The sequence below is a fragment of the Triticum urartu genome, chromosome 7A (assembly GCF_056163025.1).
Source record: "Triticum urartu cultivar PI428250 chromosome 7A, HENAU_Tu73, whole genome shotgun sequence".
Classification (NCBI taxonomy): domain Eukaryota; kingdom Viridiplantae; phylum Streptophyta; class Magnoliopsida; order Poales; family Poaceae; genus Triticum; species Triticum urartu.
The window spans coordinates 580,809,128-580,881,216 of NC_141879.1; the positions used below are offsets into that span (position 1 = coordinate 580,809,128).

At 46.6% G+C, this 72,089-nt stretch overlaps 3 protein-coding genes across 4 annotated transcripts; all 3 read right to left on the minus strand.

The window, feature by feature from the left end:
* Nucleotides 1-3,155: 3,155 nt before the first annotated feature.
* On the minus strand, nucleotides 3,156-4,067 carry LOC125521488 (uncharacterized). The gene has a single exon (XM_048686537.2). It carries the CDS (start codon nucleotides 4,006-4,008, stop codon nucleotides 3,406-3,408), a length of 603 nt encoding a protein of 200 aa, XP_048542494.2. The 5' UTR covers nucleotides 4,009-4,067; the 3' UTR covers nucleotides 3,156-3,405.
* Nucleotides 4,068-32,946: 28,879 nt separating this feature from the next.
* On the minus strand, nucleotides 32,947-37,496 carry LOC125527927 (protein RGF1 INDUCIBLE TRANSCRIPTION FACTOR 1). Of its 2 annotated transcripts, none has more exons than XM_048692429.2 (5): nucleotides 37,216-37,496; nucleotides 36,977-37,089; nucleotides 36,599-36,831; nucleotides 36,277-36,492; nucleotides 32,947-33,865 (listed from the first exon to the last, which is right to left on the minus strand). In XM_048692429.2, exons 3-5 carry the CDS (start codon nucleotides 36,815-36,817, stop codon nucleotides 33,578-33,580), a joined length of 723 nt encoding a protein of 240 aa, XP_048548386.1. In that variant the 5' UTR covers nucleotides 36,818-36,831; nucleotides 36,977-37,089; nucleotides 37,216-37,496; the 3' UTR covers nucleotides 32,947-33,577. The 2 variants fall into 2 exon arrangements, with proteins under 2 accessions (XP_048548386.1, XP_048548385.1); XM_048692428.2 differs by having other exon boundaries at nucleotides 36,599-36,820; nucleotides 37,216-37,495.
* Nucleotides 37,497-64,948: 27,452 nt separating this feature from the next.
* Nucleotides 64,949-67,664, minus strand: LOC125527926 (galactan beta-1,4-galactosyltransferase GALS1). Its single transcript, XM_048692427.2, has 2 exons — nucleotides 65,981-67,664; nucleotides 64,949-65,622 (listed from the first exon to the last, which is right to left on the minus strand). Exons 1-2 carry the CDS (start codon nucleotides 67,135-67,137, stop codon nucleotides 65,277-65,279), a joined length of 1,503 nt encoding a protein of 500 aa, XP_048548384.2. The 5' UTR covers nucleotides 67,138-67,664; the 3' UTR covers nucleotides 64,949-65,276.
* Between the last annotated feature and the right edge of the window lie 4,425 nt (nucleotides 67,665-72,089).

The window sequence follows — 72,089 nt, forward strand, 5'->3', positions numbered from 1 at the left end:
ATCAAGATGAACTCAAATGAAAATAATGCAATGGAATGAAATGATGTACTCTCTGAGATGAACATTTTGATATACTATATGCATGAATCGGAGCTACGGATGCAAAGTTACGGAGCCGCGAACACGTGCAAATGGACTGGAATTTCTGGGACTTAGACAAAAAAACAACCTCTCCGGAAAAAGTCAAACCGGGACGGAGAGGACCCGGGACGAGGAGATCCGGGCGAGGCGAGGGCGTTTGGATGAGATCCCGGTGGATCTCGTCCCGATCCACCGGACCTCACCGGAGAGGACGACGGCGGCCGGAGGGAGGTCGCCGGCGGCGGCGGCGATGCGGTCCAGCAACGGCGGGCGGCTCGGCCGTCGACGGGAGGCGACTCGGCGGCGGCTGCGGCGGCTGGGCGGCGCGGCAGGCGGCGGGACGCGGCGGGCGGCGCGCGGCGGCGGCTGGAGGCGGCGGGCGGCGCGGCAGCGGTAGGCGGCGGCGGCGGCAGCTGTAGGCGGCGGCGGGCGGCGAGGCCGGTCAGGCGGCGCGGCACCCAGGCGGCGGCGGGATCCGATGGGCTTCGGGGGCCGGGGACGGGCTCGCGGGCCGCGCGGCGCGGGGGCGAGGGGCTGCCACTTGGCGGCGTGGGAGTGGCGGCGGCGGTGAGATCCGGACGTTGTCCGGCTCGTCCGGACACGTCCGGTGCGGCGGAGAGAGGATTTTAGGGTTTCGGGGAGAGGAAGAGATCCGAAAACGGAGGGGTCTATTTATAGGCATAAGTGGAGCTAGGAGAGTCCAAATGAGGTGCAGTTTTCGGCCACGCGATCGCGATCGAACGCTCTAGGACATGGAGCAGAGTTTGGTGGGTTTTGGGCCAAATTGGAGGGGTGTTGGGCTGCAACACACACGAGGCCTTTTCGGTCCCTCGGTTAACCGTTGGAGTATTAAACGAAGTCCAAATGGCACGAAACTTGACAGGCGGTCTACCGGTAGTAAACCAAGGCCGCACGACAAGTCTCGGTCCAATCCGGAAATGTTTAATCCCCACACATGAAACAAAGCTAGAAATGGCCACCGGAGGAGAACGAAGCGCCGGAATGCAAAACGGACAACGGGGAAAATGCTCAAATGCATGAGATGAACACGTATGCAAATGCAATGCACATGATGACATGATATGAGATGCATGACAACGAAAACAACACACGGAGACAAAGACCCGAACCCGAGAAATAAATATAACTTAACGCCGAAAACGGCAAGAGTTGGAGTACAAATAAGGAAAGTAACATCCGGGGTGTTACACGTTCCACCTTTCTCTGACCGAAGCCCTTGTCACCCAAGTAGACATGGTGACGTGATGCATGCCGAGCCATGGGAGGACGTCATTCCAAATACGCCAGGTTTCTTGGGTTTGCTTGCAAAAAAGGAAGAGACCGCAATTAGACCAACCACGGCGGCTCAAGCGGTCCGAAGTCCAAATCCTATCTTGAAGAACGAGCCAAGCAAAAGACTTGCACCGAGGGGGCGCCCACACCGTCCACACTGAATGGACAAGGTCCGAGGTGGTGAGGCCTTTAAACTGAGCCTTGTAAGCCAAGGATGCAGAATATATCCCATCTTTGATGACTTGTTAAACGGGACCGTGACTTTTCTGGATGTTGGAACCATTGGGTTCGTTAGTTTAGTTGGTTGGTGTACTTCATTGGTTAAGTTCTTATAGGATTGCATCACCGCCAAAATAAAAAATAGTTCTTGGAACTATATATTGGCCACCTTGATTATTGTAAAAACTATGAAGTGTCCTTAGAGGCCCACTTGGCCCATTCATGCATGGCAAGTTGTGTAACTTTGGTTCCACATGAGTTAGACCAATATATTAACAATAAAGTTGTTATTATTTTATTTTCATTTTCATAATTAAGTTTATATTTATTTGCTATAGTTGCAATGGTTTTTGAATGTGAGATTCAGAGGAAAATTTATTGCACGTGTGAAAGATAAATACCAAATAGACCTCTTGTCCGGTCTCTAGAGTAACTCATGTATTGTTGATGATTCTGTTTTCCTAACCATGGGCATTGTTATTGTAACAATGATGCCTGTAATAATGAGAATACATTGTTAGGGTACCAGTGGCGATGGATAGACCGAACTTATGAAATACTGCGAGATCACGCCGCCAATTTGTTGTCAATATTTTTCGTATAAAGTGTTAACACATACTTACGTCCTTAGACCATGAGAATATCATATACTAGATATTAGACCGTTACTTTGGGGCTGCCAAATGTCACTTCGTAACTGGGTGATTATAAAGATAACTTTCGGGTATACCAAAAAAGTATGTCGCGGTATTCAACATGTTTTTTAGGAGAAAAGGCAAGCTTTATTGATCAATAATGTTCATTGAAAAATAAAAGGGGTCGCATGGAGTACCAAGCCACAAATGGAGACCTTATTAAGCGAAACTGAGTGCTTAGCCAAGCTATGAGCATTTGAGTTGTTCTTGCGACCTTCGAAGATAACCTCACAACTCTCAAACAGAAGTTGAGATGCCTTGATCTCCCTAATTATAGCACCATACATGTCACTAGTTCCGTGCTTAACTTCTTCTACCATTGTTTTACAGTCACATGAAATAATGACCTTCTGTAGAAGTAGATCGTGAGCTAGGGCTTGAACTTCTCAGCACGCAGGGGCCTCAAGGCTTGAAGGGTCGTTAATGTTGGGGAAGACTATAGCTGAGGATCCCAGAAACATACTCTTATGATTCCTACATACCACCGCATAGGAAAGTACGCCGCTAACATTTATTTTGGCCACACCCGCAAGAGGTGGCTGCTATGACATATGTTGCCGAACAGGTGTGGGAGATGCGGGAACTGCTGGTCTAGGATGCTTCAACTCATCAAGCTCGGCAATGTACCTCAACATGAAAAGGTTGTGGTTTGCTCCTTCAGCGATGGAGAGATAGGCTCACTCAGGGCCACCACCTTTGATCATTAGCCCAGCACAATTAAGAAAAGTAGATATATGTCCCTCAAAAGAACGGTACTCCCTCTGTTCACTATTATAAGGCCTTAAAGATATTTCAGACAATGTGCAAATAGCCTATTTTCAGTTGTCTGAAATGACTTATAAAAGTGAACGGAGGGAGTAGTAGAAGTATGAACAAATCATATATAGGACCGCATTTCATTTCCCTTTGTTACAAAATACATGTACAATGGCAAATTAGCCAACCGACATTCTTATATACTACTCCTACCTTTTTGAATTTTCCTCACCAACAAGACTGTTCCAAGAATGGTTAATATCAAAACAATACAAAAAGAAAAATCTTATCACCAAATCTTGAAATTTCCTTCCATTTTTATCACTCGGCGTCGCTTGGCGCTGTTCTTTTGAGCATTTCCTCACTCCGCATCTTCTTCGATGGTGCTGAGCGGCTTGAGGGCCTTCTTCGCCGGCGGAAATGCCGCCACGGCAGCCTTCTTGCCGAGTTTCGCCGGATTACCAGAGGCTTTCACAGAGTACTCCCCGAGGGTCCTCTCGTTGAGCTTCGCGTTGATCTGGGCGTCCATGTCGCCGCGCCCGCCCTCAGCATGCACCGGCGTGACGCGCACCTTCCTGATGCCGGCGCCGCGTCCACGCGGCCGCGCTCTCGCCGCCAGCGCCTCGCTAGCCCGCACCGCCATGGCCGCCATGTCGGCGCTCGACAGGGGCCGCCCGAGCATCGCCTGGGGAAGCACGAAGTATATCTGGCCGGGACGGAGCAGCTCGCCGCCGCCGAGCGCCGGCACGTCCTCGTCGAAGTAGAGCGCGTCGGAGCTGCAAAGGAAGAAGGGGCCGCCCGCGCCGGCATTGCCTGCGGCGAGGACGTCGGAGACGCTGACGGGGGAGGAGGAGGCGGTGGCGAAGTCCGTCAGCGAGCCGTCGGCGGCGATGACGCGGGCCGCCGACGGCTGCTGCTGGGGCGCGACGCTGCTCCGGTGGTTGCGAGAGAGACCTGATCCCATCCACGGTTTTTTGAATACGGGATGAGTGGTTTTGGTGTTTGGTGACGACGGGATAGGGAAGGAAGATGTATATATAGCCACGACGCGCCCAACGTGGAGGACAGTAGGAGGGACAGGGCTGAATCAGGAAACGAGTTGACATGCATTTGCATTTCCATCCCTTGGTTTTCTGTTATTGTGAGCTTTGTTACTCCTTGTAGATTATCAGTTTCTCATGGCGTGGGAGCGAGAACTCCTTTGTTTATTTCTTGTTTTGAGCCAAAGCAATCTTGTTTTCTGCCACTTAAATGTTGCACATTGTGCCTGCGTAAAATTATTTGAAACACGAGACTCATGACATGCAGCTGTACCATTAGTTAACAGTATTCCAAAGTCAGCCCGAAGGCCGTGGCCAGAAAACAAATTTTATATGCAAGTCAACCTGGTGAACCTTACTATAGTTTATTTATTTCATAGTCAAACCACATTTTCGCCTAGCCTCTCCCCCAAGAAAGAAGGCCAGCTTCCCCGTCCTGTAAAATAGCACCTCGGCAGGGACCGGGCCGAAAAGTCTCCACGGAGGAAGCGCAAGGGAACCAGGAAAGAAGGGAGTGACGGAAACAAAAAACCAGGGCCGGCCGGGTTGATGGGGTCGTCGCGTGGGCGCTGACGCGGCGGCGGACCGAACGCATCGCCGCACCTTGTTTTCTTCTGGATATGTACGTACGTACGTATCATACGACCTACTCCTACGTATATTTTTTTGAGGGTACTCCTACGTATATGGTAGGTAAAATATATGGTATTTTTTTGGTATCTTATAATTACCGTGCGTTTCGCTGGGTCCGCGTGAGTGACTCACGGGCCCGTCACGCACGAAACCGCGGGTTCCCTCCGTACCGCTATCCGCTTTTGCGGGCGGGGTGCGGCGGGCTGTGCGCCCCGGGCGGCGGCACTGCCGGTCCGGTCGGCTGCCACAGCTGGTGCGCGCTCCACTAGCGCGTGTCGTGTTCGTATTAGGTACTCCCTCCGTCCGGAAATACTTATCATTAAAATAAAAATAAAAATGTATCTAAATGTATTTTAGTTTTAAATACATTTTTTTTGTTCATTTCAATGATAAGTATTTTCGGACGAAGAGAGTATCAGCCTACAGCCTACGCGACGGATTTCGCTTTCACTTTTCCGGCCGGTTTCTCCTGTTTTGGGGACGGAATGCGGTGCGCTTGTGGCTGCGCCGCATCATCAATAAAGAAGAGTTTGATTCATTGTTGTCTCTCTCGATTTGCCTCTCGATTAGTTCCAACAGCTACTGCGTGGCTGCACCGCATTTCGAAAACGTGTAGGATCAGTAGACTCGAAGGGATGCGGCGAGGCTCACAGGCTCGTCGAGGTAGACTTTCGGCACGCGTACGTGCGCCGTCGTAGCTCGCTAGCTAGGCCGCGCTGGGGATCACTGCCCGTACGTAAACCGTGTGCCGCGCAAAACGCACGGGGAGAGAGAGAGCGGAACCGGAAAGCACAGGACGTTTGGTTCCGCAGTACTACTCCTACAATATACAATTTCAAAAAAAAAAAACGGCAACAATATAGTACTACTCCTACTCTTGCATTTCGTTCCTTTCCCAACTGGGGCATGGGCTGCAGGTGCGACCCGGTCGCGGTGCCTCTCACTGTCAGCCTCGAAAATATGTCCGTACTCGTATCACACCCTTCACGATTTTTCTTCAGTCGTACTCTACCACTAGATGTCTCTGCTTGCATGTACGGGCGCCGTCCTACTGGACATGGTACACTTCGAACGGTATTTCTCCACCTGCCTGCTGTGACCTGTGAGTCGTAAACAAGGACCGCGGACCAATGTCGTATCGTACGTACGGTACGCCGCTCCCTAATGTAGTTACTGTTGAAAATATGAGCAATTTATCAAATGATTTTATTAACAGAAATACTAGATAAAGTATGAGTAATATAAAAGAGATAAAACAAGTCATGCGTTCTGACAGAGAGAAGGTAAATAGCTTCTGCACATATGAACCGTAGCCTATCATATCTAAAGCAGACAGTATAGCAAGTAGTATATATGAAGTAGAACCTAACATGTGTAGGATAAGGACTAGAACCAGGAACTGTGGCAGAACCTTTAACAGGAAAGACAAGAACACGTACGGGACAACAGCAGCAGAAGCGCTGGACTTGGGGTCGGTGTCCTCGCCTGCCATGTCGTCGAGGAGGTCGTGGACGTCGGGGAAGAAGTCGTCGTCAGGGAAGTAGTCGTTGGCGACCGGATCGTCCGTGATGAAGCAGCCAGTAGTCGCGCTGAGCGCTCCCCAAAAACCTTATCACCCTTCTCCCTACAGGACACAAAAGGTGCGGTTTCGGAGGCCTACTGTCCCGACGTGCGGTGCACGCCGCAAGCCGGAATGGGAAAGATCGTAGCAGCAGCGCAGTGCTCAGGAACTTTGTGGCGAGAGGAAGGGGATCTTCTGGTGTGTCTCTCTGGAGAGGAGCGACCTCTCTTATATAGGCACAGGAGAAGGACGCGAAGAGGCTGCGACGGGAGGTGAAGCAACGAAGGGAGACGAAGCGAACAGGCAGCGGCCGAAGAGGCGCGCCGTTCGAATTCAGTGTCCACTACAGAAAAACGTTTCAACTCCCACATGACCTTTCGTATACCCGTCGTGCGTGGCAAAAATTTAGACATCAACTCGGCTCATTCCCGCAACCCGCGGCGCGTCGTGACGAGGCGTGGCGAGGCGGGCGGCGGAGGAGGAGCGCGCGTGGATATTCCTCTTGTTCTCATGCTTATAAGGAGGTCCAACTCCCACTCAACTAGCAATGTGGGACTAAACTTTTGTTCCATCTCTTGCCTTGCACAAATGGACTGTGTGGGCCTTTAGGATTTATTAGGAATTTCTGAAACTGCTATTGGGCTAGGCCCAAAATAGACAAAATTCCAGCAATCCCCCATCGGATCTCAGAGGCACACAAAATTTGCCTTTGGTTCCAAAACACTGTTTTATATACTGGTACTGCAGTGGAGACTGTTAAGTTGAATTTCCACCTAGAACTCTATGCTACACAAGTAAGCAACTTGAACAGTGGACTGGGCCTTGAACTGCAAGTTTTCTGCGAATCTAACTTCACATAAAGCCTTGACCGATACGTGGCTACCGTGGGTCTTCCCCGCGGGTGGAGCTTATGCGTCATACTCCGTGACCTTTCATGAGTTTACTAGAGAGAACCCTACTCTCATAGATTGCGACGTTTGACAATCAGACTCATATAGGTGTGTTCTTCAAAAGATGTTCTGCAGGATAACATCTCTGCTTAAATAAGCCACTTAGAACACATTAAGATATACATCAACCTGCCATGCAGATAAGGAGAGTATTGCATCTTCATGGAGTGGTATTGTGAATAATAAGGATACTCTCCTCTCAGTTGACCAACAGCTTGTCTTCCACATCTAATTCACGGGATCTCGGATCACAAAGAATAGGTTACCACTGTGAACAACTCATATTGTGGGTCTCATACCTATCTCCCTCGATGCATTATCTATCACATTAAGTGATAGACCCTTAGTAAAAGGATCTGCCAGATTTTTAGACGTTTGGATATAATCCAATGCAATAACTCCGGAGTTTTTCATTTTTCTGACAGACTTTAACCTTCTCTGAACGTGTCTTGATGACTTCATGTTATCCTTTGAGCTGCTCACTTTCGTGATCACAGTTTGATTGTCGCAGTTCATAAGGATACCCGGTACAGGTTTCTCAACAACCGGTAAGTCATTCAAGAGCCGATGAAGCCAATCTGCTTCGACTGTAGCTGTATCTAGTGATGTGAGTTCTGCTTCCATTGTTGACCTCGTTAAGATGGTCTGCTTGCAAGACTTTCAAGAAACAGCGCCACCTCCATGAGCGAATACATAACCGCTCGTGGCCTTTATCTCATCAGCATCTGAGATCCAGTTTGAGTCACTATACCCTTCAATCACCTTTGGATGCCTGGTGTAGTGAATTCCATAATTTGCAGTGCCTTTCAAATAACGCAAAACTCTCTCTAGAGCTTTCCAATGCACATCTCCTGGTTTTGAAACAAACCGACTCAGTTTGCTAACAGCAAAAGAGATGTCAAGTCTTGTAGCACTGGCTAAGTACATAAGCGAGCCAATAATCTGAGAATACTTCAAATGGTCTCTAGCAATTCTTCGATTCTTTCGAAGCAACACACTAGCATCATATGGTGTTGGAGAGGGCTTGCAGTCACTATAGCCAAAGCGACTCAAGATCTTTTCCACATAGTGAGATTGAAGCAAAGTAATCCCACCATCATCGTCTCTCAACAACTTGATGTTCAGAATGACATCAGCCACTCCTAAATCCTTCATCTCAAAACAACGAGATAGGAAATCCTTGACCTGCTTAATAACTTTCAGATTTGTTCCGAAAATCAGTATGTCATCGACATACAAGCACAGGATAACTTCCTCGCCCCCACCATGGCGGTAGTACACACATTTGTCGGCTTCGTTCACAACAAAGCCTGCAGCTGTTAAAGTTCTTTCAAACTTCTCATGCCACTGTTTGGGTGCTTGCTTAAGTCCGTACAAAGACTTCAGCAACTTGCACACTTTCTCTTCCTGACCATCTAGTACAAACCCATCTGGTTGTTCCATATAAATTTCCTCGTCCAACTCTCCATTTAGGAAAGCAGTCTTAACATCCATTTGATAAACGAGAAGACCATGTGAGGCAGCTAGTGAAAGTAGAACTCGAATAGTGGTCAGTCGAGCCACAGGTGAGTAAGTATCAAAGAAGTCTTCACCTTCCTTTTGGGTATAACCCTTAGCCACGAGCCGAGCCTTGTACTTTTCAATAGTACCATCAGGCCTAAGCTTCTTCTTGAATACCCATTTGCATCCTATAGGTTTGCGCCCATAAGGACGATCAGTTATCTCCCAAGTTTCATTTGCCAAGATGGAATCCATCTCGCTATGAACCGCTTCCTTCCAGTAGTCAGCATCTTCAGATGCATAGGCCTCTGAAATAGAACTGGGAGTGTCATCTATGAGATACACAAGAAAATCATCACCAAAGGACTTTGCAGTCCTCTGTCTCTTGCTCCTGGTAGGAACTTCATTGTTCTCCTCCACAGGACTTTCGAAGTGTTCCATCGAAATGGTAGGTTCGGTAATTGTAACTGGTTCCTGATTCGATGAACTAGGCATCTCCTGATTAGATGAGGTAGCCATATCCTTCATGGGAAAGATATCTTCAAAGAAAGTCGCATCATTCGACTCCATGATCGTACCAACATGCATGTCAGGTACCTCAGTTTTTACAACCAAGAATCTATAGCCAATGCTATGAAAAGCATATCCCAGGAAAACACAATCCACAGTCTTTGGTCCAAGCTTCCGCTTCTTTGGAATTGGAACATTGACTTTCTCCAAACAACCCCATGTTCGCAGATAAGAGAGTTTTAACCTTTTCTTCTCCCATTCCTCGAATGGAGTTATCTCTTTGTTCTTTGTGGGAACTCGGTTTAGGACATGACATGCAGTCAATATTGCCTCCCCCCATCATGCCTTGGAGAGACCCGAAGTGTCTAACATGGCGTTAACCAAATCTGTTAGAGTACGGTTCTTTCTTTCGGCCACCCCATTTGACCGAGGTGAATAGGGAGGCGTCCTCTCATGGATTATACCATGTTCCGCACAAAAAGCATCAAATTCATTGGAAAAATACTCTCCACCACGGTCGGACCTAAGCCTCTTGATTTTTCGATCAAGTTGGTTTTCCACTTCAGCTTTATAGATCTTGAAAAAGTTCAAAGCCTCATCCTTAGATTTCAGAAGATACACACGACAGTATCTAGTGGAGTCATCAATTAACGTCATGAAATATTTCTTTCCACCTTTTGTCAAAACACCATTCATTTCACATAGATCTGAATGTATGAGCTCTAGGGTGCAAGATTTCTCGTTTCCGCAGTTGTGTGAGACTTACGAGGTTGCTTAGCTTGCACACACACTTGACACTTAGATCCCTTGACAGTAGTGAAACTAGGGATTAAGTTCAACTTCGCTAGTCGCGACATGCAACCAAAGTTAACATGACAAAGTCATGAATGCCACACATTGGATTCACTATTGTTGCAAATATGATTAACAACTTTATTGCAAACGTCTGATAAGGATAAACGAAACAGGCCTCCTGACTCATAGCCTTTACCAACAAAGGTTCCATACTTGGATATTACAAATTTATTCGACTCAAAGACAAGCTTGTAGCCATCTCTACACAGAAGAGATCCGCTAACAAGATTTTTATTGACGGAGGGGACATAATGCACGTTCTTCAGCCACACGATCTTCCCCGAAGTAAACTTCAGATCGACCGTGCCAACACCACGAACAGAAGCACTTGAACCGTTGCCCATCAGCACGGTTGAAGTCCCTGCGGTCTGATATGACGAAAACATGGAAATATCACCGCATACATGCACATTAGCACCCGTGTCAATCAACCAGTCAGGAGAATGACATACTGAAAGAATAGTGGGAAATATACCATACCCAGCATCCTTCATGTTAGTGTCTCCAATGACAACATTAGCGGTCTTGCCGCCTTTCCCAGGATTACGCTTGTCATAGCGATTAGGGCAACTAGGAGCCCAATGATCAGGATCCCCACACACATGACAAGCACCTTTCTTCTTGCCATTCTTCTTCTTGAAGTTCGTGTGTTGCGTAGCCTTGTTCTTACCATCAAATTTTGCTTTACCATCAAACTTGCCCTTGTTCTTGAACTTGTGGGGCTGGAAGTTCTTCTTCTGTACCACATTGGCACTAGATCCTCCCTCAATACCTCGAGCACGTGTGTCCTTTGCTCTCGCCTTTTCTTCCACATCAAGAGTGCCAATGAGATCCGGGGCACAAAACTCCTGCCTCTTATGCTTCAGCAAGGTAGCAAAGTTCCTCCATGAAGGAGGAAGATTAGTGATGATACCTCCGGCAAAAAACTTGTCCGGTAGCATACAACTGAAGTGCTCAAGTTCTCTAGCAAATGAGTGTATCTCATGAGCTTGCTCAACCACGGAGCGCTCTTCAGTCATCCTGTAATCATAGAATTGCTCCATGATGTACAACTCAGTGCTAGCATCCGAGACCCCAAACTTGGCCTCGAGTGCATCCCACATATCTTTTCCATTATCAATTGACGCATAAGCATCAACTATGTTCTCACCAAGAACACTCAAGAGAGCAGCCTTAAACAGAGTATCCATTTTCTGAAAAGCTTGTGCCTGTTGAGCATCAAGCTCTCCTTCAGGTTTGCCGAGAGTGGCGTCATAGCAACTCATGGTTTGAAACCATAAGACTGCTCTCACGCGCCACCTCTTATAGTGGATACCCTCAAACATAGGAGGTCTCATGGAAGCAGCAAAACCACTTGGGGTAAATTGCCTATAATAATGTTGGGTTTCGTAGTAATTTCAAAAAAATTCCTACGCTCACGCAAGATCATGTGATGCATAGCAACGAGATGGGAGAGTGTTGTCTACGTACCCACGCAGACCGACTGCGGAAGCGTTGACGCAACGTAGAGGAAGTAGTCGTACGTCTTCACGATCCAACCGATCAAGCACCGAAACTACGGCACCTCCGAGTTCGAGCACACGTTCAGCTCGATGACGATCCCCGGACTCCGATCCAGCAAAGTGCCGGGAAGAGTTCCGTCAGCACGACGGCGTGGTGACGATCTTGATGCACTACAGCAGCAGGGCTTCGCCTAAACTCCGCTACAGTATTATCGAGGACTATGGTGGCTGGGGGCACCGCACACGGCTAAGGAATAGATCACGTGGATCAACTTATGTGTTCTAGGGTGCCTCTACCTCAGTATATAAAGGACCAAAGGGGGGAGGCTGGCCGGCCACAAGGGGTGCGCCAGGAGAGTCCTACTCCCTCTGGGAGTAGGATTCCCCCCCCCCAATCCTAGTTGGAATAGGATTCGCGGAGGGGGAAAAGAGAGAGAGGGGGCCGGCCACCTCTCCTAGTCCTAATAGGACTAGGGGAAGGGGGAGGCGCGCAGCCCATGTAGGGCTGCCTCTTCTCTTTTCCACTAAGGCCCATCATGGCCCATTTAGCTCCCGGGGGGTTCCGGTAACCTTCCCGGTACTCCGTTAAAATCCCGATTTCACCCAGAACACTTCCGATATCCAAACATAGGCTTCCAATATATCAATCTTTATGTCTCGACCATTTCGAGACTCCTCGTCATGTCCGTGATCACATCCGGGACTCCGAACAACCTTCGGTACATCAAAATGCATAAACTCATAACATAACTGTCATCGTAACCTTAAGCGTGCGGACCCTACGGGTTCGAGAACAATGTAGACATGACCGAGACATGTCTCCGGTCAATAACCAATAGCGAGACCTGGATGCCCATATTGGCTCCTACATATTCTACGAAGATCTTTATGGGTTAGACCGCATAACAACATACGTTGTTCCCTTTGTCATCGGTATGTTACTTGCCCGAGATTCGATCGTCGGTATTCCAATACCTAGTTCAATCTCATTACCGGCAAGTCTCTTTACTCGTTCTGTAATACATCATCTCACAACTAACATATTAGTTGTAATGCTTGCAAGGCTTATGTGATGTGCATTACCGAGATGGCCCAGAGATACCTCTCCGACAATCGGAGTGACAAATCCTAATCTCGAAATACGCCAACCCAACATGTACCTTTGGAGACACCTGTAGTACTCCTTTATAATCACCCAGTTACGTTGTGACGTTTGGTAGCACCCAAAGTGTTCCTCCGGTAAACGGGAGTTGCATAATCTCATAGTTATAGGAACATGTATAAGTCATGAAGAAAGCAATAGCAACATACTAAACGATCGGGTGCTAAGCTAATGGAATGGGTCATGTCAATCAGATCATTCAACTAATGATGTGACCTCGTTAATCAAATAACAACACTTTGTTCATGGTCAGGAAACATAACCATCTTTGATTAACGAGCTAGTCAAGTAGAGGCATACTAGTGACACTCTGTTTGTCTATGTATTCACACATGTATTATGTTTCCGGTTAATACAATTCTAGCATGAATAATAAACATTTATCATGATATAAGGAAATAAATAATAACTTTATTATTGCCTCTAGGGCATATTTCCTTCAGTCTCCCACTTGCACTAGAGTCAATAATCTAGATTACACTATAATGATTCTAACACCCATGGAGCCTTGGTGCTGATCATGTTTTGCTCGTGGAAGAGGCTTAGTCAAGGGGTCTGCAACATTCAGATCCGTATGTATCTTGCAAATCTCTATGTCTCCCACCTGGACTAGATCCCGGATGGAATTGAAGCGTCTCTTGATGTGCTTGGTTCTCTTGTGAAATCTGGATTCCTTTGCCAAGGCAATTGCACCAGTATTGTCACAAAAGATTTTCATTGGACCCAATGCACTAGGTATGACACCTAGATCGGATATGAACTCCTTCATCCAGACTCCTTCGTTCGCTGCTTCCGAAGCAGCTATGTACTCCGCTTCACATGTAGATCCCGCTACGACGCTTTGTTTAGAACTGCACCAACTGACAGCTCCACCGTTTAATGTAAACACGTATCCGGTTTGCGATTTAGAATCGTCCGGATCAGTGTCAAAGCTTGCATCAACGTAACCTTTTACGGTGAGCTCTTTGTCACCTCCATATACGAGAAACATATCCTTAGTCCTTTTCAGGTATTTCAGGATGTTCTTGACCGCTGTCTAGTGATCCACTCCTGGATTACTTTGGTACCTCCCTGCTAAACTTATAGCAAGGCACACATCAGGTCTGGTACACAGCATTGCATACATGATAGAGCCTATGGCTGGAGCATAGGGAACATCTTTCATTTTCTCTCTATCTTCTGCAGTGGTCGGGCATTGAGTCTGACTCAACTTCACACCTTGTAACACAGGCAAGAACCCTTTCTTTGCTTGATCCATTTTGAACTTCTTCAAAATCTTGTCAAGGTATGTACTTTGTGAAAGTCCAATTAAGCGTCTTGATCTATCTCTATAGATCTTTATGCCTAATATGTAAGCAGCTTCACCGAGGTATTTCATTGAAAAACTCTTATTCAAGTATCCCTTTATGCTATCCAGAATTTCTATATCATTTCCAATCAGCAATATGTCATCCACATATAATATCAGAAATGCTACAGAGCTCCCACTCACTTTCTTGTAAATACAGGCTTCTCCGAAAGTCTGTATAAAACCAAATGCTTTGATCACACTATCAAAGCGTTTATTCCAACTCCGAGAGGCTTGCACCAGTCCATAAATGGATCACTGGAGCTTGCACACTTTGTTAGCTCCTTTTGGATCGACAAAACCTTCTGGTTGCATCATATACAACTCTTCTTCCAGAAATCCATTCAGGAATGCAGTTTTGACATCCATTTGCCAAATTTCATAATCATAAAATGCGGCAATCGCTAACATGATTCGGACAGACTTAAGCATCGCTACGGGTGAGAAGATCTCATCGTAGTCAATCCCTTGAACTTGCCGAAAACCTTTCGCGACAAGTCGAGCTTTGTAGACAGTAATATTACCGTCAGCGTCAGTCTTCTTCTTGAAGATCCATTTATTCTCAATTGCTTGCCGATCATCGGGCAAGTCAACCAAAGTCCATACTTTGTTCTCATACATGGATCCCATCTCAGATTTCATGGCTTCAAGCCATTTTGCGGAATCTAGGCTCACCATCGCTTCTTCATAGTTCGTAGGTTCATCATGATCTAGTAGCATGACTTCCAGTACAGGATTACCGTACCACTCTGGCGCGGATCTTACTCTGGTTGATCTACGAGGTTCAGTAGTATCTTGATCTAAAGATTCATGATCATTATCATTAGCTTCCTCACTAACTGGTGTAGGTGTCACCGAAACAGTTTTCTGTGATGTACTACTTTCCAATAAGGGAGCAGGTACAGTTACCTCGTCAAGTTCTACTTTCCTCCCACTCACTTCTTTCGAGAGAAACTCCTTCTCTAGAAAGTTTCCGAATTTAGCAACAAAAGTCTTGCCTTCGGATCTGTGATAGAAGGTGTATCCAATAGTTTCCTTTGGATATCCTATGAAGACACATTTCTCCGATTTGGGTTCGAGCTTATCAGGTTGAAGCTTTTTCACATAAGCATCGCAGCCCCAAACTTTCAGAAACGACAACTTTGGTTTCTTGCCAAACCACAGTTCATAAGCCGTCGTCTCAACGGATTTTGATGGTGCCCTATTTAACATGAATGCGGCCGTCTTTGGAGCGTATCCCCAAAACGATAGCGGTAAATCAGTAAGAGACATCATAGATTGCACCATATCTAGTAAAGTACGATTACGACATTCGGACACACCATTACGCTGAGGTGTTCCGGGTGGCGTGAGTTGCGAAACTATTCCACAATTTTTCAAATGTACACCAAACTCATAACTCAAATATTCTCCTCCACGATCAGATCGTAGAAACTTTATTTTCTTGTTACGATGATTTTCAACTTCACTCCGAAATTCTTTTAACTTTTCAAATGTTTCAGACTTATGTTTCATTAAGTAGATATACCCATATCTGCTTAAATCATCTGTGAAGGTGAGAAAATAGCGATATCCGCCACGAGCCTCATATTCATCGGACCACATACATCTGTATGTATGATCTCCAACAAATCTGTTGCTCTCTCCATAGTACCGGAGAACGGTATTTTGGTCATCTTGCCCATGAGGCACGGTTCGCAAGTACCAAGTGATTCATAATCAAGTGGTTCGAAAAGTCCATCAGTATGGAGTTTCTTCATGCGCTTTACACCGATATGACCTAAACAGCAGTGCCACAAATAAGTTGCACTCTCATTATCAACTCTGCATCTTTTGGCTTCAACATTATGAATATGTGTGTTACTACTATCGAGATTCAACAAGAATAGACCACTCTTCAAGGGTGCATGACCATAAAAGATATTACTCATATAAATAGAACAACCATTATTCTCTAATTTAAATGAATAACCGTCTCGCATCAAACAAGATCCAGATATAATGTTCATGCTTAACGCTGGCACCAAATAACAATTATTTAGGTCTAATACTAATCCCGAAGGTAGATGTAGAGGTAGCGTGCCGACTGCGATCACATCGACTTTGGAACCGTTTCCCACGCGCATCGTCACCTCGTCCTTAACCAATCTTCGCTTAATCCGTAGTCCCTGTTTCGAGTTGCAAATATTAGCAACAGAACCAGTATCAAATACCCAGGTGCTACTGCGAGCATTAGTAAGGTACACATCAATAACATGTATATCACATATACCTTTGTTCACCTTGCCATCCTTCTTATCCGCCAAATACTTGGGGCAGTTCCGCTTCCAGTGACCAGTCTGCTTGCAATAGAAGCACTCAGTTTCAAGCTTAGGTCCAGGTTTGGGTTTCTTCTCTTGAGTAGCAACTTGCTTGCCGTTCTTTTTGAAGTTCCCCTTCTTCCCTTTGCCCTTTTTCTTGAAACTAGTGGTCTTGCTGACCATCAACACTTGATGCTCCTTCTTGATTTCTACCTCCGCAGCTTTCAGCATCGCGAAGAGCTTGGGAATAGTCTTGTTCATCCCTTGCATATTATAGTTCATCACGAAGCTCTTGTAGCTTGGTGGCAGTGATTGAAGAATTCTGTCAATGACGCAATCATCTGGAAGATTAACTCCCAATTGAATCAAGTGATTATTATACCCAGACATTTTGAGTATATGCTCACTGACAGAACTGTTCTCCTCCATCTTGCAGCTATAGAACTTATTGGAGACTTCATATCTCTCAACCCGGGCATTTGCTTGAAATATTAACTTCAACTCCTGGAACATCTCATATGCTCCATGACGTTCAAAACGTCGTTGAAGTCCCGATTCTAAGCCGTCAAGCATGGCACACTGAACTATCGAGTAGTCCTCAGCTTTGCTCTGCCAGACGTTCATAACATCCGACGTTGCTCCTGCAGCAGGCCTGGCACCCAGCGGTGCTTCCAGGACGTAATTCTTCTGTGCAGCAATGAGGATAATCCTCAAGTTATGGACCCAGTCCGTGTAATTGCTACCATCATCTTTCAACTTTGCTTTCTCAAGGAACGCATTAAAATTCAACGAAACAACAGCACGAGCCATCTATCTACAATCAAACATAAACAAGCAAGATACTAATCAGGTACTAAGTTTCATGATAAATTTAAGTTCAATTTAATCAAGTTAATTAAAGAACTCCCACTTAGATAGACATCCCTCTAATCCTCTAAGTGATTACGTGATCCAAATCAACTAAACCATAACCGATCATCACGTGAGATGGAGTAGTTTTCAATGGTGAACATCGTTATGTTGATCATATCTACTATATGATTCACGCTCGACCTTTCGGTCTCCGTGTTCCGAGGCCATATCTGTATATGCTTGGCTCGTCAAGTATAACCTGAGTATTCCGCGTGTGCAACTGTTTTGCACCCGTTGTATTTGAACGTAGAACCTATCACACCCGATCATCACGTGGTGTCTCAGCACGAAGAACTTTCGCAACGGTGCATACTCAGGGAGAACACTTCTTGATAATTTAGTGAGAGATCATCTTATAATGCTACCGTCAATCAAAGCAAGATAAGATGCATAAAAGGATAAACATCACATGCAATCAATATAAGTGATATGATATGGCCATCATCATCTTGTGCTTGTGATCTCCATCTCCGAAGCACCGTCGTGATCACCATCGTCACCGGCGTGACACCTTGATCTCCATCGTAGCATCATTGTCGTCTCGCCAAGCTTATGCTTCTACGACTATCACTACCGCTTAGTAATAAAGTAAAGCATTACATCGCGATTGCATTGCATACAATAAAGCGACAACCATATGGCTCCTGCCAGTTGCCGATAACTCGGTTACAAAACATGATCATCTCATACAATAAAATTCAGCATCATGTCTTGACCATATCACATCACAACATGCCCTGCAAAAACAAGTTAGACGTCCTCTACTTTGTTGTTGCAAGTTTTACGTGGCTGCTACGGGCTTAAGCAAGAACCAATCTCACCTACGCATCAAAACCACAACGATAGTTTGTCAAATAGACTCTGTTTTAACCTTCGCAAGGACCGGGCGTAGCCATACTCGGTTCAACTAAAGTTGGAGAGACAGTCGCCCGCAAGCCACCTATGTGCAAAGCACGTCGGGGGAACCGGTCTCGCGTAAGCGTATGCGTAATGTTGGTCCGGGTCGTCTCGTCCAACAATGCCGCCAAACCAAGTCTCTTTACGCATTGTTGGACGAGACGACCCGGACCAACATTACGCATACGCTTACGCGAGACCGGTTCCCCCAACGTGCTTTGCACATAGGTGGCTTGCGGGCGACTGTCTCTCCAACTTTAGTTGAACCGAGTATGGCTACGCCCGGTCCTTGCGAAGGTTAAAACGGAGTCTATTTGACAAACTATCGTTGTGGTTTTGATGCGTAGGTGAGATTGGTTCTTGCTTAAGCCCGTAGCAGCCACGTAAAACTTGCAACAACAAAGTAGAGGACGTCTAACTTGTTTTTGTAGGGCATGTTGTGATGTGATATGGTCAAGACATGATGCTGAATTTTATTGTATGAGATGATCATGTTTTGTAACCGAGTTATCGGCAACTGGCAGGAGCCATATGGTTGTCGCTTTATTGTATGCAATGCAATCGCGATGTAATGCTTTACTTTATTACTAAGCGGTAGTGATAGTCGTAGAAGCATAAGCTTGGCGAGACGACAACGATGCTACGATGGAGATCAAGGTGTCACGCCGGTGACGATGGTGATCACGACGGTGCTTCGGAGATGGAGATCACAAGCACAAGATGATGATGGCCATATCATATCACTTATATTGATTGCATGTGATGTTTATCCTTTTATGCATCTTATCTTGCTTTGATTGACGGTAGCATTATAAGATGATCTCTCACTAAATTATCAAGAAGTGTTCTCCCTGAGTATGCACCGTTGCGAAAGTTCTTCGTGCTGAGACACCACGTGATGATCGGGTGTGATAGGTTCTACGTTCAAATACAACGGGTGCAAAATAGTTGCACACGCGGAATACTCAGGTTATACTTGACGAGCCAAGCATATACAGATATGGCCTCGGAACACGGAGACCGAAAGGTCGAGCGTGAATCATATAGTAGATATGATCAACATAACGATGTTCACCATTGAAAACTACTCCATCTCACGTGATGATCGGTTATGGTTTAGTTGATTTGGATCACGTAATCACTTAGAGGATTAGAGGGATGTCTATCTAAGTGGGAGTTCTTTAATTAACTTGATTAAATTGAACTTAAATTTATCATGAAACTTAGTACCTGATTAGTATCTTGCTTGTTTATGTTTGATTGTAGATAGATGGCTCGTGCTGTTGTTCCGTTGAATTTTAATGCGTTCCTTGAGAAAGCGAAGTTGAAAGATGATGGTAGCAATTACACGGACTGGGTCCGTAACTTGAGGATTATCCTCATTGCTGCACAGAAGAATTACGTCCTAGAAGCACCGCTGGGTGCCAGGCCTGCTGCAGGAGCAACGTCGGATGTTATGAACGTCTGGCAGAGCAAAGCTGATGACTACTCGATAGTTCAGTGTGCCATGCTTTACGGCTTAGAATCGGGACTTCAACGACGTTTTGAACGTCATGGAGCATATGAGATGTTCCAGGAGTTGAAGTTAATATTTCAAGCAAATGCCCGGATTGAGAGATATGAAGTCTCCAATAAGTTCTATAGCTGCAAGATGGAGGAGAACAGTTCTGTCAGTGAGCATATACTCAAAATGTCTGGGTATAATAATCACTTGATTCAATTGGGAGTTAATCTTCCAGATGATTGCGTCATTGACAGAATTCTTCAATCACTGCCACCAAGCTACAAGAGCTTCGTGATGAACTATAATATGCAAGGGATGAACAAGACTATTCCCGAGCTCTTCGCGATGCTGAAAGCTGCGGAGGTAGAAATCAAGAAGGAGCATCAAGTGTTGATGGTCAGCAAGACCACTAGTTTCAAGAAAAAGGGCAAAGGGAAGAAGAAGGGGAACTTCAAAAAGAATGGCAAGCAAGTTGCTACTCAAGAGAAGAAACCCAAACCTAGACCTAAGCCTGAAACTGAGTGCTTCTATTGCAAGCAGACTGCTCACTGGAAGCGGAACTGCCCAAGTATTTGGCAGATAAGAAGGATGGCAAGGTGAACAAAGGTATATGTGATATACATGTTATTGATGTGTACCTTACTAATGCTCGCAGTAGCACCTGGGTATTTGATACTGGTTCTGTTGCTAATATTTGCAACTCGAAACAGGGACTACGGATTAAGCGAAGATTGGTTAAGGACGAGGTGACGATGCGCGTGGGAAACGGTTCCAAAGTCGATGTGATCGCAGTCGGCACGCTACCTCTACATCTACCTTCGGGATTAGTATTAGACCTAAATAATTGTTATTTGGTGCCAGCGTTAAGCATGAACATTATATCTGGATCTTGTTTGATGCGAGACGGTTATTCATTTAAATCAGAGAATAATTGTTGTTCTATTTATATGAGTAATATCTTTTATGGTCATGCACCCTTAAAGAGTGGTCTATTCTTGTTGAATCTCGATAGTAGTAACACACATATTCATAATGTTGAAGCCAAAAGATGCAGAGTTGATAATGAGAGTGCAACTTATTTGTGGCACTGCCGTTTAGGTCATATCGGTGTAAAGCGCATGAAGAAACTCCATTCTGATGGACTTTTGGAACCACTTGATTATGAATCACTTGGTACTTGCGAACCGTGCCTCATGGGCAAGATGACCAAAACACCGTTCTCCGGTACTATGGAGAGAGCAACAGATTTGTTGGAAATCATACATATAGATGTATGTGGTCCGATGAATATTGAGGCTCGTGGCGGATATCGCTATTTTCTCACCTTCACAGATGATTTAAGCAGATATGGGTATATCTACTTAATGAAACATAAGTCTGAAACATTTGAAAAGTTAAAAGAATTTCGGAGTGAAGTTGAAAATCATCGTAACAAGAAAATAAAGTTTCTACGATCTGATCGTGGAGGAGAATATTTGAGTTATGAGTTTGGTGTACATTTGAAAAATTGTGGAATAGTTTCGCAACTCACGCCACCCGGAACACCTCAGCGTAATGGTGTGTCCGAATGTCGTGATCGTACTTTACTGGATATGGTGCGATCTATGATGTCTCTTACTGATTTACCGCTATCGTTTTGGGGATACGCTCTAGAGACGGCCGCATTCACATTAAATAGGGCACCATCAAAATCCGTTGAAACGATGCCTTATGAACTGTGGTTTGGCAAGAAACCAAAGTTGTCGTTTCTAAAAGTTTGGGGCTGCGATGCTTATGTGAAAAAGCTTCAACCTGATAAGCTCGAACCCAAATCGAAGAAATGTGTCTTCATAGGATATCCAAAGGAAACTATTGGATACACCTTCTATCACAGATCCGAAGGCAAGACTTCTGTTGCTAAATTCGGAAACTTTCTGGAGAAGGAGTTTCTCTCGAAAGAAGTGAGTGGGAGGAAAGTAGAACTTGACGAGGTAACTGTACCTGCTCCCTTATTGGAAAGTAGTACATCACAGAAAACTGTTTCTACGACACCTACACCAGTCAGTGAGGAAGCTAATGATGATGATCATGAAACTTCAGAACAAGATACTACTGAACCTCGTAGATCAACCAGAGTAAGATCCGCACCAGAGTGGTATGGTAATCCCGTTCTGGAAGTCATGCTACTAGATCATGATGAACCTACGAACTATGAAGAAGCGATGGTGAGCCCAGATTCCGCAAAGTGGCTTGAAGCCATGAAATCTGAGATGGGATCCATGTATGAGAACAAAGTGTGGACTTTGGTTGACTTGCCCGTTGATCGGCAAGCAATTGAGAATAAATGGATCTTCAAGAATAAGACTGACGCTGACGGTAATATTACTGTCTACAAAGCTCGACTTGTCGCAAAAGGTTTTCGGCAAGTTCAAGGGATTGACTACGATGAGACCTTCTCACCCGTAGCGATGCTTAAGTCCGTCCGAATCATGTTAGCGATTGCCGCATTTTATGATTATGAAATTTGGCAAATGGATGTCAAAACTGCATTCCTGAATGGATTTCTGGAAGAAGAGTTGTATATGATGCAACCAGAAGGTTTTGTCGATCCAAAAGGAGCTAACAAAGTGTGCAAGCTCCAGTGATCCATTTATGGACTGGTGCAAGCCTCTCGGAGTTGGAATAAACGCTTTGATAGTGTGATCAAAGCATTTGGTTTTATACAGACTTTCGGAGAAGCCTGTATTTACAAGAAAGTGAGTGGGAGCTCTGTAGCATTTCTGATATTATATGTGGATGACGTATCGTTAATTGGAAATAATATAGAATTTCTGGATAGCATAAAGGGATACTTGAATAAGAGTTTTTCAATGAAAGACCTCGGTGAAGCTACTTACATATTAGGCATTAAGATCTATAGAGATAGATCAAGATGCTTAATTGGACTTTCACAGACAACATACCTTGACAAAATTTTGAAGAAGTTCAAAATGGATCAAGCAAAGAAAGGATTCTTGCCTGTGTTACAAGGTGTGAAATTGAGTAAGACTCAATGCCCGACCACTGCAGAAGATAGAGAGAATATGAAAGATGTTCCCTATGCATCAGCAATAGGATCTATCATGTATGCAATGCTGTGTACCAGACCTGATGTGTGCCTTGCTGTAAGTCTAGCAGGGAGGTACCAAAGTAATCCAGGAGTGAATCACTGGACAGCGGTCAAGAACATCCCGAAATACCTGAAAAGGACTAAGGATATGATTCTCGTATATGGAGGTGACAAAGAGCTCGTCGTAAAAGGTTACGTTGATGCAAGCTTTGACACTGATCCAGACGATTCTAAATCGCAAACCGGATACGTGTTTACATTAAACGGTGGAGCTGTCAGTTGGTGCAGTTCTAAACAAAGCGTCGTAGCGGGATCTACATGTGAAGCGGAGTACATAGCTGCTTCGGAAGCAGTGAACGAAGGAGTCTGGATGAAGGAGTTCATATCCGATCTAGGTGTCATACCTAGTGCATCGGGTCCAATGAAAATCTTTTGTGACAATACTGGTGCAATTGCCTTGGCAAAGGAATCCAGATTTCACAAGAGAACCAAGCACATCAAGAGACGCTTCAATTCCATCCGGGATCTAGTCCAGATGGGAGACATAGAGATTTGCAAGATACAGACGGATCTGAATGTTGCAGACCCGTTGACTAAGCCTCTTCCACGAGCAAAACATGATCAGCACCAAGGCTCCATGGGTGTTAGAATCATTACAGTGTAATCTAGATTATTGACTCTAGTGCAAGTGGGAGACTGAAGGAAATATGCCCTAGAGGCAATAATAAAGTTATTATTTATTTCCTTATAATCATGATAAATGTTTATTATTCATGCTAGAATTGTATTAACTGGAAACATAATACATGTGTGAATACATAGACAAACAAAGTGTCACTAGTATGCCTCTACTTGACTAGCTCGTTAATCAAAGATGGTTATGTTTCCTAACCATGAACAATGAGTTGTTATTTGATTAACGAGATCACATCATTAGTTGAATGATCTGATTGACATGACCCATTCCATTAGCTTAGCACCCGATCGTTTAGTATGTTGCTATTGCTTTCTTCATGACTTATACATGTTCCTATAACTATGAGATTATGCAACTCCCATTTGCCGGAGGAACACTTTGGGTGCTACCAAACGTCACAACGTAACTGGGTGATTATAAAGGAGCATTACAGGTGTCTCCAAAGGTAGATGTTGGGTTGGCGTATTTCGAGATTAGGTTTTGTCACTCCGATTGTCGGAGAGGTATCTCTGGGCCCTCTCGGTAATGCACATCACATAAGCCTTGCAAGCATTGGAACTAATGAGTTAGTTGCGGGATGATGTATTACAGAACGAGTAAAGAGACTTGCCGGTAACGAGATTGAACTAGGTATTGGATACCGACGATTGAATCTCGGGCAAGTAACATACCGATGACAAAGGGAACAACGTATGTTGTTATGCGGTCTGACCGATAAAGATCTTCGTAGAATATGTAGGAGCCAATATGGGCATCCAGGTCCCGCTATTGGTTATTAACCGGAGACATGTCTCGGTCATGTCTACATTGTTCTCGAACCCGTAGGGTCCGCACGCTTAAGGTTACGATGACAGTTATATTATGAGTTTATGCATTTTGATGTACCGAAGGTTGTTCGGAGTCCCGGATGTGATCACGGACATGACGAGGAGTCTCGAAATGGTCGAGACATAAAGATTGATATATTGGAAGCCTATGTTTGGATATCAGAAGTGTTCCGGGTGAAATCGGGATTTTACCGGAGTACCGGGAAGGTTACCGGAACCCCCCGGGAGCTAAATGGGCCATGATGGGCCTTAGTGGAAAAGAGAAGAGGCAGCCCTACATGGGCTGTGCGCCACCCCCTTCCCCTAGTCCTATTAGGACTATGAGAGGTGGCCGGCCCCCTCTCTCTCTTTTCCCCCTCTGCGAATCCTATTCCAACTAGGATTGGGGGGGAGGGGGAATCCTACTCCCAGAGGGAGTAGGACTCTCCTGGCGTGCCTCCTATGGCCGGCCAGCCTCCCCCCTTCTAGTCCTTTATATACTGAGGCAAAGGCACGCTAGAACACACAAGTTGATCCACTTGATCTATTCCTTAGCCGTGTGCGGTGCCCCCAGCCACCATAGTCCTCGATAATACTGTAGCGGAGTTTAGGCGAAGCCCTGCTGCTGTAGTGCATCAAGATCGTCACCACGCCGTCGTGCTGATGGAACTCTTCCCCGACACTTTGCTGGATCGGAGTCCGGGGATCGTCATCGAGCTGAACGTGTGCTCGAACTCGGAGGTGCCGTAGTTTCGGTGCTTGATCGGTTGGATCGTGAAGATGTACGACTACTTCCTCTATGTTGCGTCAACGCTTCCGCAGTCGGTCTGCGTGGGTACGTAGACAACACTCTCCCATCTCGTTGCTATGCATCACATGATCTTGCGTGAGCGTAGGAAATTTTTTGAAATTACTACGAATCCCAACAGATGCGTGTGGAAAAAGAGAGCTCCAATCTTTGTCCGCAACCCCCCGGTCAATTCTTGCTTTCACATTGGCCTTCCCGCTTTGCTTATTGTCATAGGTCCACTTCGGACCTTTGAACCCCAGATCCAGTAATCCACAATCAGCTAGGCATTCTCTGAAGTTTTCCATATTTCTTTCACTTCTTTTGGTTTTGAAAATGTGTTCATGCTGCCAAGTCGTCTCATTAAAGTCTCCTATCATGAGCCACGGTTCACTTGACATGGGCCTAATTCTCCTTAGTAGCTCCCACATGTGGTGCCTCTCACATGCTTTAGGTTCCCCATAGACAAAGGTGCCCCGCCATTGATGGCCATGGGGATTAAGACGGATCAACACATCAATATAACGCGGGCCAACATCGAGTCTTTTTATTTCAACATGCTCATCATAGAAGAGAGCGATACCTGCACCTTTGCCTTTACCCACATGGGAGATGCAATGCTTGAGACCTAGTCTCCTACGCAACTTATTAACATAGTCCTTGCTTTTCCTAGTTTCCGAGACAAACACCAAAGACGGGCGATATGTGCGCACCAAGCACACAAGCTCCTGAACTGTCCAGGGTTGCCCAAGGCCCCGGCAGTTCCAGCTGATAATCGTCATGGCTCCTGGTGGGTGCTGTCCGTTGCACCCACCAGTTGACCGAGAGCCCCTGGCTTGGTTGCTTCCTGTCCGCCTTTCTTACCATTGTCATTATCCTCCTTTGGTTCAGTACCCCCTTTCTTCTTTTTACTCTGTTTAGGACCAGAACCCTTCTCTGGAGCATCAGCGTTATCAGTCCCCTTCTCTTCAGTAGCATCTCTCTTGCCTAGGATTGAGCCTGCAGTAGTTAAGCCTCCTCCACAGCCCTTGCTGATCGCCTTTTTGCGTTTGCTTCCCAAACCTTTTCCTGCAAGTTTCCCACCAGAGATGCCCATATTGTCTGTCAATGTTTTAGTCCCCAGCACCATCAACTGCGACGCCCCAGTCAACAGCTTCGTGGCCAGGTCCCCTTCTTGCGGTTCAGATTTGTTCTTCTCAGGGCTGCCATCTTCTGCTTGGTTCAGGGTCTTGCTCCGAACAACTACAGCAGTGATCCCCCCACTTTTGACTGTTTCTCATCCACGACAGTATCAGCCGCAGCAGCGTTGTGCGTCCATGTAGCATCACCCTGCACCGCTACCTCGGCCAGGGGAAAGCCATCTCGGTGAAGGGGTTCAAAGCCAGGAGGGAATTTCGGGCCATGAGGCTCACCCCTTGCTGCATTTCCCATCGGTGTGATGTCTGAAGGTTGGCCCCGTGGGGTTTTGTCTCCATCAGACATTGCTCCAGTCTGAATGATATTCGCTGCTATTGCATCCTTCGATTTCAGTGCTTCGGCAGGGCCCCCATTTCTTCCCGCGTCCAGGCAGAGAGTGCTTACAGCCTCAATGGCTTCCTGTACTAGAGGGTCTGCCAACACCTCCTCAGGAACCATTCCAGGCCTTACCACCAGTGACCTTTTGGTGGCCTCAACTGGTGTTCCTTTGGCCTCTGAGTCAAAGAGGAGGAAGCGACGGGCACTGCTCGCCTCTGGTACAATGACTCCACCCCTACTGCTACTCCTCTTAAATGGGGATGCGCGCATTGCTGCCGAGTATCTCATCTCTTGGAGATCTTCGGGCAGCTTACAATCGCGCTGACTGTGACCTAGATGACCACATGAGCTACAGAACCTAGGAAGCCTTTCATACTTTACATTCAGCTCATACCACTTCCCCTCAGCACTATCATATGACTCCAACTTGCTACGGATAGGTTCATCGACATCATGATTAACACGAACTCGCATGTAGTTACCCCATATCCTGCCCTCACTGTCTGCGTCCACTTCCAGCACCTCGCCGAGCTCAGCGCCGAGTTCACGAGCCACCGATTCAAAAAGCATGATCGGTGGGGCATCATAGATGCGAGCCCACATTGCCATGTGGGCAACCTCCACGTCTCCCGGCCGTGCGCTCCCGTCCACAGCTACCATGAGGAAGGCGTCGCCCTTGTGCGTCCAGGGGCCGTTGTTGAGGATGAACCGAAGGTCCCCCTCCCGCTCGAACTCGAGGAGGAAGCGGTTATTCTTCATAGGTGTGTAGTTGAGGCGCCCACGAAGCCCCCACTTGCTCTTGAGCTCGTTGAACAAGCCCACGAAGCCGAAAACCTGCACAGAGAAGAACAGCCCGACGACTATCCACCTCGAGCGCATTGCCGTCCTCTCTCTGGCCAGATTCAGCTGCACAACATTTGGCGCCTGTATTTCCATGCTGACAGGAAACACAGGAGCCACAACCTGCTCCCTTTCATCATACCTTGCTGCTTGAATGCCGGTCACCCCCTGGCCAACGGGGGTACGGAAGCCATCGCCCCGGCCCCTGGATGAGCCGCCCCGGAGTAAGGGACGGTGCCCCATCCCTGGCTTGCCATTGGAGGTGACCTCCTCACTCGCGTCCATCACCGCCTTGTTCTTGCGTTGGTCCTGGCCAGCCATTGCAGACAGGGGGTTGGTTGTGACAGCTCTTCTCGCAGATTGTGTGATGGACGACTCCTCTTCATGCACCTTTATACTCATGGAACCTTGCTTTCCTTGTGCCTGAATCGGTTGATTGATCGTATGATGCGATTCCCCATCAGCCCCGGATCCCCTCCCCTCCCGTGGGTGATTTCCTCCCTTTCCTTTATCAGGCGGATCTGCTCTCCACAAGGGATCACGATCGTTTCCTTCTGATTCTTGATTCCCAATCGAGATACCAATCCCCAGATCCTGCCTTAGCAGCTCCATCCTGGCTTTGATTTTGACAATGCCCGAACAAAAGGGATCCCGATCTCCTCTGATCTGTTGCCGGACAAGACTATTCTTCTTCTCTTTTTCTACCAGCTTTCGGACCGAAGCCCTCGCCCTGATCCAAGTCTCCCGCAGGCCCAGGGGATCATTCCGATCACAGAACCACTCCTCGCTACTAGCGGAGATTTCCTTTCTCGCCGGATCCGATAAATCCGCCGCACGCCCCTGGGTGGTGGCAATGGCAGGCGATCGCCTCGGTATCGCCCCAGCAGGGGCTCCGTAATTAACGCTCATTTCTGGTTGTATTACTTGTTAGAATAAATTTGAGGACACTGTTGATCTACCGAGGACCAAGCAATCACACAAGCACGACACCGATATTTGTTAACGAGGTTCACCGATATGGCTACATCCCCGGGGCATGACTACGGGCGCTCCTCCCCATGACATCGGTACAATACCGCACCCCGGCAGCCCGGGCGCCGGCACACGCCGCCGGTTCCCCTCGCGTGCATGTGCTATTATGTTAGCATAAGTTACATCGTGTGTGTACCCCCACTATATATGAGAGACCTAGGATACAACTGTCTTACTTGGACACGACTCTATATCCTGTCTACACACCGTACGACTCCAAGTCCAATTATAACCTAACTTGTACAATAATATTCGACACAATTCTAACAGTCCTTCGCATCGTTCCTACGCCCATTTTAAAACGAAATTCAAGTCAATCCCCAAACCCAAACGCGGTTCTGCAACACGCCGAATTGCTGACGGCAGCAGACCAGCACTCATTCTGGAGTATACTTTCTGTAATTAATTAGAGCTGATCTCTATCTGAAAATGTTATCGCCAGCGCCGTGGCCGGCCGACAGTGACCTCAACGGCTGTGAACTCTCAAGCCTGACGGCTCCTGCTGGGAACCACACCTTTCTTTCAGGAGACACGGCATGGATCCCATCCGATCGACATGGTCGCTGCGTCCCCTTCAAAATTTCTTTCTTGGATAGGAAGTGGACGACTTGTCAACCGGGGCGGTGACTTTTCTGGACGTTGGAGCCGTTGGGTTTGTTAGTGGACGGTGGTTAGTTTAGTTGGTTGGTGTGCTTCATTGGACAAGTTCTTAGGATTCTACAGCCAAAAGAAAGAAATGTTCTTAGGATCTTATATACTCCCTCAGTCCCGTAATATAAGACGTTTGTAGAATTCAGCATAACTTACAAAAATGTGTTATATCGTGGGACAGAGGGAGTATTTGCCAACCTGATTATTGCAAATTTAGATGTTACATCTAAAAATTAACTGAGAACTTGTGCAGTTTATAAATCGTCTCCTGCAACCAACGACCACACATATACGAACATGTACGCCTCGCCACAAAAAAAAAAGTGTGACCAGGGCTCCTCCATATGGCTTCAACCGCCGCCTGTTCCCCTTGTCTCTGGATGCCTTGTCGCGTCGACAACGCGTGTGCGTGTGTGTGTGTGGGGGGGGGGGGGGGGGGGGGGGGCTAGTCAGGGGTGCTTGTGTACTCTTTGGTCACCATAGGTTTAGTTAGGGTTAAGTCTTAACACTCCCTCCGTTCCTAAATATTTGTCTTTCTAGAGATTTCAACAAGTGACTACATACGGAGCAAAATGAGTGAATCTACACTCTAAAATATGTCTATATACATCCGTATGTGGTAGTCTATTTGAAATCTAAAAAGACAACTATTTAGGAACGGAGGGAGTAGTTATCTAGTTGGCGGTGGTGAGGTGATGGCGCGACAAGGAATAAGGCCTCTGTGGTGCCAGCGGTGCGGCAGGGCAGAACACCACGCATACAAGGTGGTTGTCCGGTATAGGGTTTAGGTTTTTTTTGTTAAACGGTGAAAATATCAACCTTTTTATGTAAATTATAACCAAACTTGCATGAAATCCATCGTGTTTGAACGAATTTCGTCCGATTAGTTTGAATTGTTGGAGATGCCCTAACAACCTTTTTTATTGAAGGAGTAATATTAGAATGAAGATTCATCCAGCCTTTTGAGTGTTATAGTAGTTGCCAATTGCTTAGTTGGAAGGTTAAATGACATGCATTGATTATTCTAGCTTAATAAGATCTATATGTGTGCTGGTTGCACCGAGAGATAGATTGCTTTAGCTGTACATAATTTGCATCCACCAAGTTGTCGATTTTTGTGTAGAAACTTGGATCTTAATGATCCCCTCAAGAGATTAACAGAATGAATGTAGGTGGCAGGGATTCAAAGAGATAGAAGGAAAGGGAATTATGGAGATTGGGGGAAACCCAATAGGGGCCTTCTAGTCGACACCTTATGCGTTGGCTAGGAGATCCACGCGCTCGGAATTTTGGGTCGGCCCAATAAAACACGACGTGGTTGCTCGCCCAAATCACGTGCTGGTTCGCTCAACAACAAAAAAGTCCGTGTACTGGTTTAACTCAAAAAAGGATCACGTACTGGTTCAACTATTGACTATTTAGAAAAATAAAAAATAGCAAAAAATAGAAATAAATGAATTCAAAAAATGTTCATGTATTTTGCTAAAAAGGTCATGAGACTTAAATAAGGTTCGTCAATTTTGAAAAAGTTCATTGAACTTAAGAAAAGGTTCACAAATTTTAAAAAGTTTATCGATGAAAAAAGTTCATCGATTTTGAAAAAACAATATATATAGTTTTTAAGAAAAATTCATCAATTTTCAGAAAATTCACCGAAATATGAAAAAGCTCATAAAAATATTTAAAAGTTCATCAAAGTTGAAAAAAAACATTCATTTTTTAAAAGAGATCGTTCATTTGAAAAGAAGTTTATCAAATTTGAATAAGGTTGTGTGTTTGTGAAAAAAGGGAAAGATAAGTAAAAAAAGAAAAAGAAAAAGAAAGGAAAAAGAGTAAAGGAAACAAATAAAAATAGAAAGAGAGAGAAAAAACGAACAGAAACCAGTCCAGAAAAAAAACCCGACTGGGAAGAATCCCAAAACCGGAAATAGCCCCCTCCTGCTGAACCTAGATGGGCCGGCACATCTCCGAACGCTTCAGGCGCCAGTTAATGAAATGCACTTTATCTGCGGCAAAATGCTGCTGGTTCGCACAGCCGAACAGCGATCAAACCGCAGATGGGCCAGCGCAAGTAGTTAGGATCGATATTTTGTTTGTTCTCTTCGCGTTTTTTTATGATTTTTTCTATTCCCTCAATTCATAGGTTTCATTTTTCTTTTTCTTAAAAAATGATTTTTTATAATTCTAAAATATAGATAGAATTTTCAAAAAAATTGAACATTGTTCCGAATTACACAATTATTCGTATTGCCGATAAATGGTCATATTTTTTCAATCATTGTGCACAATTTTTCTAAAATATGTTTATTTTCAAAAATGCACGCAAATAAAAAATGTGCATCTTTTCAAATATTGTTTGGAGTTTCAAAAAAATTTCCTGTTTTAAAAAATTGCTCACAGATCAACTTTTCCCTTTTCCAAAATTTGTTCGGAATTTCAAAATGTTCATGTTTCCAATTTTTCTTCAAAATTTCAAAAACACGTCCCTGTTTTTTAATTCACATATTAAAAATGTTTGATATTTCCAAAAAAATAAATTTTCATGTTTCAAAAATATTTTACTTCTAATAAACACATGTTTGAATTTTCTTTGAATGTGGCTAGTGGTCGGGAGGACCTTTGATCACAGGCGGGCTACTTTTTGGGACTGTTCAATGCTAGTACAACTAGCTACTAGGCCGGCCCAGTCGAGGGAGCCCCATGTGTGGCGTGGCTTGCCTAGGTTGGTACAAGAAAGGACTCTAATATGTGTTATATCGCTGCCAACATGGATATTTTTGGTGGTTTTACAGTTTTTGCCTTTTCGAGCTTGAACAGGTGCAGTATATACGAGCGGCCCGCAAATTGCCCCTTCCACCGCTATATATATGGGGTGGGGCGTTTTATGTTCCCGTCTCATATCCCCCTCCCCCTCCGCCACAATCCGCCCTCCTTCGATATCTCTCTTCATTTCTCCGGCAAGTGATTCAACACGTTTTTTACCCTTTCTCGAAGATCCATGGCCGATGGTGCACGTGGGCGTGGGGCCACGGTGATCACCGCTGCACAAGCGCACCTGGCACGACGCGGAGGCCGACAGTTCCAGTTGTGCATGTGTTGAGTCGTGGCAACCGAAGCAGGCGCGCGAGCGCCTGTCCCGTAGCGGCAGCTGGGACGGGTGGGCCCGCTTCAAAGAGCTTGATGTGGCCCTCTACCTACACGCGAAGAGGTGTACGGAAGTGGATCAAGAGCTCTTTGACGCCTAGTGCGCGGTGGCGGCTAGAGAAGAAGGCATCGACGAGCGTCTCGCCGCCGCCGCCAAGGAAGAGCATGCCTACGCCCATGCTCTCCGAAGGTCGACAGAGGAGTTCTACCTCGGCGTCCAGCCATGAGCCGGCAATCCCTAGGTTTAAATTAGTTTGAACCATGTTCTTATGCAATGCGTAGCATGATAAACTCCGGTGGTGAACTTTGTAGCACGAAACTGATTTTAAATTTGCATTATCGTTTTAGCATATCTGTTCTGCCGTGTCTTGCACGCAAATTCGTTTGAGAGCATACCGCAAACAAAATTTACGTTACACATTTTTAGCAGATTTGCTAGGGTTGCTCTTACAACTCTAGAAGAAGCAACAATTGCCGTCATAGTACCAGCACTCGAGTGGCTATCTGATGGTTCAAAACCTTCAGAAATGAACGCCTTGCAGTACATAATCAGGAGAAAGCGCCAGCGCATAATTCATATACTCCCTTCGTCCCAAAATTAATATAAGTTGAGTCATTTATTTTGGAACGGAGGGAGTATTACGAAACAGACATTACTGAGACGTATATGTAGCTCTGCAATAGTCGCAGCAGCAGCAACAACACATGCTTGAGGCAAAGTCCTCGTCCTTTTTCTGCCAATACCAATATAACTGTATATACAAATTATTATGTTCCTGTAAGTTACCTGACCTTGAATTAACTACACACCGCAACGCTAATAAACACATTGGGTGGGGTAGACAGCCAAATTAACCACTACAAACCGAGACATATACATGATGATTATCACTTTTCACACATATCAATCTCGACCCTACCCAAGCTAAAAACCCTAGCTATGTTTCTATTAGCTGTGTTTCTTACCACCCCTTTCTTCGTCGTTCTTCACCTTATTTTCTGCATGAAGTACTAGGGCACCGCGCCATGCCCCCATGCATGCCCTTGCACCCTTATGCGAATTGGCAACCTTCGCCAATATATCATATTTACACACACTCCACCTACATTATTGTGTGTATGTATATGTATATATATACAAGTATATATACCATGCATGCTATAGCTAATACCTAGCTAGTGATCTTACTAACTGGATCACTTCACTACTCAGTCCCAAGTCCCAACCAGACACACATTGCATTGCAATACCAGTAGTAGCATTGTCACTTTTGGTGTAGAGTGGTTTCCACCGGAAGTCTAACCGTAGAATGGGGCGCGGTGGGGGATGCCCTTCCTCCTGGACGGCCTGCACCGGCTGATTGGCGGCGTGGTCGGCGTCATCGGCCGGGTGTTGGACTTGCTGCCCTCGTCGTCGGACCACCGGACGCCCCTGTCGAACCGCCCGAGCTCGAACCCGGCCCTCCGGAGCTGCTTCCTCGGGCTGAACGAGTCGTCGTCGGAGCCATACCCTTCTCCACCGGAGTCCTGGCTACGCTTCGGCCGGATGGCGAATGTCAAGGTCGGGTCCCACTGCATCCCCCCGAGCTGAAAAACCACACAAACGCCAGGAACAAGTACGCGTCAGTGAATGAAGCGACCACAAGTAAAATCACGGCACTAATCAATGTAGTCTGAATGCACACGACAGTGTTTTCAATTTTCCATGGCCACATGGGTAGCTTTCAAAGGAAACGGGGAAGTGAGCTGACGAAGACTTCTGAAAAAACTTCATGATGTGCTAGCCATTGTTATCCACCTGTCGTCGTTGCACTTAGTGAAACCCCCGGGTACATACATCATCCCCTTGTCCCATTGACACCGACTAGTTTTTATAAATTTATGGAGCTTGCACAAGTAGTTACCCTACCTGCCCCTAGTGACACTTTTCAATTTGGATCAAGGCAACTGAAGATTCTGAGCAATCGCCCGGCACACAATGAGATGAACATTAGCTAGTCATCCATCCTCTCCACTGAAGAAATGTGTGAAGATGATGCGATGATTTTTTTCACATTAAAAAAAGTGAAGCAAATGAATGTAACTTTCTAGGTAGCAACTTCCAGAGAAGAGATGATGTTATCATAACTCACATAGACATGAACGGTATCTAATCAGAAAAGGTATCAATCCCTTCTCATTCTTCCTAGTCCCTAGGTATGGCAAACTTGCAAACCAAGAACACCTAAATTTGCAGCATTCACCATGCATATCCGTGGCTAAATATATCCAAACCGGACCAGACAAACACATGACAGGCGCATGATTCGGTAGAGCATCGCCTCGGAGAAGTCAACTTTATCTGGATAACGCGCACCCTCTCTTTTCCGAAGCGAAAGGGGGGGTTAATTAACTTGGCAAAAGATAATGCGTTCGCCTCTGAAAGAGCAAACAAAAGCAAGCCTATCATGGCTGAAAGATCCGGAGATGATGTCTCAACACTACCTACTCCCTGAAAGCAGCCTTTACCTAAATGTATTACCTTAGCTTCAACTCCTAGGGCCGGGCACTTCTCAACATATATACTAATGCTCACTGCCATTTGCAGCCATATGGATATAAATTAGCTGACAGTAGATATTTTCTTACCTCTTGACTGGTTACATATAGACAAGGAACAAGTTTTTTTATAGATAATGCTAGAAGAGAGCGGCACACACAGCCAGCATAAAAGGCAATTTCAGGTTATGATTTGAAGGACACCAAACAAACAATATAGTATCATCTTTTCCGGCAAAATTCATACTGGTCCATGTCCTCTATTGCTCGGATCGATGGAAACGGATGAGCAGGCCGGCTAGAACAAGACATACATATAGACAAGTGGACCCATTTCAGGCGCATTTAACGGCAACGCGAGCCCCGAAGTTGAGAGGGGCAATCACTGGGATGGAATGCCACAGGATTGCAGTCCAAGATTAGAAGAAAACTTCCTCAAAAAGATTGGTAGCAGGCGAAAAGAAAGACCGAATAACCTTACCATGCAAGCTTGATCCGGGGCAGTTATACTGAACCTAATGACTGACTGGCTATGCTTGACAGGGCCTTAGTTTCTCCGTCAAGCCGGCTCGGTTAAGCTCTTTTTTATGTAGTCCCCGGAGAGAACAAAAGGTGTCTGAGGTTGTTGGTTGGTGCATATCTGTGTGGTCCAAGCTAATCCCGGAAATATAACAAGTCACTATATATAGGCAGCTAGCTTAGCTTAGCTTGGCTTGGTTTGGTCGCTGTTTTTGCAAGGGCATCAATCCTCAGCCTTCACTCCAAGCCCTCCTCTCCCCCAAGGCAAAGCAGTGCCTAGCTTAGCTTGGCAGGGGACGGAAGCAAGAAAAGCAAGATAAAAACGTGCTTGCGCCGCTGCATGGCACTACGCTGCTACTAATACAAAACACTCCAGTATAAAGATGCACTATTCTCAGGCTTAGTGCCGGCCAATGCAGTTGGTAACAGCGGTGGTCACTTGCTTGGCAGGGGGCCACGAGATCGCACGGCGGCAACCCCCTGGAGAATGCTAACAACTTATTCGCAAGTTGATGCTGCTTTGTGTGCGCAAGTTCACTCACCACCACTAGAGCACACCCCTTTCTGCGGTAGGATACGGCTGCTTTTCTCCCCCTCGCGTGGCGTGGAGCCGTGGACACTCGGCGCGCGCACGCGTGCACGCTAGCTATGCCACTCCCTGGGTAAACTGAACCCGCACCGCGCACCGGGCCATCATCAGAGCCGACATGCACAGGACTGTACTACAGGAGAACACCGCATTGCACTCGGGTTGCCGTTGACCCCCACCGCATGAACAGAAGCTTCCTCAGACATATTTTGGATTCTGGTCCTAAAGAATGGTTTTCAGGGAGAGAAAGAAAATGGAGAATTTGCGCTGTGGCAGACATGGGACTGTAGGCTGGAACTTGTAGGAGACGGAGGAAGAAGAAGAGATGAGAAAGAGTGGCTAGAGTACTCACCTTGCATCCGAGGGAGCAGAAGCGGAACGAGTCCGGGAGGCTGCGGCAGCAGATCTCGCAGGTGTTGGTGACGCCCTTGCCGGGCCTGGCCTGCGGCCGGCCGTTGAGGAACACGATCTTGGCGCTGTTGATCACGTACGTCTGCACGTGCGCGATGTCGATCAGCTTCCCCACCTCCGACACCCGGATCACGTTGTGGTACGACGAACGACGTATCTGCACTCCCCCCATGTCCACCCATCCATCCATCAGAATTCATTCACATGCCACCACACACAAAACACAATCCAGCCATGGATGATTTGGTTAGAGCGGCGCGTACCTGGACGACGTGGTGGTCGCGGTGCGCGGGGACGCAGTAGGAGCAGAGGGCGCCGGCGGCGGCGTTGCAGCCGAGGCAGAAGAGGTTGCACTCGTTCTTGCTCAGGTCCGGGTGCGCGGGGCAGGGCACGAAGAAGCTCGTGCCCAGCAGCGGCCGCAGCCACGGCGGGCCCAGGTCCTCCTCCGACCGCACCATGGGGCTCTGCTGCACGCTCACCATCACCTGCACCACATCTCCACGAGGGACACACGCAATACAACAATTGATTAACCACACCGTCCAAGAACAAAATGCAACTCCCTACTAGCCTCGTGCTAGCCGCCACGAGCAGCGGCAGTGGTAGTACAGATTAATAATCCGCCAAGAAGAGAACTTTACCATGTCACCGCCAGACGGCGCCCTCCGATCTTCTTCCAGGGTCACCGGATTGATCAGCTCCTGCAGCGGCAGACCAGGAAGACGACGACGCCGAAGAAGAAGAGACAATCAATCTGCCAGCCGAACAAAGCATGCCCGAGATGAATGCAGAAGCAGGGGGAAAAAGCAGTCGTGACGCGACGGCTCCATCACGGCCGGGGGCCCCGATAACAACAGTATTAACGAGAATCAGCCGTTACCTGGTCGACGGGCGGGAAGAACCGAGGAAGGTCGGAGTAGGCGACGGCGGCGGCGGCGGCGGCGGCGGGAGGTGAGGAGGGGATTGAATCCTGTGCACTCGGGGCTTCTGGAGATCGAAGGGGACGGAAGCGGTGTCGTGTGATCGTATATATCACAGGAAAGGAAGGGAAAAAACACGGAAATATATTCCAGGAGCGGTATTTGTATATGGACACGGATATATATCGACGGGCGCGACGGATGCCTCCCCTTTCCCTCCTCTTCTCGACAAGGAGATGGAGAGGGACGGACGGACGGGGGGAGAAACAACGAAAGAAAAAAAAGGCGAAAACGGAGCGGTGGAGGCCGATGTAAGGCGGTTTGGGTTTGCATCAGAGACGTGTCCGCGGTTCTTTCCTGTGATGGCTAAAGCTCCCAAAAACAAATCGCCTTTTTCTGTTTCCCCACCCATGCTTTCACGTAATCGCGCAATTCTCCGGCAACGGCTCGGTTTTACTTTGGTTTGTTTATGAATGAAAAAAATATTCTCACTCGGATATTCATGAATGAAATGCGCACTATGCCGTCGTCCTCCCTTTTCCCCAACCATACCCGTCTGAACCCTAGGAGAGGGGCAAGCTCTGGCTTCCTTCTCCTCCATTGGCTCTGCCGGTGTGATAGTGCGGGGAGGCCACAATCATCCACAGAAAATGTGTGTTATGTCGTTCTTTTCCCTTTTGCTCAACCGTTCCTCTTCGAACCCTAAGAGCCATTCTCTGGCCGGTAAGTCGCCAACATCCTCCTCCTTTACTCGCTTTGCTAATGTGGGAGTGCAGAGAGGCCCTCATCTACAAGATGGTGTTGTAGTTTCTAATGTTTGGGGGGCTCTTAGGTAGGGTTTCGTTGTTCATCGCTTCAGCCTTTCGACGATGGTGGTGGCAAAGCTTAATAAAATATTCTTTGACAACGTGTTGCTGGCGGTGCTGGTTCGGCGAATGAGGTTTCCTCATGTCTTCCCATCTTGGCGGTGGTTGGTTTCGGCGGCGTCGATGGCATATTTAGTCAGTGAGGTTTATGCTCATCGGCGTTTGTTGGCACAACGGCGACAAACGGCTTACCTTTGAAGTTTGGTATTCACGCCTCGTCTCTCACACGTCGGCGCCACATCCGACGTTGGCGTGAGACCCATGAGAAATAATTGTGGTTTGTCTCTTGGATCCGTGGCTCTTCTAGTGTGATGGTTTTCTCTTCAAGACGATGATCCGACATGGCGGTAGCCTTCAGAAGTTTCCGTCTACATCATCAACAACAGGCTGGATCCAACGACGGAGCGGCGGCCCAATCAGAAGGATGAAAATGGTCGGACCCAGGGGACTTTGATTTGACAAAATCATTTTAGGGGTGTTGTACTGCTGGTTTTTGTTACTAGACCCGAGTGCGGAAAGAAAAAAGATGTATTCTCTAGGTTTATGTGGTTGTGGTCTAATAATAAATTGCTAGCATTAGGTGTACAAATTTAGTTAAGAAATTCACGTTTGAGAGCACAACAATTTTATTTAAGTTTTATAGTAAATCAACTTTATGTAAGTACTCCCTCTGTATAGAAATATCAGAGTGTTTATATCACTACTTTAGTGATCTAAACACTCTCATATTTATTTACGGACGAAGTAGCTTATAAGCAGTTTTCAGACGACCATGAGAAAGGGTTTTTCATAGTCTTAATGGCCCTCAATTAAATAGAATGGCCCTTAATTAAATAGGTGTCCCTTTGCACAAGTACTACATGTGTAGACCATTCGAGGGTTCATTTTGCGATAAGAATATCTTGTGGGGTGTGAGGGGCGAAAGGGAAATGTCATGGGGGATACGGCGTAGAAAAAGAAGAGGGAAACGGATTCCCACGCCGAGCGATACGGGCCGTCCGATGGGGACTCTGCTTTTGCGGGAAGATGGCCGATAGCTGACAGGGACTTTGGTGCTCGATGACGACGGCGCCCAATTAATCTCCTGCCATCCATCCATCCATCCTTCCCTCCTGCTTGGTTCGTGTGTGCGTTCATGTACAGTTGCTTTTGCGCAATCCACCCCAATTTATTACCATTGAAATGCGATCGGGCATCTTGAGCGCCAAGTCATGGTCAAGTTGGATGGGTGGTGGCTATTTCCAGCGACCACTCAGCAATTGTACCTGCGTATTTGTGCTTGGTTTGGGAGCCCCCGTGTCCTTTGGAGAAAGGAACAAGGCTTGGGGAGCGTGTCTTTCTTGTGTTTTGACATGTCTAAACAGTGGGCTTGTTCGCCATGCCCGTCGAAAGCAAGCAATTAATTTGTATATATTTGTAGTATACAGGAATTTTAGTTGTAATCTTGCGGTTGTGCATGGTAATGCGCCTAGCTGGTCCCGCATTCGTGTTTGCTACTTATAGAATTGTTGCATATACATCTTCATTTATTTATTTTTGCGATAGGCATATACATCTTCATTTATTTTTTGCGATCTCCTTGACGCTATTACTTTGACTTAAGAGATATATGCAAAACTTTGTTTTTGATGAATTTAAAACTGCACTTTTTTCCCTGTATAAAAAAGAACGGTCACGGTTGAAACAAAATTAACAAACAAAATTTGCAGGGTTTTCACTGTTTCTTTTTATTTGCGCAGATGCTAAAGAGGGAAAAAAAACCATTTTCGAAAAGGGAACCAAAAGCTGTCAAAATGGTACGTGGTAGGATTAAAATCTTTGTTGTCTAAAAATAACGAACTCGATTTTTTCTTTTGGAATTTTGGTGTGCACGTGGCGGCATTAGAAAGATTTGCCACACACAAAAACCGAGAATCTCTAACTCAATTGTAACAATTTGCGCATATGTTGAAAGAGTAAACTAAATATGCAGGGTTTTCATGGAAAGTATTTTTGAACTTCACAGATGTTAAGAGAGAAAATAAATCACCATGTCAAAAAGAAAATGGAAGCTAGAAAATGGCGTGTGATCTTCTATATCTAAATAGTGTTGACACCAGATTTTGGCATCGTTAAGAATCCGGGTTCGTATGCAAAAGTTAAATGCAACACTTCGCGGGCCGGCCCTGAGTGAGAAAGTATTTGGCCTTTGCCGGCTGAATGAAAACTCTTGCCGGGGTGGAAACCTTGTCAGGGAGGAACCCTTGCCGGAGTACAAACCTTGCCGGAGTGAAACCTTGCCGGAGTACAAACCTTGCCGGAGTGAAACCTTGCCGGTGTGAAAACTTGCCGGGTAGAAACATTGTCGGTGTGGAAAGCTTACTCGGATGGAAAACTTGCCGGGTTGGAGGCTGTGATAGTCAATCGGACGAGAAGTTGAAGATGGGCTCAAAAGGTTATTCAGATGATCTCGGATGGAAAAACGTTCAACATGAAAGTTGTTCGTCTCGTCGAAACGATCGATTTTGATATAAAGATCGTCCCAATCCAAATTCGTATGCAAAAATTATGGCTGCTACAAGATGCTGCTACAGTAGATGGCCGGACACTCCGGAGGCAACCCTCCGGATTCCATATTTTTCTGCTGTAGGCCGGACACTCCGGGCATGTCCGTCCGGGGTTTGGATTTTTCTGCTGCAGACTTCGGAAAACAGCCAAAAACTCTCTCAAGATGGCCTCTAATCAAAAAACGTTCAACATGAAAGTTGTTCGTCTCGTCGAAACGGTCAAGATTGCTTTTGGGCACGTTTTCATCCAAGATCGTTTACTTCCTCAAAAGTGACCCGCAAGGTGCTGCCAGGTTGTAAACCGAACAGTTTTGGAAAGTCCAGATTCCGAGTTGGACCCAAACTAGGGTTTTGGACGTGAATTCTAACCTTTCCTTGCACGGAAAGTCCATTCGCCTCTTATATACCCAAGGGGTGACGGCCGATTGAACAACACACAATCGAACAAATCAATATACTACTTTTTCATCTACGTTTTATCTCTCCACCGTTTTTCTCTCTCGTTCTTCGCTGTTATTCGTGTTTGAGAGCTGCGAATCCCGAGGCTCTAGGGGCGAGCGAATCGACCTAGGGCAGCCCATAGCCGCCGCACTCCCTGACGGGATCCCTCTCGGGGGTGTGGGGTTTTCGGGTCTGCAAAAGCGCCCGTCGACTGTCTTGCGTATCGCACTGTCGGTCGGGTCTCCTTCGACGTGAGCTGCGGTGCATCACCCCCGGCGTCGAGGGTACACGTGACGTGTTCGCGTGTCAACAAATAGCTAGTCTCCACTAGTAGATTTCTTTCAGCATGTGCGCTTCCACATCACGTCAATTATTGATAGACCGTTGGATCGAAACTGTGTGACATCCCCAAGTCATGCATACACTCATAAGTTGCAATTTTGCATTAATGTATCCATGCAAACCATGCCACGTCATCAAGTTATGCATGTCAGATACAAGTTAAACTTTTTTGGGGGTTGAGTTATCTATGCTCATGGACAACATACGACTATATGTGTTGGACGCTTGGAGCAAAAATGTATGGTTCATGCCTCATTTTTTTTAAGACAACGTCACATTAAGGTTAATTCAAATGTTTTATATTTTAACACATTATTTTGCCGCATACTTCACATGCTTTATCTGTCTCTTACATTGCTTTTTCATTAGGTTTATTTGTTTCTAAAACATCTATTTATACGTTTATGTCAACATGCTAATGTGCGGGGCATTATCTAGTTCGGCGGCTTCAGTGTGCACCTAGCGGCACAAGAAAGATTTCCCAGAGACACAAACCTGGGAATCTGTAAATCAACTTGTGCCGAGAAGCCATATCAAGGGCAAAAGAATCTCCACAGTATCAGTATCAGTATCAGACGCATGAGGCCAAACCTGGAAAAAAGGGGCCGTGTAACCTGTCCCTTCCCTAACCATCTACTACTTATTATTCTGAGTGTCCGAGTGATGATGATGATGCTCCATTTCCTCTCCTTTTTCTTCTTCTACTACTAGCTTCTTTTTTGTTCTCCGTTTTGTAACGTGCTTCCCCCCATCCGCCTCTGACCTACGCTTGCCTAGCTTGGACGTCACCAAGATAGACGGACGGAGCGGCGATCATCCTCGGTCCCGTTTTGTTCCGATGACTTATTATCCTACTCAAACAAATCAGATTGTGACTGCACCCATTAATCCTATTATGAGCATGCCAGGTTCGGTGGCAACGCCGAACCAAACCCTACCTACAGCTACAACCACTCGGCCATTACCAAACTATAGTTCGGCATACATGCCACAGTTCATACCTACTGCTAGTAGTCCTACTCCTCCTATGCCGCTGCCACAAGTTGCATCGTCCACTATGGATGATGGTCTAGCTAATCTTAGAGAGGAGATGGCTAAGATGCTTCGAGAGAATTTTGGAGTTGAGTTACCTCGGAATCGGATTTACCAAAAGCCGTACCCCGAGTACTTTGATGCCATCCAGTGCCCTCCGGGATATAAGATTCCAGATTTTGTTAAGTTCAATGGAGAGGGCACAAAAACCACATGGGAGCATGTTAGCTAATACTTGGCACAATTAGGTGAAGCAGGCTCACTAAATGAGTTGAAAGTGCGTTTATTTCCTCTATCATTAATCGGTACCGCATTTTCATGGTTTTCTTATTTACCACATGGTTCCATTCGAGTTTGGTCGCAGCTAGAGCAGAAATTTCATGATCACTTTTATAGCGGCGACAATGAACTCAAATTGTCACATCTAACATCGGTTAAACAGAAGCATGATGAATCGGTCTCCGATTACGTCAAGAGATTCAGAGAAACAAAAAACCGGTGTTTTAGTTTGGTGATAACCGAGAGGGACTTGGCGGACCTAGTGCTGAGTGGTTTGAGAACTCCCATTAGAGAAAAGTTAGAAGGCTATGAGTTCTTAAATATCAACCAAGTCTTACAAAGGGCTTTGGCTCAGGAAAGCCGAAGCAAAGACCTGAAAGAAGTGCATAGATACAAAGCCGATCGTCCAAAGATGAATATGGTGGAATATGATAGTGATCACTCGGACGATGAGGGTGACGTTTTTTCTACTGAATTTGTTTGGCCATCTAAAGCCAAACCATTTACTTGCAATGATCTGAAACCGATACAAGAATCGTGATGAAGAGATGAAGTTTATTTTTAACATTGCTAAGTGTGATAAAATATTTGATGCTTTGCTGCAGGCTAAGATTATTAGAATATCTCATACTTTACCGCCGTTTGAAGAGCTGAAGCGGCGCGCTTATTGCAAGTATCATAATTCTTTTTCTCATGCTACTAATGATTGCAATGTTTTTCAACGACAGATACAATCGGCCATTAATGACGGACGATTGAACTTTTCTGAGATGCAAGTTGATAAACAACCTTTCCCAATGAATACCATGGATTTGGAGGGGAAGAAGCTACTCATTCGGCCAGAGGTAGCCGAATCTGCTAATAAAGCTAATGTTATTGTTGGTGAGCCCAGGAAAGACAAGGAGGACAACAAGATCTTGGGAAGACAGGTTGTGCTTGATAAGCAACCTGGTGGCAAGGAGATAATCAAGATCACCATCAAGAATCCGACACTCGGGGGGCAACCACAAGTGCAAAAGAACACTCATGTCAGATTTGTTAAGCCCAAGAGTTCAGAAGTTGGTAAGTGGAAGACGAATGAGTCTAAAGTGCAGCGCAAGAAAATCAAGCCAACTTTTGATATGTTGTTGTCCAAGTATGCCAATCGTGCGGCCGGTTCTAGCTCTGACCGGTCATCAAATTTGAAGCGCTCAAGGTCACCTCCTCGGGAAGAATTTCAGCATCATGCGAGGCCATGTGGGTTGTGGGCGTCGGGAGCATGGATGCCGCCACTCCCCTATGCGCCATACTACATGGGAGGTTTCAATGGAGGATGGGGGCAGCCCCCAATGACCCCTTATGCTTTTCATCCGGGTTGGACAGAACCAAGGAGGCCCATTCGTGAGAGACTTTCTTATCCCACACGAGGCCGTTTGAACAATGGTGTCAATCGGCCAGTGCAAGATAATCAAAAAAGGGTCGGCAAGCAAGAATGGCGTGTTAAGTCACCAAGTGTTGCAATGGTCGAGTCAAGCAAAGGCAAGGAAAAAAACGATACCGACTCACTCATCTTGGGCTCCGAAACATTCGCCATAAAAGAGCCGATTATGCATAACGATCCGACTGAGCCGATACTTGCTATCGCGCCAAAGCACTCGGCTAATGACCGTGAAGCAAGCACCAGCCAAGTAAAGACGAGAGATCCTAAATACACTCAGCCAAAGTGGTGTCCTCCAGGGTTAACAAAGACACAAAAGAGGAAACTACAGAGGTTAAGGAGTCAAGAGATGACAGAACAAGAGGCCGAGAAGCAAAGGGATAAGTTGTTCAACGACACTCGGCCCATGGTGCCTACAAAACAAGTGTGGAGGCCTAAACAAATACAAGATGCAGTGGCTTCTACACCCACCACAGAAACACCTACACCACCAAAGGAGGACGATGTAATCATTGCATCGTCTGCGTTACCTATTGCTTCATCTTCGCTCGAACAAATTTCAGAATCGGTGGATACACTGGGGGAAGAGGAGGATATGTTAGATTACGAGTCTACACCGGTTCATGAAGGTATGGATATTAATATGGTGTATTACTTACCCGCTGAGTTTCGTGATGTAGATGAGGAAGGGGAGGTGGCTCAGCTGGATTTTGGCCCTAAAAATGCAATATTCGAGAAGCCAAAAGACCCAGTAACGCATCTGAAACCGTTATATCTCAGAGGTCATATCAATGGGTCACCGCTCACTCGGATGCTTGTTGATGGTGGTGCTGTGGTGAATCTTATGCCGTATTCGGTCTTCAAAAAATTGGGGTTGCATGATGAAGAGTTGATAAAGACCAACATGGTGCTCAATGGATTTGAAGGCAAAGAGAAAACTGAAGCCAAAGGTGTGATTTATGTGGAGCTCACGGTGGGAAGTAAAACTTTGGCTACCGCATTCTTTGTCGCTGAGGTGCAACTACAACGTCATACTAGGACGTGATTGGGTTCATGCAAACCAGTGCGTGCCATCCACTATGCATCAGTTTTTGATCCAGTGGGTTGGTGATGAAGTGGAAGTCATTCATGCGGATAATTCGGCCTGTGTTGCTTTGGCCGAGGCATCGGTGGATTGGCAACACCCAAATGCCACTTGCTTGACGGGACGTGACTTGTCAGAGTTCGATTTTCTCAGCGCAACCAAGAATGGTTTCGTGCCCGTCTCTTTAAAGCCGACTGAGTGCAATCGGCTCCAAGGTATGATATGTTTAAATGGATCCTAACTCAGATTGGTTACAAAAGCGACTTGTAGAATATCGGTCCAATGAGAACGATATGTATGAGTCCATAGAAGAGTTAGATGATATGGATAAATTAGGGCAAGGTTTTACATCGGCCGATCCATTAGAAGAGATAGATATAGGAGATGGTTTAACTCCTAGGCCGACATTTGTAAATGCAAATTTAAGAGCCGATCATAAAGCTAAGTTGATCGAGCTGTTGAAAGAATATGTTTGTTGCTTTGCATGGGAATATCATGAGATGCCATGTTTAAGCCGAGAGCTAGTGGAGCATCGGTTACCTATAAAGGCTGGTTTTAGACCATATAAACAATCGGCCAGAAAGTTTAATCCAAAAACATATGACCGGATCAAGGAAGAGATCGATCGTTTGCTTAAAGCTAATTTTGTTAGACCTTGCAGGTATGCCAAGTGGATTTCTAACATTGTCCCTGTGGATAAGAAAGGATCCGGCAAGTTGAGGGTGTGCATTGACTTCAGAGATTTGAATAGGGCTACACCCAAAGATGAGTATCCCATGCCAATAGCTGATATGCTTATTAATGATGCTTTTGGACATAAGGTTATTAGCTTTCTAGATGGTAATGCCGGATACAATCAAATTTTTTGGCTGAAGAGGACATGTCCAAGACAGCTTTTCATTGCCCTGGTTTTCTTGGTTTATTCGAGTGGACAGTGATGACATTCGGATTAAAAAATGTTGGCGCCACATATCAAAGGGCTATGAATTTGATTTTTCATGATTTACTCGGTGTCGTACTTGAAGTCTATATTGATGATATTGTTGTCAAATCGAACGCTTTTGAATCTCACTTGGCCGATTTGCGTTTAGCTTTTGAGAGAATGAAAAAGTATGGACTAAATATGAATCCTTTGAAGTGTGCATTCGGTGTGTCAGCTGGTAAGTTTTTGGGTTTCATTATCCATGAAGATGGCATAGAGATTGATCCCAAAAAGATAGAGGCCATAGAAAGTGGGGGCTCCAACATGCAAGACAGATATGCAAAAGTTCCTTGGCAAGGTCAATTACTTGAAGAGGTTCATAGCTAATCTGTCAGGGAAGGTTGATGCGTTTACTCCTATCCTTCGGTTAAAGAATGATGCTGATTTCACTTGGGGGGCAAAACAACAAGAAGCATTTGATATGATCAAGAATTATTTGTGCACTCCTCCGGTGATGAAAGCACCCAAGCATAGGGAACCCTTCAGGCTTTACATTGCAGCAGAGGAAGGAGTTATTGGTGCTGTTCTGACTCAAGAAACCAAAGGAAAAGAGCATGCCATCACTTATTTGAGCCGCCGCTTATTGGACGCCGAGACAAGGTATACATTTGTTGAAAGATTATGTATATGTTTATATTATGCTTGCACAAAATTGAGACATTATTTAGTGCCGAGTGCTTGCGTAGTAGCTTGTCAAACCGATGTCATTAAGTACATGCTGCATAGGCCAATTCTTAGTGGTAGAATTGGCAAGTGGGCTTATGCTTTGATTGAATATGATTTGGCCTATGAATCTCTAAAATCCATGAAAGGCCAAATCGTTGCTAATTTTATTGTTGAACATTGGATTGATGACAAGCATGACATTGATATAAACCTTGTCTCATTAATACCGTGGAGATTATATTTTGATGGTTCAGTTTGTAGCAATGGCCAAGGTGTTGGTATTGTTTACATATCTCCTCATGGTGCTGTTTTTGAAGCCTCATGCCGCTTAGAATATTTTTGTACAAACAATCAAGCTGAATATGAAGCATTGTTATTCGGCCTAGAGATGTTACTGAAGGAAATATGCCCTAGAGGCAATAATAAAGTTATTATTTATTTCCTTATATCATAATAAATGTTTATTATTCATGCTAGAATTGTATTAACCGGAAACATAATACATGTGTGAATACATAGACAAACAGAGTGTCACTAGTATGCCTCTACTTGACTAGCTCATTAATCGAAGATGGTTATGTTTCCTAACCATGAACAAAAGAGTTGTTATTTGATTAACGGGATCACATCATTAGAAGAATGATGTGATTGACATGACCCATTCCATTAGCTTAGCACCCGATCGTTTAGTATGTTGCAATTGCTTTCTTCATGACTTATACATGTTCCTATGACTATGAGATTATGCAACTCCCGTTTGCCGGAGGAACACTTTGTGTGCTACCAAACGTCACAACGTAACTGGGTGATTATAAAGGAGCTCTACAGGTGTCTCCAAAGGTACATGTTGGGTTGGCGTATTTCGAGATTAGGATTTGTCACTCCAATTGTCGGAGAGGTATCTCTGGGCCCTCTCGGTAATGCACATCACATAAGCCTTGCAAGCATTGCAACTAATGAGTTAGTTGTGAGATGATGTATTACGGAACGAGTAAAGAGACTTGCCGGTAACGAGATTGAACTAGGTATTGAGATACCGACGATTGAATCTCGGGCAAATAACATACCGATGACAAAGGGAACAACGTATGTTGTTATGCGGTCTGACCGATAAAAGATCTTCATAGAATATGTAGGAGCCAATATGAGCATCCAGGTTCCGCTATTGGTTATTGACTGGAGACGTGTCTCGGTCATGTCTACATTGTTCTCGAACCCGTAGGGTCCGCACGCTTAAGGTTTTGACGACAGTTATTTTATGAGTTTATGCATTTTGATGTACCGAAGTTTGTTCGAGTCCCGGATGTGATCACGGACATGATGAGGAGTCTCGAAATGGTCGAGACATAAATATTGATATATTGGAAGCCTATATTTGGATATCGGAAGTGTTCCGGGTGAAATCGGGATTTTACCGGAGTACCGGGAGGTTACCGGAACCCCCCGGGAGGTATATGGGCCTTAGTGGGCTTTAGTGGAAGAGAGGAGAGGTGGCCAGGGCTGGGCCGCGTGCCCCTCCCCCCTAGTCCTAATAGGACAAGGAGAGGGTGCCGGCGCCCCCCTTCCTTCTCTCTCTCCTCTTTCCCCCCTCCCGAATCCTATTCCAACTAGGAAAGGGGGGAATCCTACTCCCGGAGGGAGTAGGACTCCTCCTGGCGCGCCCTCTCCTGGCCGGCCGCACCCCCCCCCCTTGATCCTTTATATACGGAGGCGGGGGCACCCCATAGGGACACAAGTTGATCCACGTGATCATATTCTTAGCCGTGTGCGGTGCCCCCTTCCACCATAGTCCTCGATAATATTGTAGCGGTGCTTAGGCGAAGCCCTGCGACGGTAGTACATCAAGATCATCACCACGCCGTCGTGCTGGCGGAACTCTTCCCCGACACTTTGCTGGATCGGAGTCGTCACCGAGCTGAACGTGTGCTAAAACTCGAAGGTGCCATAGTTTCGGTGCTTGATCGGTCGGGCCGTGAAGACGTACGACTACATCAACCACGTTGTGCTAACGCTTCCGTTGTCGATCTACAAGGGTACGTAGATCACACTCTCCCCTCTCGTTGCTATGCATCACCATGATCTTGCGTGTGCGTAGGAATTTTTTTGAAATTACTACGTTCCCAACAGTGGTATCAGAGCCTAGGTTTTATATGTTGATGTTATATGCATGAGTAGAACACAAGTGAGTTGTGGGCGATATAAGTCATACTGCTTACCAGCATGTCATACTTTGGTTCGGCGGTATTGTTGGACAAAGCGGCCCGGACCGACATTACGCGTACGCTTACGCGAGACCGGTTCTCCCGACGTGCTTTGCACAAAGGTGGCTAGCGGGTGACAGTTTCTCCAACTTTAGTTGAACGAAGTGTGGCTACGCCCGGTCCTTGCGAAGGTTAAAACAGCACCAACTTGACAAACTATCGTTGTGGTTTTGATGCGTAGGTAAGATTGGTTCTTGCTTAAGCCTGTAGCAGCCACGTAAAACTTGCAACAACAAAGTAGAGGACGTCTAACTTATTTTTGCAGGGCATGTTGTGATGTGATATGGTCAAGACATGATACTAAATTTTATTGTATGAGATGATCATGTTTTGTAACCGAGTTATCGGCAACTGGCAGGAGCCATATGGTTGTCGCTTTATTGTATGCAATGCAATCGCGCTGTAATGCTTTACTTTATCACTAAGCGGTAGCGATAGTCGTGGAAGCATAAGATTGGCGAGATGACAACGATGCTATGATGGAGATCAAGGTGTCGCGCCGGTGACGATGGTGATCACGACGGTGCTTCGAAGATGGAGATCACAAGCACAAAATGATGATGGCCATATCATATCACTTATATTGATTGCATGTGATGTTTATCTTTTATGCATCTTATCTTGCTTTGATTGATGGTAGCATTTTAAGATGATCTCTCACTAATTATCAAGAAGTGTTCTCCCTGAGTATGCACCGTTGCGAAAGTTCTTCGTGCTGAGACACCATGTGATGATCGGGTGTGATAGGCTCTACGTTCAAATACAACGGGTGCAAAACAGTTGCACACGCGGAATACTCAGGTTATACTTGACGAGCCAAGCATATACAGATATGGCCTCGGAACACGGAGACCGAAAGGTCGAGCGTGAATCATATAGTAGATATGATCAACATAGTGATGTTCACCAATGAAACTACTCCATCTCACGTGATGATCGGACATGGTTTAGTTGATTTGGATCACGTGATCACTTAGAGGATTAGAGGGATGTCTATCTAAGTGGGAGTTCTTAAGTAATATGATTAAATTGAACTTAAATTTATCATGAACTTAGTCCTGGTAGTATTTTGCAAATTATGTTGTAGATCAATAGCTCGCGTTGTTGCTTCCCTGTGTTTATTTTGATATGTTCCTAGAGAAAAATGTGTTGAAAGATGTTAGTAGCAATGATGCGGATTGGATCCGTGATCTGAGGTTTATCCTCATTGCTGCACAGAAGAATTATGTCCTTGATGCACCGCTAGGTGACGGACCTATTGCAGGAGCAGATGCAGACGTTATGAACGTTTGGCTAGCTCAATATGATGACTACTTGATAGTTTAGTGCACCATGCTTAATGGCTTAGAATCGGGACTTCAAAGACGTTTTGAACGTCATGGAGCATATGAGATGTTCCAGGAGTTGAAGTTAATATTTCAAGCAAATACCGAGTTGAGAGATATGAAGTCTCCAACAAGTTCTATAGCTAAAAGATGGAGGAGAATCGCTCAACTAGTGAGCATGTGCTCAGATTGTCTGAGTACTACAATCGCTTGAATCAAGTGGGAGTTAATCTTCCAGATAAGATAGTGATTGACAGAATTCTCTAGTCACCATCACCAAGTTAGTAGAACTTCGTGATGAACTATGATATGCAAGGGATAACAGAAATGATTCCCAAGCTCTTCGTAATGCAGAAATTGACGAAGGTAGAAATCGAGAAAAACATCAAGTGTTGATGGTAGACAAGACCACTAGTTTCAAGAAAAGGGCAGAGGGAAGAAGGGGAACTTCAAGAAGAACAGCAAGCAAGTTGCTGCTCAAGTGAAGAAGCCCAAGTCTAGTCCTAAGCCTTAGACTAAGTGCTTCTACTGCAAAGGGACTGGTCACTGGAAGCGGAACTACCCCAAGTGATTGGCGGATAAGAAGGATGGCAAAGTGAACATAAGTATATTTGATATACATGTTATTGATGTGTACTTTACTAGTGTTTATAGCAACCCTCAGTATTTGATACTAGTTCAGTTGCTAAGATTAGTAACTCGAAACGGGAGTTGCAGAATAAACAGAGACTAGTTAAGGGTGAAGTGATGATGTGTGTTGGAAGTGGTTCCAAGATTGATATGATCATCATCACACACTCCCTATAATTTCGGGATTAGTGTTGAACCTAAATAAGTGTTATTTGGTGTTTGCGTTGAGCATGAATATGATTTGATCATGTTTATTGTAATACGGTTATTCATTTAAGTAAGAGAATAAATTGTTGTTCTGTTTACAGGAATAAAACCTTATATGGTTACACACCCAATGAAAATAGTTCATTGGATCTCGATCATAGTGATACACATAATCATAATATTGAAACCAAAAGATGCAAAGTTAATAATGATAGTGCAACTTATTTGTGGCACTGCCGTTTAGGTCATATTGGTGTAAAGCGCATGAAGAAACTCCATGCTGATGGGCTTTTGGAATCACTTGATGCTTGCGAACCATGCCTCATGGGCAAGATGACTAAGACTCCGTTCTTCGGAACAATGGAGCGAGCAATAGATTTGTTGGAAATCATACATACTGATGTATGTGGTCCGATGAATATTGAGGCTCGTGACAGGTATCATTATTTTCTGTTCTTCACAGATAATTTGAGCAGATGTGAGTATATCTACTTGATGAAACAAAAGTCTGAAACATTTGAAAAGTTCAAAGAATTTCAGAGTGAAGTGGAAAATCATCGTAACAAGAAAATAAAGTTTCTACGATCTGATCGTGGAGAAGAGTATTTGAATTACGAGTTTGGTCTTCAGTTAAAACAATGTGAAATAGTTTCACTACTCACGCCACTTGGAACACCACAGTGTAATGGTGTGTTCGAATGTCGTAATCATACTTTATTTGATATGGTGCGATCTATGATGTCTCTTACAGATTTACCGCTATTGTTTTGGGGTTATGCATTAGAGACAGCTACATTCACGTTAAATAGGGCACCATCTAAATCCGTTTGAGATGACACCGTATGAACTATGGTTTAGCAAGAAACCTAAGCTGTTGTTTTTTAAAGTTTGAGGTTGCAATGCTTATGTGAAAAAGTTTCAACTTGATAAGCTCAAACCTAAATCGGAAAAGTGCGTCTTCATAGGATATCCAAAGGAAACTATTGGATACACCTTCTATCACAGATCCGAAGGCAAGACTTTTTGTTGCTAAATTCGGAAACTTTCTAGAGAAGGAGTTTCTCTCGAAAGAAGTGAGTAGGAGGAAAGTAGAAAACTTGATAAGGTAATTGTACCTTCTCCCTTATTGGAAAGTAGTTCATCACAGAAATCTGTTCTTGTGACTACTACACCAATTAGTGAGGAAGCTAATGATGATGATCATGTAACTTCAGATCAAGTTACTACCGAATCTCATAGGTAAACCAGAGTGAGATCCGCACCAGAGTGGTACGGTAATCCTGTTCTGGAAGTCATGTTACTAGACCATGACGAACTTGCGAACTATGAGGAAGCGATGATGAGCCCAGATTCCGCGAAATGGTTTGAGGCCATGAAATCTGAGATATGATCCATGTATGAGAACAAAGTATGGACTTTGATGGATTTGCCTGATGATCGGCAAGCCATAGAAAATAAATGGATCTTCAAGAGGAAGACGGACGCTGATAGTAGTGTTACTATCTACAAAGCTAGACTTGTCAAAAAAGGTTTTGACAAAGTTCAAGGTGTTGACTACGATGAAATTTTCTCACTCGTAGCGATGCTTAAGTCTGTCCAAATCATGTTAGCAATTGCCGCATTTTTATGAAATCTGGAAAATGGATAAACAAAACTACATTCCTTAATGGATTTAAAGAAGAGTTGTATATGATGCAACCAGAAGGTTTTTGTCAATCCTAAAGGTGCTAACAAAATATGCAAGCTCCAGCGATCCATCTATGGACTGGTGCAAGCATCTCGGAGTTGGAATATACGCTTTGATAAGTTGATCAAAGCATATAGTTTTATACAGACTTGCGGTGAAGCCTGTATTTACAAGAAAGTGAGTGGGAGCACTACAACATTTCTGATAAGTATATGTGTATGACATATTCTTGATCGGAAATAATGTAGAATTATTCTGCAAAGCATAAAGGAGTGTTTAAAAGGATTTTTTTTCAAAGAAAACCTCGGTGAAGCTGCTAACATATTAAGCATCAAAATCTGTAGAGATAGATCAAGACGCTTGATAAGTTTTTTCAATGAGTACATACCTTGACAATATTTTGAAGTAGTTCAAAAATGGAACAGTCAAAGAAAGAGTTCTTGGCTGTGTTACAAGCTATGAAATTGAGTAAGACTCAAAGCCCGACCACGGCAGAAGATAGAAAAAGAATGAAAGTCATTCCCTATGCCTCAGACATAGGTTCTATAAAGTATGCCATGCTGTGTACCAGATCTATTGTATACCCTACACTGTGTTAAGCAAGCGAGTACAATAGTGATCTAAGAGTAGATTACTGGACAGCGGTCAAAATTATCCTTAGTGGAATCAGGAAATATTTCTCAATTATGGAGGTGACAAAAAGGTTCATCGTAAAAAGTTACGTCGATGCAAGTTTTGACACAGATCTGGATGACTCTAAGTCTCGATCTAGATACATATTGAAAGTGGGAGCAATTAGTTAGAGTATCTCCATGCAGAGCATTGTAGACATAGAATTCGCAAAATACTTACGGATCTGTATGTGACAGACCCGTTGACTAATATTATCTCACAAGCAAAACATGATCACACCTTAGTACTCTTTGGGTGTTAATCACATAAACGATGTGAACTAGATTATTGACTCTAGTAAACCCTTTGGGTATAGGTCACATGACGATGTGAATTATGGGTGTTAATCACATGGTGATGTGAACTATTAGTGTTGAATCACATGGCGATGTGAACTGGATTATTGACTCTAGTGCAAGTGGGAGACTGAAGGAAATATGCCCTAGAGGCAATAATAAAGTTATTATTTATTTCCTTATATCATGATAAATGTTTATTATTCATGCTAGAATTGTATTAACCGGAAACATAATACATGTGTGAATACATAGACAAACAGAGTGTCACTAGTATGCCTCTACTTGACTAGCTCGTTAATCGAAGATGGTTATGTTTCCTAACCATGAACAAAAGAGTTGTTATTTGATTAACGGGATCACATCATTAGAAGAATGATGTGATTGACATGACCCATTCCATTAGCTTAGCACCCGATCGTTTAGTATGTTGCTATTGCTTTCTTCATGACTTATACATGTTCCTATGACTATGAGATTATGCAACTCCCGTTTGCCGGAGGAACACTTTGTGTGCTACCAAACTTCACAACGTAACTGGGTGATTATAAAGGAGCTTTACAGGTGTCTCCAAAGGTACATGTTGGGTTGGCGTATTTCGAGATTAGGATTTGTCACTCCGATTGTCGGAGAGGTATCTCTGGGCCCTCTCGGTAATACACATCACACAAGCCTTGCAAGCATTGCAACTAATGAGTTAGTTGTGAGATGATGTATTATGGAACGAGTAAAGAGACTTGCCGGTAACGAGATTGAACTAGGTATTGAGATACCGACGATCGAATCTCGGGCAAGTAACATACCGATGACAAAGGGAACAACGTATGTTGTTATGCGGTCTGACCGATAAAAGATCTTCGTAGAATATGTAGGAGCCAATATGAGCATCCAGGTTCCGCTATTGGTTATTGACCGGAGACGTGTCTCGGTCATGTCTACATTGTTCTCGAACCCGTAGGGTCCGCATGCTTAAGGTTTTGATGACAGTTATTTTATGAGTTTATGCATTTTGATGTACCGAAGTTTGTTCGGAGTCCCAGATGTGATCACGGACATGACGAGGAGTCTTGAAATGGTCGAGACATAAAGATTGATATATTGGAAGCCTATATTTGGATATCGGAAGTGTTCCGGGTGAAATCTGGATTTTACCAGAGTACCGGGAGGTTACCGGAACCCCCCGGGAGGTATATGGGCCTTAGTGGGCTTTAGTGGAAGAGAGGAGAGGTGGCCAGGGCTGGGCCGCGCGCCCCTCCCCCCTAGTCCGAATAGGACAAGGAGAGGGTGCCGGCGCCCCCCTTCCTTCTCTCTCTCCTCTTTCCCCCCTCCCGAATCCTATTCCAACTAGGAAAGGGGGGGAATCCTACTCCCGGAGGGAGTAGGACTCCTCCTGGCGCGCCCTCTCCTGGCCGGCCGCACCCCCCCTTGATCGTTTATATACGGAGGCAGGGGCACCCCATAGGGACACAAGTTGATCCACGTGATCATATTCTTAGCCGTGTGCGGTGCCCCCTTCCACCATAGTCCTCGATAATATTGTAGCGGTGCTTAGGCGAAGCCCTGCGATGGTAGTACATCAAGATCGTCACCACGCCGTCGTGCTGACGGAACTCTTCCCCGACACTTTGCTGGATCGGAGTCCAGGGATCGTCATCGAGCTGAACGTGTGCTAAAACTCGGAGGTGTCGTAGTTTCGGTGCTTGATCGGTCGGGCCGTGAAGACGTACGACTACATCAACCACGTTGTGCTAACGCTTCCGTTGTCGATCTACAAGGGTACGTAGATCACACTCTCCCCTCTCGTTGCTATGCATCACCATGATCTTGCGTGTGCGTAGGAAATTTTTTGAAATTACTACGTTCCCAACAGTTACTTGCTGTAGGTGTTACACATATTGAAGCTTATGGTGATTCGTTATTAGTAGTGCAACAAATATCCAAAGTCTTTCAATGTTTTGACGAATCTCTTAATGTTTATCTTGACAAATGTCTAGATATAATTTCTGCTCTAGATTATTTTAGCACTGCTCATATATCTAGACATGACAATTGGAAAGCAAATAAGTTGGCACAACAAGCATCCGACTATCATGTTGATCGTGGCATGTTTCATATTTCTGAAAAGCCGATGTCTAGTCTTGCCAACATAAGGGAGGCCGAACCGGAGCCCGCCGTTTCGGCCACTAATGAAATATTCAATGCAGGAGAAAATCAAGACTGGAGGAAACCCATCATTGATTATTTGTGTGATCCTAGTAGAAGGGTGGACAGGGCTGATCGGCATATGGCTTTCAAATACACAATGAGAGATGATGGTCTCTATCGCCGAACGATTGATGATGTTCTTTTAAAGTGCTTGGACGAGGACCAAGCGAGAATTGCTATGGGAGAGATCCATGAAGGTATTTGTGGCACTCATCAGTCGGCTCCCAAGATGAAATGGTTACTACGACGTGCTGGGTTTTATTGGCCAACTATGATTAATGATTGCTTCAGATATTATAAAGGGTGTGAAGCTTGTCAAAAATTTGGTGATATTCGGTTGGCTCCTGCTGCTATGTTACATCCCATTATCAAGCCGTGGCCTTTCAGAGGATGGGGTTTAGACTTTATTGGACAAATTCATCCGTCTTCCTCAAAGGGGCATCGGTTCGTATTGGTGGCAACCGATTATTTCACTAAATGGTCTGAAGCAGTACCTCTCAAGAACATGACACATACAGAGGTGATTAAATTCATAACCGAGCACATTATTCATAGATTCGGCATTCCTCAAACATTGACTACAGATCAAGGCTCCTCTTTCATGTCACACCAAGTTAGAGAATTTGCCGAATCTTATAACATAAAATTGCTCAATTCATCTCCATATTATGCCCAAGCCAATGGACAAGCTGAGTCTAGCAATAAAATTTTAATCAAGCTCATCAAGAAGAAGGTTGAGGATAATCCAAGGAGATGGCATGAGTTGTTGTCTGAAGCTTTGTGGGCACATAGGATCTCAAGGCATGGTGCTACGAAGGTAACTCCATATGAGCTAGTATATGGTCAAGAGGCTGTTTTACCGGTGGAGGTAAATTTGAATGCTTTGAGAATAGCCAAGCAAAATGATTTATCGGCTGTAGACTTTTATAACTTAATGATGGATAACATTGACGAAGTTGCCGATAAACGTTTGACTACTTTGAAGGCCATAGAGAGAGACAAGTTGAGGGTGGCAAGAGCTTACAATAAGAAAGTCAAGTTGAAGAATTTTCAAGTTGGTGATCTCGTATGGAAAGTGATTCTACCGATTGGTTCAAAAGATAGAAAATTTGGAAAGTGGTCTCCAAGTTGGGAAGGTCCTTTTAGGATCGCAAGAGTAGTTCCCGAAAATTCATATTTGGTGGAATCCATACAAGGGGCGTTGTTACCTCGAGCTCTCAATGGCAAGTACTTGAAGAAACACCACCCGAGTGTGTGGCAAGAAGCCTAAATAGGCAATGGCCGATACATAATTATCGCCCTAAGAAAAATAAATGGCCGATACATAATTATCGCCCTAAGAAAAATAAATGGCCGATACATAATTATCGCCCAAAGAAAAATAAATGTCCGATACATAATTATCGCCCAAAGAAAAATAAATGGCCAATGGGGTGTTGACATCGTCCTTAGAACAAACACAGTACAAGTTATTTTTCGGCACACAAGTTTTGCCAAAAACAGGGGGGCATGTGTTGACACCAGATTTTGGCATGGTTAAGAATCCGGGTTCGTATGCAAAAGTTAGATGCAACACTTCGCGGGCCGGCCCTGAGTGAGAAAGTATTTGGCCTTTGCCGGCTGAATGAAAACTCTTGCCGGGGTGGAAACCTTGTCAGGGAGGAACCCTTGCCGGAGTACAAACCTTGCCGGAGTGAAACCTTGCCGGAGTACAAACCTTGCCGGAGTGAAACCTTGCCGGTGTGAAAGCTTGCCGGGTAGAAACATTGTCGGTGTGGAAAGCTTACTCGGATGGAAAACTTGCCGGGTTGGAGGCTGTGATAGTCAATCGGACGAGAAGTTGAAGATGGGCTCAAAAGGTTATTCAGATGATCTCGGATGGAAAAACGTTCAACATGAAAGTTGTTCGTCTCGTCGAAACGATCGATTTTGATATAAAGATCGTCCCAATCCAAATTCGTATGCAAAAATTATGGCCGCTACAAGATGCTGCTACAGTAGATGGCCGGACACTCCGGAGGCAACCCTCCGGATTCCATATTTTTCTGCTGTAGGCCGGACACTCCGGGCATGTCCGTCCGGGGTTTGGATTTTTCTGCTGCAGACTTCGGAAAACAGCCAAAAACTCTCTCAAGATGGCCTCTAATCAAAAAACGTTCAACATGAAAGTTGTTCGTCTCGTCGAAACGGTCAAGATTGCTTTTGGGCACGTTTTCATCCAAGATCGTTTACTTCCTCAAAAGTGACCCGCAAGGTGCTGCCAGGTTGTAAACCGAACAGTTTTGGAAAGTCCAGATTCCGAGTTGGACCCAAACTAGGGTTTTGGACGTGAATTCTAACCTTTCCTTGCACGGAAAGTCCATTCGCCTCTTATATACCCAAGGGGTGACGGCCGATTGAACAACACACAATCGAACAAATCAATATACTACTTTTTCATCTACGTTTTATCTCTCCACCGTTTTTCTCTCTCGTTCTTCGCTGTTATTCGTGTTTGAGAGCTGCGAATCCCGAGGCTCTAGGGGCGAGCGAATCGACCTAGGGCAGCCCATAGCCGCCGCACTCCCTGACGGGATCCCTCTCGGGGGTGTGGGGTTTTCGGGTCTGTAAAAGCGCCCGTCGACTGTCTTGCGTATCGCACTGTCGGTCGGGTCTCCTTCGACGTGAGCTGCGGTGCATCACCCCCGGCGTCGAGGGTACACGTGACGTGTTCGCGTGTCAACAAATAGCTAGTCTCCACTAGTAGATTTCTTTCAGCATGTGCGCTTCCACATCACGTCAATTATTGATAGACCGTTGGATCGAAACTGTGTGACATCCCCAAGTCATGCATACACTCATAAGTTGCAATTTTGCATTAATGTATCCATGCAAACCATGCCACGTCATCAAGTTATGCATGTCAGATACAAGTTAAACTTTTTTGGGGGTTGAGTTATCTATGCTCATGGACAACATACGACTATATGTGTTGGACGCTTGGAGCAAAAATGTATGGTTCATGCCTCATTTTTTTTAAGACAACGTCACATTAAGGTTAATTCAAATGTTTTATATTTTAACACATTATTTTGCCGCATACTTCACATGCTTTATCTGTCTCTTACATTGCTTTTTCATTAGGTTTATTTGTTTCTAAAACATCTATTTATACGTTTATGTCAACATGTTAATGTGCGGGGCATTATCTAGTTCGGCGGCTTCAGTGTGCACCTAGCGGCACAAGAAAGATTTCCCAGAGACACAAACCTGGGAATCTGTAAATCAACTTGTGCCGAGAAGCCATATCAAGGGCAAAAGAATCTCCACAGTATCAGTATCAGTATCAGACGCATGAGGCCAAACCTGGAAAAAAGGGGCCGTGTAACCTGTCCCTTCCCTAACCATCTACTACTTATTATTCTGAGTGTTCGAGTGATGATGATGATGCTCCATTTCCTCTCTTTTTTCTTCTTCTACTACTAGCTTCTTTTTTGTTCTCCGTTTTGTAACGTGCTTCCCCCCATCCGCCTCTGACCTACGCTTGCCTAGCTTGGACGTCACCAAGATAGACGGACGGAGCGGCGATCATCCTCGGTCCCGTTTTGTTCCGTCGCTGGCGATTCTCGACCCCTCGGGCGGGGTCGTCGTCGGACAACTCATCTGTCTTTTCTTCTCGAGGGAGAAGGCCGTGTGTGCTGGTCTCGATAAGCCTACCACCATTTTCCAGGAGCAGGGTCAGATATATACCCTTTTGGAACCGGCGCAAAGGGCTAAGAGAAACCGCAGCGACGGAGCATTTGGGAGCATGGAAACTCTTCCCAAACACGGCCGTGTCCATCCGAACAAGGGAAGCCGCGGCACGCACGCCTGTGGGATGTTCCAGAACTTTGGTAATAATTATGTCTGATCGTTTCACTAACATAGAATTTCGGGTCTCCGTCACTGATCTCACACATGGCCTTGTGTGTCCCATTGAAAAGGATTGATATGCTAAATTATTATGCTTCGTGTTCTTGATAAGCATGGCCGGTTCGTTTTTGCGCCTTGTGTGCACACACTTCGCACGCAACGCAAGCATGATGACTCAATAAAATACAACTATATTGCGACTTTGAATCGGGTATCTGCCATCACTTGTCGCGACGCGTAATTTTCTCCCTGCCAGATGGTAAAATTCTAGGCCGGATAAGATCTACTCCATCATTTTCTACCGCCCTTCCAGTAATTTGGACTGGGTTGAGGTTAACGGTGAGAATTTGTGGCCAAAAATGATTTCGACACGCGAACACGAAGTTAACCATCCCGCGTGGATTCGTCCCGACCGCCGCCGGTTCCTCTTGTGTCTCGTCTTATTGCCAATATTTGAGGTCGCCACTCGCCAGCCACCGGCGGTCACGAGGCATCTCCTCGCTTGCCCTCACTTTGTCGGCTCTCTTCCTGTCGCCGCTCCGAGGAAAATATAACGTGTGCCGAGAATTGTGTGATGGCGCGGAGATTTGTCGGGAAAATATATCATGTAGGAGCTTTTGGTAGCTTTTGGCGGTGGCCTCGGAACGTGGCATTTGGATTGTGCTTTTGAACTTCATTGGTTGGATCAAGCGACTATAGATATTGACGCATCTTCAAGCACTGACCTCATTTTCGGGATGAAATTTTGATTTCGCCTTTCTTGGTTTGATCTGGCAACAATCATGAACATGCATGGGCCATCTACTTCCCGGAGGCATTGTTATCGATGTTCGATACTGGAAATCATGCCAGTCCGACATATAAAGGTATAGTGGTGTCTCGTCACTAGTACATTCTCTATATAGTAAAAAGTCCCGGTCTGATCTTTTTTTTTGAAGTAAAACATCATCTTTATTTATTAGTAATAATGGTTACATCGTTTATAAGAAAATTTACAATATCGTTCATAGGTTCCTCAAATCAATCCCTTGTCTCAGAAAATTTAGCTACTCTAGCAAATTCATGAGCTACTTTATTTTTCTTCCTATTACAATGTTCAAATCTAACTAACAGAGAATCACAAGCCATAAAATAGCAATCATCAAACACAGCTGCCACCGCTCCTGCTGTATGTCCTCCATTCTTCATTGCGTCAATTACTTTCATATTGTCGGAGTTAACAACAAGTCGGTTGCTTCCCGCCTTTTGTGCAAGTAATAAGCCAAAACGTAGTGCCATGGCTTCCATTGTTAAAACATCCGCACACCAATCCATCTTCCAATTCCCTCCAACAATAAATCTTCATTTATCATCTCTAAGTACAGCTCCCGATGTGCCTCTAAGCATGTCTTGATCGAAAGAAGCATCGACATTTAATTTCACAAAACCTAGAGGGGGTCTCGTCCATCCCTCTATTCTATTTGTTGCCTTGGAGGATTGGGCAATAACATAGTTTGTTGTTATAACATGGACTCCCATCGAAATTTGATATGCATCTTGGGTCTTCCCCTGATGGACTAGCGAACGTCTTTCCCATCATAAACACTAGGCTAATATAGCGATCAGTTCGCGAACATTCTGTATGCCCATTGTAGATAGCTCGTGTTCGGGCATAAGAAGTAGAAATTCGAGTACTGCCTCTCCCGCACGATCGACCGGGCAAGCATTTTTAATGGCTTCGTGCAATCCCAGTTTCTCCCACACCTCTTTTGCCTTTTGACACAACAATAATAAGTGTTTAGTATCGTCATGCCCGTTCGAACATGATGGGCAGGTGGGCGAAACTTTCATATGTCTATTAGCAAGTGTAACACGACACATGAGGGTCCATGTATGGTCGCCAAATAAAGATCTTCACTTTTGCTGGACAAGATAATTTCCAAATCTTGCTCCCAATAGTATTGACATTTATTCCTCTCATGCCATCTGAGTGTTGCAATTTCCTCCCATGTTGCGTTTTCCATTCCTCCAGATAAGCAGAACGAACCGTGAACACTCCATTCTTTGTAAAACTCCAAGCTATGAAATCCGACATGTTATACGTGGGGAGGGGGCTCGTAAGCACCCTCTGGACATCAAATTGGCCATAACGTTTGTCTTACCAAATCTTCATCCCAACAATTGTTGATTGGATCTATAAGATCAGTAACTTTTGTCCCGGTCTGATCTTCACTAGGTTGGTTCCGACATGTCGGTGTACATTGAACATCTCCTTGAAGGCGTTATCTTGAAACTAGCAGTCTGATCGGCAAGGTGAATGTCCTAGGTCTTGACTTCACTAGTTGGGCGTGGCTTTGTAGTTGGCGATGTTGTAGATTTTTTTCATTTTTCATTTACTTGTTGTTATGGTTGCTTTGTCTGGGCCACGTTTCGACCATCCATTTTATTTTTGTTGTAACTTAATTTGTCGGTATTAATTCTTTTGGCCTCATCTGAAATGAACTTTAAAAAGTGTGCACAAAGAAGAACATACGAGAAATCTCAAGGACGACGTCACAGAAGACCACACTATTCTTTGACAAGCATCGGCATGACTTTTTAGACTCGGCGAAAGTAACACTCATCTCCTAGCTTATTGGATTAGTTGTGACTGCGAATTTATGGCGCAAAGCGCACTGGTAAAAGCATCATTCATCTCCTTTGTCCTAAAAGACATGACTTTATGCCTATGAAATTTGGCGAAAGCTTGTGTTCCCTTTATGTGTGTTCATTTATGTCCTTTTTGTCCGCTGTTGAGCTTTTCCGTTCATTCATTTTTAGTCACACGCTATATTGTGTCGAGAAGCATCTAACAAACGCACAACCACGCGTATTTATTAAAAAAAAGACATATATTGGAGAGTAGATTCTCTAAGCTTGGTAACCAACAAAGTCGCTAGACATATGTGTCATCTACCGTTAACGCGATGTTATCAATAGATATGGCGTCTATTATAGAAACGCTGTTATATCTTGATGAGGCACATGAGGTAAAAATGTGTGCGCTGCTGACCAATGAGTACAACTACCCACAAAAACCCGTCTAATGAGCGAACATATCAATCCCAAAAGTTTTAGGCAAATGCGTTGCCAAAAAGGTTCATCTCAGCTTTGTTGGTTGTGATGCTACATGGTCCATTGTACCATACAAAAGAAAACGGATGGCAATAACGTGAAGGCCCAACACCCGGAAAGTTTAAGCCCATTTGTAGCATGAGCTTACCTTTTCCTTTTATATTAAACATCACGAGCTTAGTTTGTTCCTTGTTGATCTTAAAACATCATGAGCTTTTATTGTTGTTGCGGGGGTTAAACATGAGTGCATCACGAGCTTAGCCTCTTAGGAGAAAAAGGTAAGAAAATGGGCGCCTGATATATAACACAACAGGATGCCCGTCAGAGCAACCTTTTTAGTTTTTACCCGCAATTGCGAACAAAGGGACGTCGCAGGCATCCCAACCCAAAACTAACCCTTCTTGCTGTTGCACCGATCCAGGTGTCCAAGCCAAAGCCGTATGCGCTAACCACGTACGTACTTGTCTGCAATGCTATCTCTATGCCTACGTGTATCAGCTAATGACGACGAAGATTTAGACCTATCTGACATAGGCGTTCTGCGCTCGAGTTCATGATTCAGTCACCGAGTTGATGATGTTTCTGGCTTGGACTCATGGGCACGTGTACCTGAAGGCCGAACTCGGTGACCGGATCACACAGGCCGTCGGCAATCGGCAATCGGCGGTCGGCAGTGCACGCGGACGCAAACGGGGATGCCAGGACAAGTCGGTTTTGCGCTCAGGCGGTTGGTGCTTCTATTGCGCGTTTTTGTTTTGAATTTGGTTTTCGCAGTTGAACACTGTATCGCCGGTAAATACACGACGTGTCTCTGACCTCAAACAAAATATGTTCGGAAAGTCTTTAACACTCCCAGATGGTGCAAACCGAGGTCAGAAGCACCGGATGCAGTTTCTGAAGTTCCTCAGCGGCTCCGGGCACGTGAGCTAATTGCACAATCCCACATGTAGTAGCAGTCCCACGCATATGACAGACAGAATGACTCGCTCGTTCAGGGCTTCAGGCATGGTGAAGTGGACAAGAACGCATCACAGAACAGCCCACGTCTTGGATGCTAGACCGTAGGATTTTCTTTTACTTGATGCGGGTGGTCACCGCCCAATAGGATTTTCTTTTACTTGATGCGACGACGCCGGCGTTAAAACTCTGCGGCTCTGTTCTTGCCGGTTGACCGCGTTGGTCTGTGCTATCTCCCTTCCTCCATGGCCCCGTCGCCTTTTGCGGACCGATTTTTGCAGATCGGCCGGCACGGGGAGCACTCCAGATGTGGTCGGGGGTGCGGCACGACTATACTCTAGGAAGCATGCCAGCTTGGTGCGAATCGCGATGGTCCTCGCGCCGCTGCGTGCAGCGCTGCACTTGTCAGCCAGGCCACCCCTTCCCCAATCATGCAATCATGCAGCCGTGCCCATCTCATCTCATCACGCTCCCCTGCCTTCCTTCCCTTTGCCTTTCTAGCTACAGAATTCATGGCACTGCTTGGTGACTTTAGGAGTTTGGCGCAAGAAATTTCAGAGCCATGCTGATCTCCATCACCTTTCACACCCCTGCAACACGAATTTTTCCAATATCCGGCGACAAAACGGCCGATTTATTCAGCTGGTAAGCTTTAAGCATGAACTTGGCGATCCAACAAAATTTGGGGCTGCTAGAACAGTTTATACTGTCGCGGCATATATAGTCAACAAAGGAAGCCGCAAGGTGCAACAATCTAATCTTAGAAATGCATCATCATCATCATCGATGAACGAAGCTATCATCAACTTGGTGCTTTAAGCGAATGGAATGCAATGAATTATGACTGAGAACAATTCAACAATGAGATTTACACGGATGAGGATGTCTATCTTCTCTATACAAAATTCTCACCTTTGCAGATTGACACCAGGGTTGTTGCAGTAGCACACAATCTGCCATGCCGTCCGGGTTGCGGTTTCGCTTTCCTCCCATCTCTATCACCTCACAAGCTCCAAATCATGAGCTGTTTGTTAGGTTCACATTCACAACATGAGGGATGCCCCTGCCAAGCTTCATGGACGGCCAACAGGAATGCTATACACCAGTCCGTTCTCTGATGTTTTGTCATGCTCATGCCATATTCACACACCCACATTGCCAATGGTTCTCTTCTCGAACTCCCGCACCGCGTTCGCGAGGCGCTTCATGCTGTCGTCGTGGTACCAGGGCGTCTTCTCGGACCACATCACGCCACCTTTCGGCGGCACCGGCACAAGCTCGCGGCATAACTCGCCGGGAACGTTGATGGTGTTGTGGTAGTGGTAGTACCGGATGAGGTGCTCCGTCTTGTGAGTGGTGTTGCCGATAACGTTCTCGGACATGTGCACGCCCGTGGCGTATGCGTTCTTGGCCTGGATCGCGTACTTCCTGTCGCGCCTCACCCCGGTGATCGAATTCCGGAACACCAGCTTCTCAAACCCCCATTGTCTGCAAAAATGGAGAGCAAGAGGAGTCAGTCTTTCACATATACACCATGCATTTTGACAAATGTAAAACAAGTAACACAACTAGGACTGCATGGGAAATGAAAACCAAGAACACTCAAATTCGTGGTACATTTCAGATATACCACGAATTCGGAATCTTTAGAAGCAACATTATGACCAAATGGGCACTTTTAGTCGATGGAAAATGACACATGAAAGTTCCTAATTGGGTAATTCCAGTGCAAAAAATGTCACATCAACATGCCAAATCCAAACGATGCAGCAATTTTGGTTTGCGAAAAAGGAGTAACATTTGTCCACTAAGCTAAACAAACTCTGTGCAGGAAACGGTCACCTACTTGGAGTAGTCGGCCTCGGAATCGTTGGCGCCCCGCGCGCACAGCCTGCTCGACATGGGGTTCTGCTCGATGGTGAACTGCGTGTAGGGGTCGAGCTCGGCGAGCACGCCGTCGAGCGTCCGGCCGTCGGGCAGGAAGATGTACTCGTCGACGTCGAAGAAGAAGGTCCACCTGGCGGCGTGGCGGTACCGGTGGAGGCAGTCGTTGACGACGAGGAACTGGTTGTGGTACCAGCCGTCGTAGTCGGCCTGGGCGCGCACGTCCTGCAGCGTGGCGCGGCCGGCGCGCACCCAGGGCTCCAGCGCCGCGCGCACGGCGGGGCCGACGCCGCCGGCGTCGTGGAAGACGAAGTGCGAGCGGGGGCCGAAGAAGCGCGCGTGGTACGCCATCCACTCCCGCACCCGCGCCGCGCTGAGGTCGCCGTACAGCGACGAGCCGCAGTAGAGGTAGTCGTACCTGTGCGGCGGCCGGAACGCCGCCTCGTCGTAGCTCCCCGGCGCCTCCTCCAGCGCCTCGACCCGCTCGTACCGCGCCGGGGACGCGCCGTAGTAGGCGTTGAGCACCAGCCTGCCCCCCGCATTGTCGGCGTTGGGGGGCGTCGAGAAGGTGCAGTTCACCACCACGACCGTGTACACCCGGCCGTAGCCCCAGTCCGGGAGCATGTGGTACGTGTTGGCCGCGCGCATCGGCCGCGAGGCGCTGACGTTGGCGGCGCCGGCGTTGGGCACCCACTCGCAGCGGAACCAGGGCTTGCCGTAGACGTGGACCGGCTTGGACGCGAGCCCGACGACGGCGAAGGTGTACGGCCCGCCGCGGTACGCGCCCATCTGCACGAACAGCGCCGCCGCGCTGCCCACCGCGCGGAACTCCCGCCTGTTCGGGTCAGGCCTGGACCTTTCCCGCTCCTGCTTCGGCGACGAGGAGGATGCGTTGGAGTCGGAGCTGGACGCCTTGCCGGAGACGGCGAGCGAGCGCGGCGGGTCCGGGCAGAGGGAGAACGGGGTGGCGAGCAGGGAGTGGTAGGGGCGGAGCTGCCAGGCGGCGGCGAGGAGCGTGAGCGCGGTGAGCGCGGCGAGGAAGGGCTTGAGGTCGGAGCAGAGCAGCGCGGGGGCCGGAGGGCCAGCCGCAATGCCGCCGCCGGCCGCCTCGCTCCGCATTCTCGCCCGGTCGCCCCTGCCTGCTGCGGATGGGGAGCAATGAGTGCGAGGGAGTGTGGGAGCAGCGGCGCTGAGGATTACGCGAGGCGAGACCCCGTTGGCGGATTAATTAGCCTCCCTTTTTACGGTACGGCAGAGAGTACGCGAGGAATTGATGGCGTCACCGTATCCTGTGTGCCGGACACGGAGCACGGGTCTCGGCGTCGGCGCCGCTGCTCTCATCGTTTTTGGAATGTTTCTGGGTGGCCTCGTTTACTGGCCACGGTAAGAAACATGCTACTACTGCAGCTCCGGCCAGCGTCGAGCCCGGTGTGCTTGAGGCTCAATGCTGGGCTGGTTCATCAATAGTAACCTCGAGTTCGTCACTGTCTGTCGCTATTCGAATTGATATTCGAAGCTCCCGGCTTGATGCTAGGACATTTTGTTGGGTGCTCGTGGTGCTAGCTCCTTCTCGTGCTTGCCGAACCTGCTGCCACCTTTCGGTGGCACGAAGCCCCAATTAACGAATCTCTCTCCCTCTCTATAAAACAAAAAGTGCCAATTCACGCCCGCACCGTACCCCCGGCCCTATCCATCCAACGGTCGTATCCCTCTGACACCACGCTCGTGCGCGGGTGCAGTGCGGCATGGGCGCTCGACCGGCGCGAACCAACAGGTGTCACCATGGGAAACGCCATGGCAGCGAGGACGGGCCACGCGTGGCTCTGGCTACCCGGATCCGGCACGGACGTGGATGTCTGCAGCACACGCACGAGGCCGCCTCCGATCGTGCGTGTACGAGTACGAGACCGTCGTGCCTGCCGCGCGTGCCGTGCCGGCGGTCACCACGTCCCAGGCCCGCGCCACCCAGCGGATCGGATCACCCGGTCGATGACGAGCGAGGCAGTTGCGCCATGGGCAAAAAGGGTGAGCGAATAAGTGGCGGAGCCTTCCGTTCCAAGCGTAATCAGACTCCATTTTCAGCGGCGCACGTCGGCCTGCTCGGATGGGCTCTAGACCTGTTTGCACAGGTGACGCGATGCGTGCATGCCGTTCCTTCTATCGCCTCGGCGAGCGCATGCATGGCATGCACGCGTCCACCGGATAGCCGGATGCGGAATGGCTTTGGCTTTTGCTACTAGCTCTGGTCGTTTTCGGTGGTGCAGCCGTTGGGGAATGAATGAAAGCGTCTCTTCAACGGATACGGCATGCAGCCCACGTAACTGCAAAACCTGCGCCACCCGCTAATCCGGTGCCTGTGTGTGTGTGGCTTGACCGGGTCCCAGGATTTCTAGCACTGTGTATTCGGCATGATTGTAACTTCGCTGATGATTCGGAGTAAAAGCTGGGTGCTCTAGAAACAATATTTACATAATTTCTGCAAAGGCGAAACGGATTGATTTTTGTCATGATGGGTTGCGCTTATTTCCGGAAAAGAAGTGGCTATTTTTGCTCGACGTTTATGGCCGCCCATATATCAATCTCAATGATTGGATACGAGTGCTATTTCTGAAATGCCTTGGCCCGTTTGGAAATGCCTTGGCCGTAATAAGGTTGTGTGCGGCGCAGGTTCGACTCAGAGAAAATCGGACGCAATGGGCCAATCATACGCTGGAAACAGTGGAAGCTAGCGCAGGAGTGCACGCGAGCCGGCTGGATGTGATAGCCCAACAGCTCTCTGTCTTGACTCTTTAGTCTTGACTGGCCCGTGCGTGCAAGAAAATGCCAACCTAGACACGCGTCCACGGTTCACGGCGATCCTTTCCTTGTCTGGAATTGCAATAGTAGCACTACTAGAGTGCGTGTTTGTGCCCATAAAATGGTGCATTTTCTCGGCATACAGTATTTGTTAGGCAAGCACGCGCAGGGTCTAAAGCTGATTCTCTGCAGTAGTAAGCTCTTGAGTAAACAGTGTTTGTAGTAGCTTAATCGGTTCAAAGTTGAGCTCATTGAACGCCAGTGATCAACAAGACAACAAGTCAACAAGTGGTGCAATCACATTTGAGTCCGTAGAACCAATGAACCAAGAGCAGGAACTGAGGATCGGAGCTCAGCTCTAGCCTAGCTAGTGCAACTTGCTGCTCCCATCTCCAAAAAGCTACTATCTGCTCCCTCCAGCGACGTTGAGATTGAATCGGCATTGAAGGGGCAAGAGCTTAAAATAGACTTGAGTGAACCTACCTCCTGCCATGGCGCCGGCAGGTTGTTTTAGGGCCACCCTTTAATGAAAAGATAAAGCGTACGTGGTTTTGTTAGGAAGAACTGCTCAGGAAAGAGATGGAGCTAGTAGGGAGTGGTACTACACAGTAATGCATTTCTGCAACTGCACTGTCCACGTTCGTTTATACAGCTGCCCGCTTCACGTATTGGGCTTGGAGAGGAGTGCCTGAACTGGCCGGGCCAATCACTGCTCTGTGCCAGTACACGCAGCACGGCGGCGAGAACCCGGTGGGTGATGGATCATGTCCATGGCGCGCGGCGTACAGGATCTTGGAAAGGATATATAGGGGCCTCGCCTTGGATCGGCTCCCTTTGCAGTGAGACGAACAAGAGACCAAGAGGCTAGACCTTGTTTTCACGTGGAGGCACGGCCAGTCCTGGCACCGTTTTCAGTCGAGATGAACATACAGTTGCCGGTCACGATTGGAATGAGCCGACCGACGTTAGAGCAACTCCAACGCGCCGACCTAAATGGACGACGGATTTGTCCATTTTTCATCCGTTTGGGTCGGCCGCCCGCTCGACGTTCATTCTTTTTAAAATTTGAGTCGACGGTGCGTCCAATGGTCGCGACCTATTTCATGTCCACACGCAAAATTCAAAAAAGACCCACGGTCATAGATTAAGCCAGTGGCCATGTCGTCGCCCGAAGTTCATGCCGGCATCGGCATACAATGCCAGCTTCAGAAAAACAACAAGCAGTTCAGTTGGCGCACTTCCCATCACACAAAAAAGGGATGGGAGAGGTCGACCACGCCATCGCGGCCGTGATCATGCCAGCACACTTGCCGGCATACAAAAAGGATGGCGCTCACCGTCATAGATCACTCGCCGGCAAACTTGAGCATGTCGGCCTGCATCTTCTCGAACCACGACCTCTTCCTTGGCGACACGGTGTTGAGATCCATCTTCATGATCTCCCCCGTCACCATGCTCGCGAGAGCCACTTCTTTCGCCTTGGTCTTGGCATTGGCGGCCTCGATCTCTAGCATCTTGATTTGCTTCTCCGCCTTCATCTCAAGCATCCCCGCTTGCTTCTCCGTGTCCATCTCAAGCCTCCTCCTTTGGATCTTCATGAAGGTGTTCATTTGTTCTTCCTTGTATCCCGGCGCTCCTCCTCCCTCGAATCCTTTTTGGTCATCATGCCTTCCACGCTTGCGATCAAGGCGTTCGACGCCGCATCCCGCTTGTCCTCCTTCTTGGAGTTGATCTTCCCTCGCGGTCGTGGCTTCTCGCCGTCTTCCTCTTCCACGGCCTTCTCCCCCCTATGCTCTCAAGAGTGGCACAAAACTTATTGCACTCTTATTGGATCACCTCCCAACGATTTGAAATGGACACCCATCCGCGCGTGCTTTGCATTTGGTACGGTGGAAACTTCTTGCGCTCATGGAACTCACGATGGACACGAGTCCAAAAGGTTGATGCCTTTTGTTCGACGCTGATCTTGGGGTCTTGCCCAATGTCCCTTCAACACTCACAAAGAAGTTTGTCCTCGACCGCCGTATACGCCTTCGTCCGCCTGCTCTTGCGCTTCGGCTTCCCCCCAGCGGCTTGGTTGGCAAGCTCGTCCTCGAACAAAGGCTCCCCTTCGATGTCCAACTCATCCTCTTCCTCGAGACCGTAGTCCTCTGGAAACTCGTGGTCGAGCGGGAAGCCGTCCAGGTCCATGCCGACCTGATCATGCATGAAGGCGACCTGATCTTGATCAATTGTGGATGGCGTGAACGGCCCTCGACCGTCCTGGCTTTGTGTCTCGTCGGGATCGTAGCCAGCCCCGGCGGCACCGCCAGCGGCCGGCACACCACCCTCGAAGATGATGTTCTGCACGTAGTCATCATCGCCGGAGGGCGCGACATTCCGTTGAACAGGTTGCGTGCGCCCGACAGCATGTCCGCTGACATCTGCCGCACGCGTATCCTTGCCCCTCTGGAAGACGAGCCACCGGCCATCAGTGTGGCGTTGAGGTTGATGGGCGCGGGCGCGGGCGTGGAGGGTGCCACCACGCTCACCTCGAGCGAGCACTCCCCGGAGAGTCGGAAGGCCTGCGGGGTAGACGTGGAAGTCGGGCATAGGTTGCGTCGCCGACGCGCGGGGCAGTCAGACAGCACCATCCGAGGAAATGCAGATGAGCCGGTGCTGGTCGCGGCCACGGTGGCGTTGACGAGGCCGTGCTGGCCAGGGTTTAACCCTAGGTACATTAGTGCCTCCTTCGTTGCCTCTGCGGCGCAGGCGTTGGTGGCCTCCTGCTGCGTCGCGGCGGTGACGGCGGCCGCCGCGAGAGCTTCCTCCCTCGCGTCCGCCGCGTGCCTCGGACCCTTTCTCTTCGCCGACTCCCTTGCCCACTCGTCGGCCTTCAACTTCTTCTTCGGCTTGGACGCGGCGGCGGTCTTGGCGGGGGCGCGAGGCTTGCCTTTGCCAGAGGGGCGGACGTGATGCCGGACGAGGCGAGGGAGGCGAGGCCGGCGGCGGCATTGAGGTCGGCGTCCATGGCAAGTGGTGGGAGCGCGCGCGGGAGGGAGGGTTTTGGGGAAAATGGTGGAGGCTGCCACCGACCAGCGGGCCAGGGGGGAGTAGGGGGCGCGCGCGTCCGTCTCGTGTCTGCGCCGACGCAAATCCGGCTCAAAAATGGCCGAAAATGGGTCTGCAGGAGGACGAAAAGTAGACATGCGTCCGTTTAGGTCGGCGCGACCGACTTTTCTATCCGCGCCGACCCAAATGGACGAGCCCGGACGAAATGGGTCGGCGCGTTGGAG

Excerpts from the sequence above, each read along its gene's own strand:
- LOC125527927 (XM_048692428.2), bottom strand. Across the intron at positions 36,493-36,598 it reads GCGACCACCACGTCGTCCAG|ATACGTCGTTCGTCGTACCA; the intron begins GTACGCGCCGCT and ends GGGGGAGTGCAG. Across the intron at positions 33,866-36,276 it reads TCTGCTCCCTCGGATGCAAG|CTCGGGGGGATGCAGTGGGA; the intron begins GTGAGTACTCTA and ends GTGGTTTTTCAG.
- LOC125527926 (XM_048692427.2), bottom strand. The coding sequence starts at position 67,137 with ATGCGGAGCGAGGCGGCCGGCGGCGGCATTGCGGCTGGCCCTCCGGCC. Across the intron at positions 65,623-65,980 it reads TCCGAGGCCGACTACTCCAA|ACAATGGGGGTTTGAGAAGC; the intron begins GTAGGTGACCGT and ends CCATTTTTGCAG.
- LOC125521488 (XM_048686537.2), bottom strand. The coding sequence starts at position 4,008 with ATGGGATCAGGTCTCTCTCGCAACCACCGGAGCAGCGTCGCGCCCCAG.